The sequence below is a fragment of the Chenopodium album genome, chromosome 11 (assembly GCF_948465745.1).
Source record: "Chenopodium album chromosome 11, dcCheAlbu1.1, whole genome shotgun sequence".
NCBI lineage: Eukaryota > Viridiplantae > Streptophyta > Magnoliopsida > Caryophyllales > Amaranthaceae > Chenopodium > Chenopodium album.
Genome location: NC_137844.1, coordinates 13,668,571 through 13,740,659, shown reverse-complemented (window position 1 = coordinate 13,740,659; position 72,089 = coordinate 13,668,571). Strand labels below are relative to the sequence as shown.

The window sequence follows — 72,089 nt, the reverse complement described above, 5'->3', positions numbered from 1 at the left end:
ATTCGTCAAAATATATTTTTTCAATTTATTTAACCCAACTGATTTTTAATCAAAACTCCTCATCGATAATTAGTTCACATTTTAACCTCTTAAACAAAAATCCATTATCTCTTTATTTTTACACTTTAGAATTCACTTATCACTTTTTTAATATCCTATATGAAAAGTGAAAGGGCCTTTTGGGTGATAAATTTCACTATCCCCAAATTACCCTTCTCAAGTTGCAAAATTACCAAAAAAAAAAAAAAAAAAAAAACAAAAAATCCAATCATAACTACCCAATAATAACCGCTCCCTTTCTTCCACAAAAATTTACATATTCAACTGTTCTCACTCCCCATAAAATATAAAACCACTTTTTATTTTTTTCCATCTAATTTCTTATATTGTACACGCGTAGTGTGTATCTCTTAACTTGTACGTATAGAAACTACTACTTCGTATAAATTATCAAAAAGTTTATATTTATCTTTAGAGAGTTCGAATGATGTATTCCCTTAATTGAATCAATATGTTGATTTAAAAGTCTCTTCTTAAAATTAACTTTGTTCCCCATAGTTATTTAACATAATAAAATTTACTCAAGTTAATTAACTTGTCGATTTCTTAATTTGGCCAATTACTTAATCAATTTTGTAAGTTCAATTCATTAGTCCGAATTCCTTAAGTCCAGGCCATAGAATATATTGTCCATAACCACCTTGTAACTCCAATTTCATCTAACATGCCATTTAGATTCATTCAAACTCATTCAAAATTACATGAACAATTAGCAAATCATCTAGAAAATTCTAACAGTACAACTTATTCCAACAATTCACAAGTCAAAATTTGCAAACTTTTATATAAACATGTCATGAACACTTGGCCATATTTTGCGATTGATTCAAGTAGCTACCACACCAAAAGCATGTATCTCATTTCTTCCTCAATCAAAACGTTCCAACATATGCTCACTCAAACGCCTAAAATCCAATTTTGAGTATGTCTTATATGCATAAAGTGTTTATGGACAACTAGGTGAAGCTAATTTTGAATTTTGTGGGTTCTTTGGGGGGTTCACTTTTATCAATTTAGTTTGATTTCGTATGACTTACTTATGATAAAGTGATAATCGTCCAATTGCACCTTTTCATTTATCAATTTAGTTTGATTTCATATGATTTACTTAAGATAAATTAAAATGGATAATTATCCAATTGCACTTGTTCGATAATGTGTTAAAAACCTTTAAAAAAAATAGTTTGCACGTCTATTGGACATACACATACACAAACACAAGGACACTAGCAACAATGTCACCCATACTATTTAGTCCCAGCATGACAACATGATTGTTTATCCTTTTTTTTTTTTTTTTGTGTGTGTGTGTGAGTGTTTTGAGACTACGTGATTGTGTATAGCTAAGTAGCTAACTACCTTGATATGCACTTTTAGTTAGTATGGATTATGTGATCATGTTTATGATTTCTTACTACCCTCTTATATTCTTCAAAGAGCAATGTGTAATACCCCAAATTTTTGGGTATATACTAAAATAATTATTAGGTAATTACATCCCTAATAATTCAATTTTACAGAGTAACTTATTATTACTACTAATTTTTTTAATATTCTATCATTCCTTAATTTTTATTTTCTTAATCCATAAAAGTAATCATAAACATTGAATTGAGACTATACATGGAAATTATTTATATCTTTCTTATTTTCTTTATCCCCTTTTCTTACCAATATGAGAACATTGAATGTGGTATGATTTGCCAACAAGAATTTATGACGTATCTTCCTTATTATATTCCTCTACGAAGGTATGTCACTCCTAAGTCCTAAATGAAGGAAATGTGTCCTCGACTTTAGTGCAATTACTTAATATAATCATGGATCGTATTATGGAGATAGTAATTCGTTTATTTGGGTCGTCTATTCGTCTTGCTAGAGAATGTTATAGAACTTTGGGTTAGTAAGTAACAAACTCGAAGCCCGCCTAAACGGATCCTACAAGGTCACACATTAGGTTTGGATCAATAAAGAAACCCGGAGCCCAAAGTGGGCCTTAGGGTGACCGGCCAAGGAGGGAAAGGGGAGAGAAAACCCTAACCTAATTAATAATAATATGATTATATATTAATTAGTGATTTGGGAAAATAAAGAATACAGTATTCAGTTTTCTGAAAACAACGTAAGTTTTCTCTCAATATTTTCTCTCTAAAATCGGTTCTCTACTCCAAGAAAGGTGAAAGGTTTTTCCCGTCCAACTAGCATTGGTGAAGTGTTGATTCAACCCGGTGGACCAAATAGAGGAGTTGCATTTGAGGCTCTTTATCTCCGCTAGAGAAGAAGGTTGCTAAAAGGATTCACGCTTCAAAGGTTAATTCTAAACTATTATGTGATCCTTTATTTGTATATGCATGAGATCCTGTTTAGGTGCTTATGAATGAGATTCATGAAATTCCTCTTAGAGTACCTAACACCCTTCAGTGGTATCAGTTAGCCCCTTGCATATAATTTACTGGTCACAATAATATGATTATTTTGATGTGTAATTAGGCTAATTTTAATTCGATTAAGGGGAGGAACTGAATTATGGATTAAATAACCTTATTAAACACTACAACAAAAACAAGCAAAAGCGACAGTCAAATGCAACAGTTAAATCTAGTGCAATGGTTTGATGCAACGGTCATAGCTAGTGCAACGGTCTAATGCAACAGGTGAAGCTAATGCAACGGAATTTTTGCCTAATGTAATGGCTTTAAAATAACCGTTGCAGTAGCTCTTCAAATGCAACGAATTTCCAGCCTATTGCCACGGTTTTATAATGACTGTTGCACTAGTTACTCGGTATTATTATCACACATGTGCGCGGTGAACTACTGATGATATGTTAACTTTTCCAACTTTCTCGAAAATTCTAAATCTCGAAAATAGACAACCCTCGTCTCTTTTTTTTGGGGCTCTCCTCCATTGAAGCTCGCATCTTTCCTCATTGAAGCCCGCAACTCTCTCTCGGTCTCTCCTCTAGTGAAAATCTCACACTCTCTATCCTTCTATGAACCTTTCACTCGTTGCATTCTCTCTCCTCCATTGAAGTGTGAATTCTCCATGGTACTGTTCGTAGTCTAAATCCTCCATTGAAGTGACTTCTGAGCTTTTTCGTCCATTGAAGTAGCTTTACGAGCTTTCTTTTCATTTGAAGCAACATTTGAGGTAATATTTTCAAACAATGAATATCAATTTCGTCATCTAGGATTTATCGCTAATTACTTGCATCATTATATTCAATCTAGGGTTTAAAGTTTGATTTGAAGCACAATTAATTTACTGCTCTTGTTTAGCTTGTTTCAATTCTAAATTTGTTTCTTTGTTTTGATTTGTTCATTTTTGCTCAAGAAATTGAGAAAAATGGTGATAATTTTGGAAATTTGAAATATTGACCTTAATTAGTTTAATTCTAATTTTGTGGGGTTTATTGGATTTTTTCTGGGTTTACGATATTTGTTCAATTGTTGATTACAAAACATTTGATGGGTAGGGATTTGGTAATTGATACTCTCATCAATTGGGCCATTCATCGTCATCATTTCTACAAGATGTAATCTCATTTTTTCTCCTATCTCAAATCAATTTTGATCTGAATTCTTGTAAACTATGTAGGCACTGATTTTTTTGAAATAAAGTACTCATTTCATAAAGTACAGTAGGAAGGGGAAGCCTAAGTTTTGCCCATTAAGACTTTCCACGGTGCCTATTCTTCTTTTCCCCCCAGTTTTTCTCTATTTTGATTAGTGACTCATGTTTGGTTTTTAATATTTGGTTATATTTCTTGAATCATATTTATCTAAATTTTACTTATTGAAGTATAATTTTTACTAGAAATACTTATATCACTAATGGTATGACCACAACGTCATCTTACAGTGGGATTAATTTCTCAAATCATCAAGGTATGCATCTACCATACTATCTTCTAGTGTGGGAGATCGGATATTTATTATTTACAATCATGTTATAAATGCTTGTTGTCTGTTATGTACTCTGTCTTTCCACTTCAATTGATAATTATTACCAGATAGTCATTAGTTTATGCATAATATAATGTACAGACATTACATCTATAAAAAAAAAAAAGACAAATTTTAATTATCTTTGCATTGTTTACCTGATGAAGCAAACTTTTTGCAGACTTAAAGAAAACACCTCAATTGGTTGAGCCAATGAACATCAGTGAGGTGAGTATCTTCCACAAACATTAGACAGATTTACATCCTATTGAATTCCAATCCAATCTCAATGCTTTATTCATTAGTTTCTCAAACTTTTACGATGCTAAGTTTGTTTATTACCTTACACTCCTTACCACCTAAAAAAATTCATAAAAGAAATTTCTTTCTATTTGCTTAGCTAGATAGATGAATGGGCAGAGCTTGAACATAACACATCAATTCCTAGATGAGCAAAGATTTAATAGTGTTAAAAGAAAAACCCCAAGCAAAACAATACTCTGTTAAATATTGCATGCTTATGGAATTTTGTTTGTATTTTGCGTAGTATAAAGAGTTCTATTTATATTTGCGTATACTTTGTTATTCCTGATTTATATGCAAATTGTTTTCAGGTACGTACTCCCATATCCATTCTTGATTCCAAAGGATACTTTAATTTGATTTACTGATCAAGGTCCGTCAACTTTTATTGTAGACTTATTTCCACATTTTATATTTTAGTTGTTAGCTAGCCACTATATTTGGTTAAAATCAGATATATCCAGAAAGTAGTATGAGCTAGCATTTTGCAAAAATCAAACCTGGTGATGTTGTAGAAGTGAAAGGGTAAGCTCCTCCGCCATATTTTTTTAGTGACAGTTAGGATTTTAGTGCAGTTATTGATCAAGTTGCTTATTTGAATTCTTGTACAGACCCATTGAGAAGCTTAGTTTACTCCCATTATGAAGAAATACATCGGCATGGTAAGAAACAAGACCTCTTACCTTTTAATTAGTTTCTATTTTTATATGAATTATTCTTATGAGATGAAAAGAACAAGGCCTCTGTCATACCTTTTAATTTGCATACTGAACTTATTAATAGGGTGAGCAAGCCAGGCCAAATCTGAAAGGGTAGTGATTGAGATCTTTATACTTATATTCGGTGTCTTAAATGAATTGGCCATCGTAGGAAGAGATAGGGGGGGTTATATATTTATGCAAGATCATGTGTTTGTTCCTTGGAAAGTTCTATCTAATTACTTATACCGCTTGGCGGCTTGGGTGTTTAGGTGGGACTAGTGTCACTCCAATGCTTCAAGTAGCTAGTTAGTTGAGGCTATTCTGAATCCCTTAAGATTAGTTCTCTAATAGCCTAATATATATGTTCTTGGTGCATAGGAGGATTGAATAAATTGTGTTTAGGTGATAACGTATTTACAATCTATGTTTAAAGAGAAGCTTCATGCTATTTGTCTATCAGAGTTAGTTTGATTGTTGTGTTGGGATAAAGAATTTGTTTTAGCCATATAGTATGGTTATTATTTCCTCTCTATTTTAATTTAATGTTCCTATAAATATTATTTAGTATTTGTTTTATTTATTATGTAGTCTATGATGATAATATTCCTATTTTTTTTTTTAAGAAATGAAAATATTCCTAATGTCATATTTTTTTTTGTATAGGTACACGATGAACCACAATGAGTAGAACATGAAAATTGACATGATTGTTGTGACACTCTTGATCGAGGATTGTCAGACTCGTACTTCTTAGTTTTGAGTTACTTTTTTTTACGGTAGTTTTAAATTACTTAATGACCTTGTTTAGGTAGATATATTAGGAGAATATATGATGCATTGTAAAGAAATGTATTTTGGCTTAGGAATTATTTCAATGTAGCATTAATTGCATAATTATACAATATAATTAAATTAAATACTATACTTTTTTAATCAAAATGAAATGATTGTTATTCAATTTTGTTTACCTCATTTGTATATTGAAGTTAATAATAATAATAATAATAAAAATAATAATAATAATAAGAAGAAGAAGAAGAAGAAACTGTCCCAACAAAGTCAATGGGATTTATGATGATCGTTGCATTAGCTATATAAGACTGTTGCATTAGGCCCTAATGCAACGGTTCATGATAGATAGTATATGACCGTTGCATTAGGTCAAAATACTGTAGCATTAAACCTAGTGCAACGGCCGCAAATGCTACGGTCCACCAACCGTTGCAGTAGGCCTATAGCAAAGGTTTTTTGCCCTATTGCAACGGTTTTTAGGGGTTGCATTTGCTCGTTTATGTAGTAGTGAAAATATGATTTTAATTGATTGGAATTGATTAAATTGTGAATTTAATTTCTCAAATAGCCTCTAAACCTAATTTTTTTTATATAAGAACCTTAAAGCACCTAATTAAATTTCGAATTTTGATGGTTATGAACCCTAATTTTTCGTTTTTTAATTGTTGATTCATATAATTTAATCTATTTTTCGTATTTAAAATTGGTTTAGATATGATTAATTAATTCATGTAAAATTTGTTTTATATGAATTGGGAATTATTTTATATGAAAAGCCCTAAATTAATTAAAATGGAGATTTTGATTAATTTTTCTGAAATTATGCATAAAGGAGTTTGTGTTTAATTGTAATTAGATCACCAAATTAATTTTGCAAAAGTTTTAAAACTTAATTTAACTCAAAAAAAAAAATTGAAATTGATAGCTTGAAGGGGAGCAGCCACGGTTGGGTGGCAGAACCACCTAATGGTGGGCCACGGTGGCTGCTCTAGTGGTCGTCAAGGGCGGAGGTCAGCAGGCACGACGGTAAGGGGAAGGGCAGCTTTGTTCTGGCTGGTTGGTGTGCTGGGCTGCTGCCTGGTGCGCCAGCCAGCGCTGCTGTGGCTGGGCGACTGCCTGGCTGCGGCGGCCAGCTGCTGCTGTGGCTGGGCTCCGACCTGGTTGCTGCGGTGGCTGTGACGTGGCTGGGCAGCGTGCTTAGTCATGCAGCCCCTGTTTTTAGTTTTTAAAAAACAAAAAAAAAATAATAAAACATTTTTGGATAATATTGAAAAACTGATTTTAGGAGGATTTTGAGCAATTCCAATTAAGGTTGTTTTGACTTGATTATAAGATAATTACATAATTTGATTTTTAATCTAATTAAAATTAGTTGGTTAGCTTATTTTTAGGATAAAATATTTTTAGGTGGTTAGGATTTCAGTTTATTAAATATGATTTATATTCTAGGATTTCCTAATTAATTGATTTATCCTTTTGACATAATTAAGAATATTTGATATTTTGATTATTGGCAAGTATAATATGTGATATTATTATATGGAAATTTTTATATATATATATATATATATATATATATATATATATATATATATATATATATATATATATATATATATATATATATATATATATATATATATATATATATATATATATATATATATATATGATATATTATTGCTATAAATGACTAGTATGGCCCTGATTTAAATTATAAATACGATCTGTGTATCGTTATGTATTTTTATAATTTAAATACGATCTGCGTATCGTTAAGTATTTTTTTAATTTATTTAATTAGGAATTAGTTTAATTATTTAAATCCTTAATTAATCCAAAGAAGAGCCCAGATGAGAAGGCCCATGACGAAGGTGGATGGAGATCCATGAAGAGTCCAAGGAGGTGCCTATTCAAGCTTAGTTCTTAGGATTAGGGGCCATACTAGCTCATATTTAATTTTGCATTTTATTATTATTCTTAAAATGCTTATAAGTTTATTGTATGTATGTTATCAATGCGCTAGAGTTCACTAATTAATAACGACATAATAAACTTAGGTCCCGCTAATATTGAGGTTTGCTTTTCCAAATATAAAGTACTTATTAACCCTTAATTAATAGTAATAGGTCATGCCTCCGCAGGGTATTGTTATTAATTTTGGGAGGTGAGGTGAAATTGCGAATTTTGCACACTTAATTTGGTTAACCTCAACAAAATCATCAAAAGAGTTTTGGATTTTGAAGCAAAGGGACAGTTAAGCATGAGATGTTTTTCTGTCTAACCAAGAATTACAAATGTTGTAATTAGTAAAGAGTTTACTTACCTTGAAAATGTAATTTTAAATAAAAGGCCTCCGTCTGCTTAACGTTGCATGTTGATAGGATCTTGGAATCACTTATTCAAATTGGGACATTAAAATTGAATAGAGTGCTAAGTAACCTAGAAACCATTGCATTTTTTAAGGTACTTTTATAAACATAAAATTGAACTTTGCCTTTTTCTGTCTGTAGATATCATGTCTAACAACAACAACAACTCTTATATTCCAAGCAAGTTGGACATAAATTGAATTTGGGAAATTTTCTTGATTGGAAAAGGAACCTAAGAACTGTTCTAAGGTATCGCAATATGGAATATCCTTTGGATCGTCCTTACCCTAGTGAACATGACAAAGACATGACTGCTGAGCTGTTTTCGAAATATGTTTCGGACGCTAAGATCGTTCTTAAGCTCATGCTAAACTCGATTCCAAGTAGTTGGAGTGCGAGATTTGTAAGTTATGAACCCTACATGTTGCTTAAGCACCTTTGTGACATTTGTAGAGGAAAGGTTCGAACTTATAAGAATGGTAGCCAAGATGAAAATGTTGTTGATATCGTTAATTCGATTGCGAGGATCAAAAACCCATGGAGAATAGGCTTCAGAGTTGATTCTTATAATACTCGCGCTCAGCTACTTAATGCCAAACTCGCTCTAGGTGGATCACTGAAAGCCCATTTGCGAACGATGATGCGATTATTTGAACGCTTGGACTTGTTGGGAGCACCACTTGGTGAGGCTATCTCCCATGACGTCATGTTACACTCTCTCCACGATGGTTTCGATAAGGACAGACTTGTGCTGGACAGTAATGATTCCTTGACTAAGCTGTTTGAGTTACTTGAACAGACTGAACAGAATGGAGATTATATCAAAAAAGATATTATGGCTAACATAGAGAGCGGTAAGGAGTTACCAGGTATTTATGTTATAGAAGTTAATTTGACTTCTACTTCTTTATGGGTATTTGATACCGGCTGTGGTTCTCACATAGTTAATGATGTGCAGGGACTAAAAAGAAGTAGAAAACTAGCAAAAGGCGAGGTGGAGCTTTGCGTCAGAAATGGAGCAAGAGTTGCTGCACTTGCCGTCGGAAGTTATAGTCTACATTTACCATCTGGATTAATTTTAGAACTTAATAATTGTTATTTCGTTCCGTCAATTACTAAGAACATTATTTCCATTTCTGTTTTGGATAATGAAGGTTTTTGTTTTGAGATTAAGAACAAATGTTGTTCCATTTCTTATAATAACATGTTCTATGCTAGTGCAAAATTGATTAATGGTTTATATATGTACTTGATAGGACAGTTGTAACACCCCCAAATCTCCCTCTACGGAAATACTAGTATAATATGTATAGTTATACCGTAGAGATAGACTTAGGCGTATTACCGCCGCGTGATTACGCAAGGCTACTCAACTTACTAAAAATAACAATACTTTGCAGCGGAAACTTCAATACTCTTCTTTATTAATAATAACCATAATAGTAACCAATGTTATGAGTACTCTAAATAGATACAAGACCAAATTCCTAATTTAGTGAAAACCAATCTCGGGACTTCAATGCATCATTTATTGACTCCAACCTGAAAATAAGCCACTGCTTACCATTACGGTAAACAGGGCGAACCAAAACAAATAAGAAGTACGAGTTAGCAAAATATGATAAGTACGATAAGTGCAAGATAATTAAACTCAATTTATTCGCAAACATGCTTTAAAACCAATTTCCAATAAATAATCCAATAATTCCAAACTCATGGTTTAAAACCATTTCTCAATAATTCCAATATCAATAATCAATAAAACCAAATCCAATTATTTTAAAACCAATTCCTCATATTAAAATCAATTCCTCTCCCAAGTGTGCACACCCCCCAAGCTAGTCTTCTTATGTTACAAGGCTATTCTTGAGGAAAGACCCGGTCATACAAAGTCCAAGGTCTTATAAATAAACCAAATCCGCATAGTGGGATTACCAACATGCTTATAAAGCATAAATAATAATAAATCCATGATTCAATAAATCCTCTTTTAAATCCAATAATTCAACCTTTAATAATAATAATTCAAACTTCTTTTAATAAATTCAACATGCTTTTAAAATCAATCCTTTTTAAACATGAATAATAAATTAATTAATCAAAACATGTTATAAAAATCAATACTCCAATTTAATTATTAAAACCAATCTTTTAAACATACTTTTATTTCATAAACCATAATTCAATTCAATTTAATTCAATTCATCATAAAATCATTCAAACATGTTATTCAAATCGATCACTTTCAAGGTATCTAGCCACCTAACGTACCTTGATCTTCACTTAGCCAACATCACTTCAAAAGAAATCTCAAGTAGCTTGATCAAAAACACCCTACAAGTAAATATAACCTTAATCAATATAAGGTTAACAAATAATCACAAATAATTAAATTAAACCCTCCCAACTAAATGTACATGAACCTCTTAAATTAATTCAACATGAACATTATTAAAATCTGATTTTATATAATTAAAACTACTCATAATAATTTTATATTAATCTCCCATAATAATAATAATAATAATTGAATAAAAGAAAAGGAGAAGAAAAGAATTGGATTTGCGTAGGAAATAAAAGGCAGAACTTTCAGAGGCTATAACTCCTTCGATTTAGCTCCGAATTGGGTGATTCTTGAGCCTAACCTCAAGGATTTTTCGAGAGGAACAACTTTTTATGAAATTTTACTACCCCAAAAACTGACTAGAAGTGCCCGAAAATTGGCTTCAAAGATGAACGGGATGATTTGTGTAAAATTGAGGAGAAGAAAAGAAGAGAACTGGTGTGAAGAATGTGAGAGGTATGAAGGGGTATTTATAGGCTAGTATGAGCATGAATTATGGTAGAAAAATGTAGGAAGAATTATGGTAATTAGGGTTAAGAGATTACTTGGAGAAGTGAGCAAAGATTTAAGGAAAGTTTTGATATTTGAAGGGATTGTGTATAATTGAATATGGAAGATATGTATGTTATGAAAAATGTTAAGGAAATTGGAATTGCTTGGGGAATAATTAAGAAGAATGAATGGCAAGAAAATATAATAATTGGATATCAAAAAGATGGAGAATTAGAATTATGGAAAATAGGAGATTTAAGGGAGATAATTAAAAATACAAATTACCAAAATATTTTCCCAAAATCTTTATGGGATGGCCGAAATTATTGAGCTTTCCTAAGCTCATATTTTCGGCCTTCCTATTTAGTATTTAGGAATATATTTTGCTAGTTTAAAGGAATTAAAAATAATTGTGTAAATAATATTTATTGTAATAAATAATTAAATAATAAAATACCAAATATTCACCAAATAATTTAACTAATAAAAATCAGATTTTCACGTAGAAAAATCTGAAATTATTAGCTAATTAATTGGGATATTCGGATCTATTAAAATAATTAAAAAAATATAGCTTTTGCCTTAATTAAAATATCCGAAATATATAAATAATTCGGTTTTTAAAATAGGATAAATGGATAATAAATCTTATCCAAAATAATGATTAGTTTTCAAAATACTTTTGGCGCCAAAATTCAAATATCATTTTGGCTCCAAGATTTAAATAGTAAATTGAATTACTAAAATACCCTTTTTAGAAAATAATAATTAATTAGGAAAATACGTATGAAAATACGGGGTATTACAATAGTACAAGTCTATAACATAAATAGCAAGAAACAAAAGTCGAATGATTTAAACCCAACATATCTATGGCATTGCCGGATGGATCATATAAACCAAAAGCGCATCCAAAAGTTATAAAAGGATGGAATCCTTACATCATTCGATTATGAATCATTTGATGTATGTGAATCATGCTTATTGGGGAAAATGACAAAGTCACCTTTTACTGGAAAGGGTGAAAGAGCCAATGACCTCTTGGCACTCATACATACAGATGTTTGTGGGCCTATGAGTTCAAAGGCAAGAGGTGGGTTTAGTTACTTCATTACTTTTACTGATGATTTAAGTTGATATGGGTATATCTACTTAATGAAGCATAAGTCGGAATCATTTGAAAAGTTCAAAGAATTCCAAAATGAAGTACAAAATCAACTTGGTAAAACAATAAAAGCATTATGATCCGATCGTGGTGGCGAATATTTGACCCAAGAATTCGATAATCATCTAAAGGATTGTGGAATAGTTTCACAGTTGACTACGCCAGGGACGCCACAGTTAAACGGTGTGTCTGAAAGGAGGAATCGAACTTTACTGGATATGGTTCGATCAATGATGAGTCTTGCTGATCTTCCAATTTCTTTTTGGGGATATGCTCTAGAAACAACTGCACACACACTAAATAGAAGCCCGTCAAAGGCTGTAGAAAAGACTTCATATGAGATGTGGAATGGAAAAGTTCCAAACTTATCTTTTCTTAAAATCTGGGGTTGTGAGGTCTATGTAAAACTTCACTGTCAGACAAACTTGCACCCAAATCAGATAAATGTCTCTGTGTGGGATACCTAAAGGAGACAAGGGGTTACTACTTCTATAACCGTCAACAGAACAAAGTGTTTGTTGCTCGTGATGGTGTCTTTCTTGAAAAGGAGTTTATTTCCAGAAAGACAAGTGGGAGTAAAATAGTTCTCGAAGATATTCGAGATGAGCAACAAATGGATGTGGATCAAACCACGTCATAGGCGAGGGCGCATGACTCTGCTATGACAAGTCAAGTGTCGAAGCAAGCTAATTCATTAAGCGAAACTCCTATCGTCCCACTTGAATCTAATTCATGCAAAAATCTTCAAGATGTTGAAGAGAATATTTCTATTGATTCTCAAGCCCCATGTAGGTCGAGTAGAACAAGGATCCCAAACAAGCAGTTGGTTGATTTCCTGTTAACAGAAGACTCTGAAATATTGATTTTGGAAAATTCTGAACCTACTACCTACAAACAAGCTTTGACGAGCCCAGACTCTGAGAAATGGCTTGAGGCCATGAAATCCGAAATGGACTCCATGTCTGAGAACAAAGTTTGGACCCTAGTCGACTTGCCTGATGGGGTCAAACCTATTGGATGCAAGTGGGTGTTCAAAATAAAAACAGACAAAAATGGAAATGTCTATATCTATAAAGCAAGAATGGTTGCAAAATGATTCAAACAAATACATGGTATAGACTATGATGAAACCTTTTCTCCAGTGGCAAAGATTAAGTCAATTCGGATACTTTTTGCGATTGTTGCACATTATAATTATGAAATTTGGCAGATGGATGTCAAAACCGCCTTCTTGAATGGGTTCTTGATGGAGGATGTGTACATGACACAACCTGAGGGTTTTGAGGATCCAGAAAATCCCAAAAGAGTTTTCAAGCTTCAGAGATCCATTTATGGATTGAAGCAAGCGTCTCGGAGCTGGAATCTTCGATTTGATGAGGAAATCAAACAGTTTAGTTTTCTCAAGAGTGAAGAAGAATCTTGTGTCTACAAGAAATTTAGTGGGAGTAGCTTAGTCTTCTTGGTTTTGTATGTAGATGACATAGTACTCATAGGAAATGACATACCAATGCTTGAGTCAGTCAAGGAATGGTTGAGAAGTTGTTTTTCCATGAAAGAACTTGGAGAAGTTGAGTACATTTTGGGACTCAAAATCTATAGAGATAGGTCTCGAAGGATGCTTGGACTGAGCCAGGAGACTTATATTGATAAGGTTCTTGCAAGGTTCAACATGGAAAACTCTAAGAGAGGATTCACTCCCATGTCACATGGCATTTCGCTTAGCAAGAGTCAGTGCCCATCGGAGCCTGATGAGTTGAAGCGGATGAGTAGCATACCTTATGCCTCGGCTATAGGTTCCATCATGTATGCCATGATATGCACTCGACCAGATGTTGCATTTGCTCTGAGCTTATTTAGCAGATTCCAAGCAAATCAAGGTGAAGCACACTGGACTGCGACTAAGAACATCCTAAAGTACTTGAGAAGGACTAAAGGAATGTTTTTGGTCTATGGAGGAGTAAATGAGTTGGTTGTTAAAGGTTATACTAATGCAAGTTTCCAGACCGACAGAGATGATTACCGCTCGCAATCAAGGTACATCTTTTGTCTGAATGGAGGAGCAGTGAGCTGGAAGAGTTCAAAGCAAGGCACTGTAGCAGACTCTACGACAGAATCAGAATATTTAGCGGCGGTAGAAGCAGCTAAGGAAGCTGTTTGGATAAAGAAGTTCCTAACAGAGCTAGGCATCGTACCTAGTGTTCTAGAAGGAATTGAGTTGTTTTGTGATAATAATGGAGCTATTGCACAAGCAAAATAACCAAGATCAAACGACAAATCCAAGCATGTAATGAGGAAATATTACCTCACTCGCGAGATTGTAGACAGGAATGATGTCAAGATCTGCAAAGTTCACACGGATGAGAATGTTGCTGATCCACTCACTAAACCTCTCCCTCAACCCAAGCATGAACATCACGCTAGGGCTGTAGGGTTGAAGCAAGTGTTAGAATGGCTTTAGATTGTTTTTGTTTAGAGAAACTTGTTACAATTTAAAGACATGATTTTGATGTTTTATGTTTATATGGTATGAAATTTTTTTATCTTATTTAATTTTGGTTTAGTATTAGATAAAATGTCCAATATATTTATTGAATTATTTAATGGGCTTGTCAAATACGTGATTTGATGAATGAAACCCCATAAGTGAACTGGATTCATAAAATATTTAAGTTCCTAATCTGAGTTGTTAATTTGGACTTAAATGACTCAATAAAAGGATTAGCATATAAGATTGATTGATAGTGCCGTTTCATGGGCTATGGAAACATGGAGATGTTTAGTCAATCATATGGATATGTATTGTCGATACATGATCGAACAGACCTACTTAGAAGTTCCAAAAACTTCGCAAACTATATTAGTGGATTCCTTAGACATGAGTGGAACACTACTCGATTCAATGATTAATGTAACTTTGATGTTGTCAAACGTCATGCCGTAAAAGGGGACTATAAAGGCAACACTCGGGTTTTGCTAAAAGTTGAGTGGGAGTTTTGGTTGCCACAAGATTGAATAGGTCCTCCTATGTTAGATAGGATGGGTATCTTGGCCTCTTGAAGAGTAAGAATTGAAAATGCATGGTCGTGCTCAAATGGATCATAAGATGATCATTTTCTTAGCAATTCAAACTCGGATTTCAAGAAATAATTTGAACGCTAGTATGGATAGCATAGTGATGTGATCATACTATCAAATTAGACACTAAGAGACTTAAGGAATTTGAATATTGCATACTTGTCTCAGACAAGTGGGAGATTGAAGGAAATGTGTCCTCGACTTTAGTGCAATTACTTAATATAATCATGGATCGTATTATGGAGATAGTAATTCGTTTATTTGGGTCGTCTATTTGTCTTGCTAGAGAATGCTATAGAACTTTGGGTTAGTAAGTAACAAACCTGAAGCCCGCCTAAACGGATCCTACAAGGTCACACATTAGGTTTGGATTAATAAAGAAACCCGAAGCCCAAAGTGGGCCTTAGGGTGACCAGCCAAGGAGGGAAAGGGGAGAGAAAACCCTACCCTAATTAATAATAATATGATTATATATTAATTAGTGATTTGGAAAAATAAAGAATACAGTATTCAGTTTTCTGAAAACAACGTAAGTTTTCTCTCAATATTTTCTCTCTAAAACCGGTTCTCTACTCCAAGAAAGGTGAAAGGTTTTTCCCGTCCAACTAGCATTGGTGGAGTGTTGATTCAACCCAGTGGACCAAATAGAGGAGTTGCATTTGAGGCTCTTTATCTCCGCTAGAGAAGAAGGTTGCTAAGAGGATTTACGCTTCAAAGGTTAATTCTAAACTATTATGTGATCCTTTATTTGTATATGCATGAGATCCTGTTTAGGTGCTTATGAATGAGATTCATGAAATTCCGCTTAGAGTACCTAACACCCTACATTAACTTCAAACTATTATTTGCAAATCAATCGACCATCATTGTTGGAAATTTACTCCACATGATCATTGGTAGAAATTAAGCATATTCCTCTTTCTCCTCTTTACAAATTTTTTCTAACACCCAAACTAGAAATTTCCATGAATTTTGCAATTAGCTAACCACAATTCACTCCGTAGCTAAATCATCTCCATTGTACCACCTTAATAATATCCATAATTTGCAATCATCTTCACTAATACATCCATGAATCAATCATCATTTCCAAGGGAATGACTTTAATCAAACTCATGAGTTATACCTAGGGTTGATTACATTTTTTATCTCACATCTTATTATCCCATTCAAATGGAAAAATTAATTAGCAAAGGTGACTACATGATTAAACTGAAGATAAGCTTTTATGTTTATCGTCTTAACTACCCTGTTAAATTGTTTTGATGGTGTGTATGAACTTTGTATTGAGCATTTCAAAGTGTTTTAATTATAAATAAGATTTCTAATGTTTTATGCCGCCCAATGATTTATGAATTTGTGTGTTTTGTTGAGTGAATGTGTTGATGGATTTGATTCATTGTTTTACCACAAAGCTATACATTTTGGGTGGTGAACATTGAAAAATTATATCAAACATTATTAAACCAATAGTACATTAGGCTTATTCAACTTCTTTGGGTTGACATTACCCTTAAGGGGAGTGTGCACTTTGTAAATTGGTAAGTGCTTTCGGCCTCGGGCGGTGGCATTGCGGTATTCACAATGTTCACACATTTACCTCTAATCTTTATATGGTGATTTATGCTTAACTGTTATGGTTTATAACTTATTATGAATGTGAGTATGAATGTTCAACTGCTATACTCACCATGTTTACGCATGTGAGTATACCTTTAACAAAGGTTATGAAAAATAAAAATGATCTTTTAAAATGAATATAGTTTTACAATTACCTTTTCATAGGGTGAAGTAGAGCTTACAATTTCCACTAATTTTTGTGGTTTTCTTTTTGAATTTCTGTTTTGTTTTTCTGGTATTAGTGGATGATGTGTCAAAAGTGACACGTCGTCATTCACCTAGTATCTCAAGTTTTAACTAGATAATTTGAATTGTAATTTGGGGTTTTGTTTAGCCTTAACACTTGACTTGTTATCGTCCTTATCGAGTGTGACAGTAATACTTCCGATAAAGGTTTAACCTTCCGCAAATTGTATTTATTTTCCTTAGTTTCTCTTTTATTTATAGATAGTAATTTGAGGGTGTTGCACAATATTCTAACAATCTACTTCTATTTTCAATTTGGTTACACGTACATGAATAATAAGTAGTACGTATACCAACAAATAACATTACTAAACAAAAGACCGTAACTAGAAATGATAAGTAGTTAAAAGGGGAAAAAAGAGGTACTTGAGATGTGATCCTTTATTGAAGCTTGCAAGAGATTTTGTTATGTACAAGCGAATCAGTTTGCTGTAAGTAGAGGACTAAGGGTCCTAATGAGCTAATCTTACTCGAGTTCGACTCCAAGATACCCATTGCTTGACTACTTGTGATTTTTTTTTTGTTACATAGGCACGTAGCTCTGTTAATTTTTTTCCCTCTCTTAAAAGTTGTAATTTTCTTTTTAAAAAGATAAATGAGAAAGCTAACAGTTGTATCTTGTATATAAACGAGTAGCGGATTTTGAATAACGTGTCATACTATTCCCTGTATAATCGACTTGTTAGAAGTGAGTACTTGCAACATTTGAAAACTCATAGCATAAGAGTTTGATGATTTCTGATCCTTGAAACTTGGCTTAGTAGTTAGCACCAAGATCAGACATACCTCTCATAGTGCCACAACTATTACGCCAAGACTCAAGCCTTTACAAGCTGGCGGAAGAACAAGAAGCAATTTCCGTACAATTTGTTAAGGCATAGTACCTCCTTCTAAGTCATGCTTAGGCATATGAAACATATGTAGGGGCTTTTCTATTGAAATTCGTTTAGTCCAAAATCTTTCCCTTGATAGAATAATGATTCGCTTTGCATCGTCCACCTTGTCAACGTCAATGCTCCATTTTTTTCCTTCTCGCTTTCTATATACTTTTGTAATTTTAGTTCGTTTTTGATTTTTTTAATTCCATTTGACATGAAAAAAAATTTTGGGTTCAAAATAAGATAAACTGACATGACAAATTAGAAAGATCAAACCCTAAATAAAAAAGGAGAACTATCCAATAACCCAAGAGCGAAATGTCCAAGAATAATGCATTACATTATTACTTTACTCCTAATTAATAGACAAATCTTCTATTAACTAATACTAAAACAGAAATTTGCTGACATCATACACCCCCCTCCCTATCCTAAGTGTCGCTTTCAAATTAAAAATTTTCCCACCATTTTGATGTATGATGTCATCAATTTTTTTTTTAAAAAAAGTTTCAAAAAAAAAAGTTTCAAAAAAAAAAAAAAAAAAAAAAAACACTACAAGTATTGTATTAGATGATAATGCATACTACGGTTGTTGGTTGCCTATAAATACAGAACTATCAAATTGCATAACATAATCTATATATATATCCATTCAAAAAATAAGCTTTGTTCAAAAATTAAAAATAAAAAAAGGCTATCAATACGGAAATTACCAATGATGAAAAGTGATGGACTTTTGGCCACAATGCCAAAGTGAATTATAAGTGTAAATTAAAAAAAAAAAAACACTAATTATCCTAAATTCCCTCCTATTTAGGGCCTGTTCATATTTACTTATTTTCAGTTCAGTTCAGTTCAGTTCAGCTCCAATCAGTTCAGTTCAGTTCAGTTCAGCTCCAATCAGTTCAGTTCAGTTCAGTTCAGTTCAGCTCTTAATTTCCCTCTCTCATAAAATATTCATTTCAGCTTAGTTCAGTTCAGTACAGCTCCAATCAGTTCAGTTCAGCTCCAATCAGTTCAGTTCAGTTCAGCTCCAATCAGTTCAGTTCAGTTCAGTTCAGTTCAGTTCAACTCAGTTCAGTAAATATGAATAGACCCTTAATTGTGATGAGAAGTGTAAATAAAATAAAAAAAAGCAATAATTATTCAAAGTGATTGACATTTTTTTTATATATATATATATTTATATGTTGCATTTTTTTTTTCAACATTACCTTTGTTCAATGTGTGTCTTATTTATTTGAAGGTATGAAAATATTTTTCTTCCATATTTCAATTTGCAATTTAGTTTTACTCATTTTGATGTCAGTTATTATGATTATTCGGGAGTAACTAATCTAATCATGCATGATATATGAAAATGTCTGCTCAACAATATGAGTTCATTGAAGATATAACTCCAATAATGAAGGAATTAACGAAAATATTATAATTAAGATATAAATAATACACTTATGGAACCACCAAGCTTCGATAATCCAAATGACTATAATAGCATTGAGATGGTTTTTCTTGATGAAAAGGTATTAAAAATATACTGTATTCAAATTAAATTCTTAAGTCACATACAAAACTATATTAATTCTATTTTTTCTAAACGTCTGTTTTATGATTACTTCAACATACTCAAGGCCTGTTCTCATACGTTTATTTTCAGTTCAGTTCAGCTCCTAATTTCCTTCTCTTATAAAATATTCATTTCAGTTCAGTTCAGTTCAACTCAGTTCATCAGTTCAATTCAGTTGAGTTCAATCAATGAGAACATACCCTAATTTGATTATGAAATAAATACATTAAAAGAAGAAAACATCAAGTAAACTTTTATAATCCCACTAAATGAAAAACATATGATAATGATTAAATTAATCTCATATAATATAAATTAGATTAAATATTTATCATCACCGTGTAACGCACGGGTACTAATCTAGCAATATGTCTATAAGGTTTCAAAAAAAAAAAAAAAGAGTATGTCTATAAGAATTTGCGAAATAGTACCCTTTTTGATTTTTTGTCCCGTAATACCTTAGTTTAACAAATTAATTAAAATCAACACCTAAACTCAGATTTCCAGCAAAAAAGTCAATTTTTTCACAAAATCAATGGTTGAAAATTTGACTTTTTGGTTGAAAAATTGAGCTAAGGTGCTGATTTTAATTAATTTGTCATGTCGGGTATTAGTTGACAAAAAAAAGTACTAGTTTACAAATTCAAGTAAATATAAGGTAAGTTTTAACAATTTTACCTTCAATATGTATCTTGATAGATATTATAGGATTATGATAGTATTTATCGCAGAGCTAGGATATATTTGTATATATTTGTGATATAGTTTGTATTCTTATCATACTAGGTTTCCTAACAGGATTAGGACTAGTATTGTAAAACTACATATATTATTCAATGGTACACACTCCAACTCAAGGAGTTTTCCAGAAATCTAATGTGGTATCACAGCCTAAATCTTTTTAGAGTTCCACAAATTTTTTTCTAAAAAGATCCGATCCTTTCTCTTCCGCTACCTTCCTTCTCACGTGATAATTCCATTACCTCCATCACTGTTTCTTTGTCCACCTAGCCGCAAGATTCTTTCTCAGTGGCAAATTTATTTCTTCTTTAATTTACAATGGCCAAAGATGATGAAAATCCAACCCCACCACCTCCCCCATCTAATGACTATCACCCTGCTAATTCAATTAGCAACATCAAGAATGAGGTTCCCGAAATTCTTGACCGTGACAAAGGGAACTACGGTAGTTGGGTTGAACTTTTTAAGATTCATTGTCACTCCTGCAATGTTATCGACCATATTGATCCTAAATCCCCTCGTCCTACGGACCTCACAACGGCACAGTGGAACCGCCTTGACTCGATTATGAAAAAGTGGATTTACAATACGATTTCTGCAGATTTACAAAGCACGGTGTTGTACAAGCATGCTACGGCACAGGAAACCTGGGATAAACTTGCTAATATTTTTCAAGATAATGGTGAAATTCGCTCAATTTATCTTGAAAACCAATTTAACAATCTTTTTGTTGAAAATTTTCCAGATGTGTCTTCTTACTGTCAGAAATTGAAAGAACTCAAAGATCAACTAGCTAATGTTGGTCAGCCCGTGTCCGAGAGAACTCTTGTTTTACACCTTTGTGCAGGTTTAATTGACTCAGACTACGATGGAGTGGCTCAATCCATCACCCAAATTCGACCTCTCCCCGGATTTGATGAAGCAAGATCACGTATCTTGTTAGAGGAGTCTCGAAAATCCGCAAAGGAGAACTCCGGGCAGGCTTTTGTTACCCAAACAAGCAACACCACCACCACCTCCGCGGCAGCCGCCCAGCGCAGCAACCGCCGCAACAGCAAGCCAGGGGTGGTGGTGGCAGTGGACGTGGCAGTAGCAGTAGAAGGCGGGGTGGCGTACCCAAGGGAAAAGGCAGGGGTCGTGGCCAGAACTAGCAGCACCAATCGGCCCAAGCCCAGACCACCCCACCCAACACATCAGGCCCAACGCAGCAACAGTTATGGGCGAGCTTCCAGCAATGGGCTCAGCAGGCAACTTGGGCCAGGCCGCCAGCATCGTTTCCTGTCCAGCAGCACCATCAGTCCATTCTTGGACAGCCCAGACCCCAACAGGCCTATACGGCCCAATATGGGCAACCCATGACTCCCACAGACTTGGCTTCCTCATTCTCCATAATGACACTTCCAAATCCCGATAATCAGTGGTACGTGGATTCGGGTGCAACATCTCACATGACGAACAATGCTGGTAATCTCTTACCCCTGTTTAATTTAAGCACTAAAAGTCATATTTTAGTTGGTAAAGGTCATCGTATTCCAGTAACAGGTTATGGTCATGGCTCCCTTCCCCATCCTAAAACACCTCTTATCCTTCGTGATGTCCTCCTAGCACCCCAACTCATTAAGAACCTTATTTCAGTTCGTAAATTTACTACTGATAACTCTGTGTTTATTGAGTTTGACCCTTTTGGATTTTCTGTGAAGGACCTTCGTACGGGGAGACTAATAACGAGATGTGATAGTTCAGGAGATTTATATCCAGTCAGAACCACCAAGTCCACTCCCTCAACCTGTCTTGCTACTACCCTCACTGCTGTTTCCCCTTCTACTTGGCATAGTCGTCTAGGACATCCTAGAGCTCAAGTTTTTAGCTTTCTTAAATCTAAAAATCATATTCATTGTAATAAGGAGCATGACTCCCAATTTTGCAATTCATGTCAATTAGGAAAACATACTCGCCTTCCCTTTGATAATTCTAATAATGCTACAATTTGTGCCTTTGATATTATACATGCCGATTTTTGGACTTCTCCTATTCGTAGTGCTCAGGGTCACAAATACTATTCATACTCATTTTGTGTGGACCATTCCATTAAAATACAAATCTCAAGCTTTCCAATCCTTTATAAATTTCCGAAAATATGTTGAAACCCAATTTGAACGTCAAATTAAAAGTTTTCAATGTGATCATGGTAGGGAATTTGATAATGACCCCTTTAAGCAAAAATGTATTGACCATGGGATGCTTTTCCGATTTTCTTGTCCATATACTTCTTCACAAAATGGCAAAGCTGAACGTATGATTCGCACTCTTAATAATATTAAGCGTACTATTCTTTTTCATGTGTCTCTCCCCCCTCGTATTGGTTTTATGCTCTTGAAACGGCCACCTATCTTCTAAATATTTTGCCAACAAAAGCTCTTAAAAACAATACCCCTGCTTTTGCCTTGTTTGGAAAGACTCCTTCGTATGATCACATCCGTGTCTTTGGGTGTCTATGTTTTCCTAATTTATCCGCTACAGCTCCACATAAACTAGCTCCTAGATCAACTCCATGTGTGTTCTTGGGTTATCCTATTGACCATAGAGGGTATAGATGTCTTCATCTCACCACAAATAAAATTCTCATATCGCGTCATGTCACATTTGATGAAGTAACTTCCCTTTTCGAAATATAGCTCATTACCGTAGTCATGATTATGATTTTTTAGGTGAGGATTCACCATCACCCCACTTGTTGCATCCCTTTCTTCATAGCCCGCAACAAACCAACCCAAACCCACAAGGCCCAATTGCCGAGTCTGTCAGCCCACAAGTCTCACCTGCTCAGCAGCCCAGACCCGTGTCGCCAGCCCAGCAGCCCAGACCCGTGTCGCCAGCCCAGCACCCGTGTCGCCAACCCAGTCCTGTGTCGCCAGCCCAGCATCCCAGACTCACGTCTCATACCTTGCTGCCCACACCGACGCCCACTGTCCAGCAGGCTACTCCGTAGGCTGGCTGCGGCAGCCCTGTCCCAGCCGCGGGTAGCCCGCAGACCCCACTGCCAACACCACCCTCGGCCAGCAGCCCCATCACACCCACAGTTGCTTACTCCCTGCCACCTGTGCGTGGCATACCGCCCATACAACCCACTCGGCCACCACCTCCTTCGCCCCGAGTCACCCGTAGTCAACGGGGTATTTTTAAACCAAACCCGAAATATTGTAACCTCACAGTTCAACCTTTGGGTCCCCACCTTCATAAATCACCACTTCCAAAATCCTATAAACAAGCTTTAAATGACCATAATTGGAATGCGGCAATGATTGATGAATATAGTGCTTTGATTAATACGGGGACATGGGAATTGGTGCCAAGGCCTACGGGGGTGAATATTGTTAATTGTATGTGGTTATTTAAGCATAAATACAAGTCTAATGGTGATGTTGAAAGGCACAAAGCTTATCTTGTATGTGATGGCAGGTCGCAGGAAATTGGTGTAGATTGTGATGAGACTTTCAGTCCGGTAGTTAAACCGGCCACTATTCGCACTGTTCTCAGCTTAGCTATAGCTAAAAAGTGGTCGATACATCAATTAGATGTCAAAAATGCCTTTTTACATGGTGATTTGCAGGAAACTGTCTACATGCACCAACCTCTAGGATTCTTGATCGGAGAGCACCCACTCATGTTTGTCGACTCCGCAAGGCTCTCTATGGTTTGAAACAAGCTCCCAAGGCTTGGTACCAACGCTTTGCAAATTTTCTCATAAAATTGGGTTTTGTCATTTCTCGGAGTGACAACTCTCTATTTACTTTTCGACAGGGTGATGATATGGCATATTTGCTTCTATATGTTGATGATATTATAATAGTTACTTCTTCTGATAAGTTACGTGCAGGGATCATTTCTCAGTTACAAATTGAGTTCCCTATGACTGATTTAGGGCCATTGAGTTATTTTCTAGGGATTGCGGTGACTCGTACTCCCTCTTATTTGCTACTTTCACAGGAAAGTATGCACAGGAGATTTAAGAGCGTGCAGGTATGGGCTCATGTAAACCTGCAGCTACTCCTGTTGACACTAATTCAAAACTTAGTGCAGATGCAGGACCACCGGTTCGGGATCCAACTTTGTCGCAGTCTAGCAGGTGCTCTACAGTATCTCACTTTCACTAGGCCAGATATTGCCTACGCGGTACAACAGGTGTGTCTTTTTATGCATGATCCTTGGGAACCTCACTTTGAGGAATTGAAACGCATTCTACGTTATGTTCAGGGTACCATTGATCATGGCTTACATTTATATCCGACTGTTTCTCATCGACTTATTACTTACACTGACTCTGATTGGGGAGGTTGTCCCGATACCCGACGTTCCACATCGGGCTATTGTTGTTTCCTTGGGGACAACCTCGTGTCTTGGTCATCTAAGCGTCAGTATACTTTATCTAAGTCGAGTGCAGAAGCAGAATATCGAGGCGTCGCAAATGTTGTCTCAGAGGCATGTTGGCTCCGTAATCTCCTACTTGAGTTACATTGTCCTCTACGGCAGGCTACTATTGTTTATTGTGATAATGTCAGTGCAATCTACCTTTCAGGTAACCCGGTACAACATCAACGCACCAAACATGTGGAGATGGATATTCATTTTGTTCGAGAAAAGGTTGCTTTGGGACAGGTTCGGGTTCTGCATGTTCCTTCCAGATATCAGTTCGTAGACATTTTCACTAAAGGCCTACCACGAGAATTATATCTGGAATTCAGGTCCAGTCTTAGCGTTCGCCCTCCTCCCGCTACGACTGCGGGGTTGTGATAGATATTATAGGATTATGATAATATTTGTCGCAGAGCTAGGATATATTTGTATATATTTGTGATATAGTTTGTATTCTTATCATACTAGGTTTCCTAACAGGATTAGGACTAGTATTGTAACACTATATATATTATTCAATGGTACACACTCCAACCCAAGGAGTTTTCCCGAAATCTAACATATCTCTCTTATTAATTTACCTTAAGGGGATGTTTGTTTGATGGGAAATGAGGGTGGAATGGAAATTTATTTCCCACCTCATCACATTTTCCATATTTGTTTGATGGGAATGCGAAAAGGAGGTAGGTTCGTAATGGAGAATTTTCCCAACATTTTCCATGATTCATTGTTTAAAGGGGGACATGTAATTGTGAATGAAAATTGTAAATGAATTAAATGACTATATTGTCACTAAAGAAAAGGAAGAGTAAAGGAGTGGATATGGTTATTTTGATAAAGTAGGTTAAATCACGTGCCATGCACGGTAATTTTTAATACTTATCATTAGTTTAACACTGTTATTTTATAATAAAAAATTATACCTAATTGCAAAATAGGATGAAAGTTCTTTAATTACAAACAAAATTAAAAAAAAACATTATCACACTAAAGAAAACAGAGAGAATAGTATATGCATGACTAATAAAAATAACTATCTATGAATTACATTACAAAGTTATAGATAACACAATATTATTGCATAATATTGTATAAAAAAATAATATCTTTTTTTGATTGTGTACAAATGGAATATACTTATCAAATAAGAAATGTATAATATTATTGTATTTTGTATTAAAAACTTTTCTAAGAAGCTTTGACCAAAAAAATAAAAAGTTAAAAAAAAAAAAAAATTTTGGAGGGAAATTTTTTAATTATGAGATGACATGTGTTATTCCTGATTTCGCCTTTAGTATAAAGTTATAGATTATCTCTATTTCCAACATAATCCTATAAACATGTCAAACATTGGATTGAGAATTATTTTAGTATATTCCCAATGAAATTACCATAAACCAATTTCCAATACACAAATGTTCAAAAAAATCGGATGTACGATAATGCTATTGTAAATCAATAGCACGTGAGCCCTCTTCATTACTTTCTTTTTCAGTTTCTCTCTCTCCTCACTTATTTTTCACCCACTATGGAAGCCACCACCGCTGCCACCACTGCCGCAAGCTTGAGCCTCTCTCTCTCCTCACTTATTTTTCACCCACTACGGGAAGCCACAATCGCCGCCACCACTGCCGCGAGCTTGAGCCTCGTCAACAATCATCTGACGGTTGTTGAGTGTTTGACCGTTTATTCCCTCGATCGCGGCATCAAGCTCTTCTTTGCTTTCGAGGGTAACGATGGTAACGATGCCAAATCTTCTGTCGATGGTAACGATGCCAAATCCTATGTGTTGTGAGTAACAATAGTTGCAATAGTAATATATCAAAAGTAGTAGCAGAAATTTCCGAATCAAAGTAACATAATATGGTTTACTTTTGAAAAAAAAACAAAAAAAACTAGTGATATTTTGATACTCTGTTTTGCAATTTGCATATGTAGCTTAATTACTTTTGTGGGAAAAAAGGTCACTTTTGTTAAAAAAAAGGGATATTTTTGTGAAAAAATAGTCATTTTTGTGAAAAAGGGTCACTTTTGTGAAAAAAAAGGTTATTTTTGTGAAAAATGGTCATTTTTGTGAAAAAAGGGTCACTTTTGAGAATAAAGGGTCACTTTTGTAAGAAAAGGGTCACTTTTTCACAAAATATTCGATGTACAATAAAATTATTGTAAACCGGGGGCATGCAAAAGTTTTTGTTTCCAATATTATGTGCCTCAATTCTCATTCTCAAATACCAAACACTCCATAAGTTTTAAAAAAGAAAATATAAACTTGGTTAACAATAAATCCGTTGTAGTCTAGTTGGTCAGGATACTCGGCTCTCACCCAAGAGATCCGGGTTCAAGTCCCGGCAACGGAAGAAAATCTTTTTTCCTCCTTCTCTTGCTTCAAAGTTTTAGTAGACTCCCCGTTCTTCCCTTTTTAAAATTCTGGTGCGGGAGAAATCCTCCTTTCCTTCAACATTTTTACTCAATCACTTTCTCTCTCTTCAATGGCGGTTCATGAGAAAGGGAAGGGAACAATGGCGTCACTGTCATCAATGTTCCTAGCAGAAGAAGCTCGCAAAGCCGCCGAACTCGTAAACGACAAAATCCTCGAGAACCGCAAAGAACTCGACAACCTCCGACGCTTTGTCGTCGACAATACTAACCTCATTAACCTCGTAACGTCTCCCCGATCAACTCCACCACCACATCCAAGTGTTTCAATTTTCCTTTTCCTTTTTCTTTTATTTTTGGGCTAATTATTTGGTATTGTGAAATAATAAGTTTATTTTTTTAATCTACTTTTATTTTTTATTTTTCAGGTTAAATTTGGTAAGGCGGCGTTCTTTCCAGGTCGTTTGGTTCATACTAATGAATTCCTGGTAATTTGGCTTTGTTATTTTGTTTTACTAGATTAGGTCCCGTGCCACGCATGGTAGTTTTTAGAATAATTATCAATTCAGCAATTCTACACTATTTAGTTAGTGTAAAAAATTTAGTGTAAGAAAATTGTCTACTAATATTGTGAAATAAACCACCAAAATATTTATTGAAATAATCACGGAAGATCCAATTAGCCTTTATGCATTTGATCATATAATTATATTTATGTATTTCAGTGCGGTGCCGTTATTTTCTTGTTAATTAAAAAAAATTTAAAAACTATATATCTACCTCGCGAAATAATTCAACTCCCTTTTGTACTCACTATTAAAATCACGCTATTATTTTATCTCAAATGAAGCCATTTACAATATTAATCCATATCTTCTGAATAATGTATTACTTCTTTATTCAAAATTTCTCTTGTTAAGAACTCTAATTGACTAACAGTATGTTTTAAAAAATGTTTTGGCAATATCTTATATAAATATGAAAAAAATTATTAGTAATCAATCAGTATATCATTCATGTAGTTATTAGTTAATGTTTATTATAATATTATTATTATTATTATTATTATTATTATTATTATTATTATTATTATTATGCATGTATTATAATCTATGATATTTTTCCTAGTGTTGTGATTGATTTTTTTTATTCAAACTAAAAGTAAAGATTTAGAAAATAATTAATTTTTAACAATTAAGACAAAAAAAACCCTAAAGGACACATCAAGAGATGACACGTGTAATTGCTGGTGAGTCTTTTAGATATAGTTATTGATGATTTAATTCGGAATTTGATTATCTAAGTTACTATACTCACGTTGTATGATCTAATTTGCGACATTTTTTGCTTAAATATGCGATTTTGCAAAGATTCAGCTTATTTGTTGACAATTTTGATTGATTTGAATAAGGTTTGCAATTATTGTGTGCAAGTTCTCATTTGAGCAAAGTATTCTATATTTTTAGCAAACAAATTCAAATTAAGCTTTAATTTAGAGTTTTTTTGATATTGAGTATCCATGAATTGCTGATATATGCAATGAAAATTTGTTGGCCTAGTTTGCTATTACAATGAACCAAGATTGATTTGGAATCGACAAAGGGTCACCGGTGTATTGTCATTGTTTGTCACCATAAATCACTTAAATTTTAATTTCGTAAAGGGGTGACGGTGACTAACCTTGTTGGTACGATACACCCATTGGATACACGGCTTACTGTTCATTATTGTTGTTGAAGTTTTACTGACCTAATGTTCTTGTAGATGGAGTATATGTGTTTGATAGTGATTGGAAAACCTTTGTTTTTTGTTTTGTTTGTATGAGTTGATTTCCTACATAGAAGGATAAACTAAGAGAAGCTTGTTTGAGTGGGTATCAGGTTCTCCTAGGAAAGGGTTATTTTTCTGATAGAACAACCAAACAAACTGTTGACATTCTTAAAAGAAGAGGGCAGACGTTGGAGTCGCAAGTTGGTTCTGTTAAGGCTGTGATTGAAGATCTTAAAGCCGAGGCCTCATTTTTAGACAGATCTGCTGCAGAAGCTGTGGTAAGTTTTTGACTCAGTTGCTTGTGTATTACTTGTTCTTTATTGTTTGTTTTAGACTGATTTGTATCTTCTTAGTTCAGCTTTTCTGTGCTTATTGCAGGAGGGGCTTGTGGAGATCAGGGAAGAGTGTAGCGATGATGAAGATTCTGGAGGAAGTATGTCCAAATTATGCTAATTATTTTTCTTAAAGTGAATGATTATCTTTGATGGTAGCATCATCTTTTGACATGCTAACTTGCATGCTTCCATAGTTATCTGCTGATTCAACAATAGCTCACTGCTATTGCCAAAACCTTTCTTGTGCACTATGGACATTTTTTTTGTTCAAACTATAAACACTTCGTATCTTGTTATTGGAAAATTTATTTGTTTATGTTTGTGCTTGACGTATTTTTTTTCTTCTAATTATTGAGTAAGTCAACATCATAATTGTTTGAAAGCCTTGTCTGTGTGCTCTAACTAAAAGCTGGATGATGTTTCTTCATGTGACCAATTGACCTTTATAATCTGCTACCCTAAAATTAATTTCAACAAAGGATTTTCTTTTATTATCTCTGTCCCTGCCTTTGGTCTTCCGTGTGTCTATGTGTCACTGTGTGTGGAGTGGCCTAAAATATCCTTTATATGAGTTTTTAGTGACTTAGGGATGAAAGTAAATGATTTTAAACCAGACAGTGCAGAACACCGTCAAGTTTTTCGTTTCTGATTAGTTTTCTAAGATTGCATCAAGTACCAAAACATGTTTTCTAAATATCAAACTTGCAATTCTATTCAGATGTATAGTTAATTGAATTGATGCATTTATATTTGCAATATTTTATTTTTTTTGTTTTGGTGAATATATGGATGCTACATGCCGATTCTTGCTAACAGAGATTCACTGACTTCTATCATATGAGTTGTATAGTTTGATTCACTATTGTCTCTCCCATTGCTTGTTATGCTGATAGTTTTAGTAACATGGAGGATAAGATGTGCGTTCACATTTACAAAAAGTATTGTCAATAGAGGGATCTATCATTTTCAATTTGCATGGAATTTCAGGTCTAGAAAAGGCCGATGCACCTAGTGTGTCTGAAATTGGTAATAGTAGTGCTGGGGTAGTTGATGATGAATAATATGCCCGTATAATGTCCAGGTTGGATGAACTACTTGAGAAAGAAGAACTTGAAGAAGAAGATATTGAAGAGGATGAAGATGATGCTAACTTGGTAAATCATAAAATGGTAAAACCTACATTCAATATAAAAGAAATAGATGTGGGGAAGGATTTGTAAAATTCTTATATGAAAATACTGTTTAATATTTTTCTGACAGAATTATCCTCATTTTAATTGTTGACCAATCTGAACCAAGGAAATTTAGAGGATCATCATCATGCCAAAGAGCTCTCTGATAGTATATCTGAAACAAGTTATGCTGATAAATTAATTGTAAGACTTTGTAGCTACCTAGTTTATGCATTCCTGGAAGGCTATTTTTTGTTGTGTGTATTAACTCTTCCTGCTAGTTGCTTACATATTTCATTTGGCACCCCTTGCATGCAGCGTGGAAATTTAAGTTTGCAAGAATTGCAACCTGGGCATAAAGGTACCTTATTTTCTCAGTTAGAGTGATTATTTTTGTTTACATAAAGGCACCGTGCTCCTTGGCCTTCTAGTTTGCAGCAGACCAGGTGTGATGGTCTGACTTTGTTGTGAAAGGAAAATCCCTAACTGGTTGCATAATTTTTTAACCAGTCTGTGGTTTCGAGATTGGGCATTGGTGGGGGGAAGGGATGCCTAATTGAGAATAGGTTGCTATCCTATCTCTGTATGTTGTTACCGATGTTTTCTTACACGTTTAATATGATGGTCAGATGAATCCTCTCGTGGCAAAGATGTACTGCAAAAATATGTTGGAAGATCAATGGAGGAAGATTATGTCCCTTCTGTCACGAAGTCAAGTGTTCCATCTGAGGTACACCTGTGCCTTCTCTTTTTAGTTGATACATGCGGAGTATCTTTTTGCTATTTGGTTTATTTCCTGGATTTTTTAGGGATATTTCGTAAGATATTCCTTTAACTTTTGCAAAATTCATGTCATACCTTTCCAACCTAATTGTGTCCACAGTATACCCCTTACTTTTTATGTTACAAACGATGTATGTGTAACCATAATGTGTTGTTAGTTTGGAACCATAATATGTCGAATATGTGATGTGGTTGGAGAACTTTTTGTTGTTTGCCTATTTAACTTTTTATCATAAGTATTTTGTTAAGTTCTATTAATACAATGCATGTGGAAAAGTAACATATCAACATTATTTCACGCGCATTGATGGAGATGAATAACAAAACCTTTAAATTAAATTGTCACATAACTAACAAAGAACTCTTCTACCACTTCAACATTATTCGAAAGAAACTAGAAGACCATTGCATTTTTTGCATACATTATGCCTAATTTGAAAGTTCAAGGATATACTGTGCGCATAGTTAGATGTGAAATGAGGCATCACGTGAAGTTTGCAAAGTACTGAGTTCCCTTTAATTCTTCCTTTTTCTCCTGATTTACAGGTTAAATGCATATAATTAAATCCTTTTCTCTTCAAAGATATCTGATAAAAAAGTTAAAAAAAATTTATACTATAAAGAAGTAGTTCTTGAAATCTGAATACTCTCTAATTCTCTGATAAGGAATTTAGTTTTATCAGAAGATGAAGTTGAAGCAAGGGCTTCCAATGGGGACTGTCACCTGCATCCATATAGTTTAATAGCTAGGCTATCGCCTGACCAAAAAGACTATCATTGGAGAAAGGAAATTAAATCTCTATTTTTTTTTTTTTTTTTTTTTTTTTTTTTTTTTTTGCTGGGTGTTGGTTGAAGTTTATCTATTGCATTTACCCATGTTCAATTAATTGAAAATAAAATTCAAAACTTTCCTTTTTCCTTGTTTCCCTCCTCTAAGCACATCCTCTTGGCTCTTCTTAAGGTTTGGAAGTCCTTACATAATCACCTTTTGACACTAAATCTGTGTTGATCATGATGTCTGTAGTGATAAGGGCTTTAAAATAAAACCTCAGGGATTGAATCTAATAATATAATTGGAACAAGAAAATCTTCCAGTCTGTCTTTCTCCTGCCTCTTTTTTCCTGCTTTTGTTGATACTTGATAGCTGGTGCTTTCGTTTCAACCTGTTATTGGATTGGGCCTACCCATACTCAGTGGTCATGTTGAGTGGGTAAATAGCGACGATGCTGTGATGGGTTAGCTAGTCTTTGGAAAGTGAGGGAGAAAATTGGTGGGGGTTGTGGGCAGAGAAAGATGAAGTAATGGTGGTGCTGGTGGCATGGTGGACATGACATGATTATGTAAGGAGGTCAAAAAGGGAAGGAGGTGTCATAAATATCATAGAGCGGGATATAGGTTAGGTTTTTTTGGCCCAAATGCCTTGGGGGTTTTTCAGTCCTTATCATAGCAAACAACAACTGAAATGATCAAAGGTAGGGTATTTGCATATGGAATACTAGGTTTGACTGTATAGTGTATACCCTGCATTTTGTTTGCCTGTTATTCCCATCTCTTGTACCATTTACATTGTACTTAACTTGAACCAAACAACCCCTGAATGAAAGATTTAGTTCTCTCCTTTATGGGAGGACATGCCAGGTGATTAGATGAAAGCAGAAAAGATGCTACGTAGTGGAAGCTGACCATACTTATCTGTTCCTCCAGGGGAAAATTTATTGGCCCAAGTGAATGCTCTAGTACATAATTCCGTAAGTACTACTCGTATGTAATAGAATTAGTTGCTCATGTTGAGCTTGCTGATCCATGCAGATGTGAAAGACTTAAAGGTGATAATTTTTCCCATAATTGAATGGTTAGTGTTAGACATTTTGGACAAATTTGTCTTGTCCTGTGCCTGGCTGCATGATGATTGGCATGATTTTTCTTGCTCCATATTTTAAGTTAAAGTTTTATGGAGTAGATCTTAAGTGGATCTGATGATTAAGATGTAATTGATTGGAATTAGTCTGTGTCCGGACTATGCTTGCATTGAGACTATACCCGAGAAAAAAATAATGGAACGTGCTATTGTTTGTACCCTTATTTCTTGTACAGTATTTTTGTTTCACAGAATATGCATAGTGGTAAATTTTTATTTTGATAATTGAAGATCCTCTCCTTAAATTCTTTTTTTCCCTCTAGGTTAGTGTTCCTGCGCCTAAACCAGATGTTGGCAATCGATTGTCTAGACCTACTACAGATAGTCTCAAGGCATGTCTTCTAACTATTGCTCCCCCTCCCGCTATCAACATTCACACTTCCCTCCCCCCCCCTGTAAAAAGGGTGTTCCCATCGTACCCTTCTCCTTAGATTCACATGGCCTTTTAAAATCCTAGGACTTTACACTTGTTAGGGTGTATTAGGATTTGAATTATTGACTATTTGGGGGACCTTGAATTAGAATTGATTCTATTATCACGCTTTTTTGTAAGAAACAAGTAGGAATCACCAATGAGTTTTAGAAAAACTCATAAACCTCGTTAATGCCTTTCTCCCAAGTAGAGTTCAAGGAATAATTAGCACGAATCGTAAGTTTACCGATGCCCAAATTAATCAACGTGTACCAGAGATGAGTTCGGGAGCGAGGGTACTAAAATAACTTTCCTTTTAGGGAGGAATCGCTATTCTATCCCTAGTGTGGCCTCTACTAGCTCTTTTTTTTTCACAATTTCATCACCAAACAATATATGCAACGTGATACCTAAAAACTAAGTTAGTTGATTTTATTTATACGAGTTAATCACATAAAGATTACATTTCAACGAATGTCATTTTTCTTTTTAATCAAATTCGTGAAATAACAAAAGTAAACAATATTTGCCTTGACTTAGGTGATAAAACAATAAATTAATTATTCAGTCTAGTCTTTGATTAACGAAAGAACTATGTGAATTAATTAATTAAAAGTTTGTTTATAGTGATTAACCAACACTAATAAATCAATTAAAGTTATTTAAACAACAAAAGAAAAGTGATTTATCTAAGTGCTCAGGAAACTAACATTCTTCTTTTATGCAAAGATCTCCGTTTTAGATGTTTATGGACCTTCTTTCTTCTTTTACCTCCAAGGACTTCAATGGAGTCAATTAGGGTTGGAAAGTATTTGGAAAGAGAGAAGAAAATTACTATGATAGTAAGAGGATTTGAGAGATTAAGGATTTCAGAGTTTAGGGTTTTTAGAATTCTGATTTTTCCTGTCCTTTTTCAGGTTGAACGAATACCCCTATTTATAGGCGTAGGGATATAAGTTTAGGGTTTTAGATCCGCGCTGTCAGGTGATGTGCGCAACTCTCTAAGTCGCGTTGGGTTCCGCGCACATCTCAATGAGTCGCGCACAACTTACCGAGTTGCGCTGGGATGCGGTTTGACTTATATGAAAATGCGTTTTTAAAACTTTCATAACTTTTGATTGCAAACTTGGATTAAGGCTTGTGAGATATCATTGGAAATATCTGAATGTATACTTTCCAATGTCGTTAAAATTAGGTTAAAATTTATTATGGATCAATAGATATGGCCGTTGGAGTGCAAGGGTGTCGGTTTAAAGGCCCGATTTAGTGTTTTGATCATAACTTCTTCGTTTTAGCTGGAATTAGGCTTATAATATAACATTGGAAAGCTCTTTGAAAGGGCTATCCATATGTATAGGCCATTCACGGAAATTTGATGGTTGGTTTAATTATTTGGCTCGTTTTTTCAACAATGTATGATCCTTTGGATCCAATCATTGCATTTGACGCATTTAATTCCATTATTGTAGGCATCGTTTGAAGTGCGCCTACGTTAAAGCATGCTGTGAATATTCTTGGCACTCATAGGAAGTGGGAATTGACATATACGATTAGGGTCAAGGAAAGTAGGGAGCCGCCAACAAGTTTTTTAAGGAACTTGTAAACCGTTCACAAATCATTTAAGGCAACCACGATTAAGGGACAACAAAAGGCAACAACGATTGACCCGTGAAGGTTACACCCCATTTATAATCCATGAGATTACTAACTCCATATGGTTCGGAACCACGAATGGAGGATCGGGGATGATGGTATGAAGTGAGTCATGGAGTCACATTCGCCTGCATTGGTCTCTACTCGATTCTTATAGTGAAAAGTGATTCCTGCGATCTCAAGGCATGCAAACAAAGATTCAATTCGCTTCAAACTATTATTAATCTAAATTGGTTTAATATTAATGAAACATATAATTGTAAAATATCGTGATCACTTGATTAAACAACAAGATTAAAAAGGAACCTAAACCGGACATCCAAATTATCTTATTAGGCATGATTTTCAATTACATATTCCCCTTTAACATGCAATATAGTGATTATTAAAAAATATAATAGAATATACATTAATATTGGAAGCAATTAACAATAAATCTAACAATATAAAATCGTTAGAAAAATAATAGAAATAAAAGGAACATAATTCTTACTTTGATTTTGTTTGCTTGCAACTATAAAACAATAAACGAGTTAGTAACTTCAAGGAAAATTAATTAAACAATAATTAAATAAAATTAAATTAAATAGAGTTGATTTGGGGCCAAACCCTCAAACATTTCTACCTTTCACGCCTTAGTTTAAGGACAGAACCTCGAGTAAAGTACGGACTCCTTGGAGTTCTTAAGGAAGGAATTTTGAAAGAAGGGTAGGCTAGTGTTTAGGCTAGAGCATAGAAGAGAGAAAAAGAAAGTTAATTGATTCCCTGTACATCAGAAATGAGGGGGTATTTATAGGGAAAATGAGTAGAGGGAACACACGAAACCCTAAAATGGATAAAAAACCCTAAAAACACTGCCGCCACACGGCAAAAATTGCCATGACACGGTGAAAATTTGTGTGATGCGGGATATTTTTGGGTGAAACGGGAAATATCTGACCTACGGGAGGTAAAACGCGTGAAGGGATTACGGGGAAAAGACACGGGAGTATCCCGTGTCACAGCACTGGCATCGTGTCACGGGGAAAATCCTGCATCCATTTTTCCGTCTAAATACATTTTTGCCCTAATTTCGTACAGCCTTTTTAAGTGCCGATTGATAATTTCGGGCCATTTATGATTTATTTTTTATTAATTGGGCTAAAATATAAATAAAATAAATAAATAAAATGGTTTGGGCAAAAAATAAAAATAAACTATGCTTTGACTAAACATCAAGACTGATCCATGGACTATTAAAAACTAAATTTAATTAAATACGATTTTTTAAGCACTCTCGGGATTAAATACTGAACCCGACCAATAATGGCGGTGAAAAATTGTTCATCATCAGGTTTGGTTTCGGGGAGACATTTTTAGGTGTCTACAGAAGCCCCCACTTTGACTGAGTTTGTAGAAACGCCAGTTTCAAAAACGATAGTCAAAGTAGTCGATAGGGACGGAGAATGATTTAAGACGTTCGGCGATCCTAAATCACTCTTTATACGCCAATACCTACAGAAAAATGTTAGTCTCAGAGATAAAAGAGTAAAGGGATAGAATGCGTATCTGACACCAGTGTATCGGTGACAAATGAGTTTGGTAGCTTCCTATGCTTTAAGGAATCCACCGAATCACGTTTTGCTGAAACAGTTTCCATGCCTGAGGAAAGTCGACTGATGAATTTGGTAGCTTTCTAAGCCTAAAGAAACCTACCGGATGATACTTTCCATGCTTGAGGAAAGTCGACATATGGTTTTGGCGTTTTTCTATGCTTGAAGAAATCCATGGAATAATACTTTCCATGCTAGAGGAAAGCCAACAGAATAATTTGGCGGTTTTTTTATACTTGAAGAAATCCACCGATAATACTTTACATGCTTGAGGAAAGCCGACTTGGCGGTTTTCTATACTTGAAGAAAAATCCATCGATAATGCTTTCCATGCTTGAGGAAAGCCGACTTGGCGGTTTTCTATACTTGAAGAAAAATCCACCGATAACGTTTTCCATGCTTGAGGAAAACCGACAACTGCTATAATCGCTGACTTCTTTACTTTGAGAGGTGACATGACCGACAATTTTCCATGCTTGAGGAAAAAACTTGTTGAATGAAATTTGCATGTCTCTATGCATCGAGAATCTTGCGCCATGAAATAATGATGGTTCAATTGTCTCCGAACGTGGGTCGTAGATGATTTACGTTCAAGTCGACTATCTGACCATATTAGGTGTTTAAAATGTCGAAAATGTGACCCTGACGCTTGTTAGGGGTAAATTGGTAATTTTGGTACCCTTTAAATACCAATTAAAATTTTCCGCGTAATTCCGGTGAGAAAATAACTGTCCAAAAGTTGCGGAAAATCATCCCAACTTAGTCAAAGATGCCAAAATATTCGCCAGGAGCTTTAAAGAGCGCATGACACACAGTTGCGCACCGCGTCACGTGGTAAAATCCCGCGTCACGGTGGCATGTCCTATCAGACGGTGGAGAACCCTGTGACGCGGGACCTTTATTTTGCTGAAAAATTCAACACGCCTTGATAACATCACCATTCCACGTGCTGAAACGCCGTTACGCGGTAACGGGATAAGTGGCACGGGAACGGAGCCGCGTAACGGCTACTTTTTTGGCTTTAAATTCGAGCTGCTACTTTCCCATTTTGTTACTTCTTCTTCGCCATTTTCATTTCCCCAATTTCCTTTTGCTCTTTCTTCTCCATTTTTTTTTATTTTTAATTTCGCCGGTTACCGTGCCACGACCTATCAACATCGGCTCACGTAGAGCCCCACCGTGTCACGGTTTCTGTTCTCGTGTCACGACGTTTCTATTCCGCTGTTTTTGTTTCAATTTTGCCGCCGTTGTTCGTCGCTGCTGTCAGAGGGTTGTCGCGACATGGACGGAGATACAGTGTCACGGCTTGAACTACCGTGTCGCGGTGGTTCTGCTACTGTCTTCAGAGGTTTTTTGAACTTTTGGAGCTCAATTTTTGTTTGAGTGTAATAACATTCCTAGACGACGGGATCGCGATCTTTCTACTCGTGGCCGGCGTCAGGCTTTTCGAGAGGACACTCCCATAGTTCCCGAGGGCATGGAAGACGATGCCTTAGGGATTGAGCCTCGCCCTTCTACAGGTAGGGGTAGATGGATTCCACCTCCGTGGACTCCAGACGAGTTGGTTTTCTGGCGTGAGAACCACATTTCTCACCGTCCACTTGCCGGCGTAGTCGATGGCACGCTTCGCCATCATGGATCCGGAGCTGGATATTTGATTCCTCGGCTATACAGGATTATCTCGAGGGATCCTGTCACTAACGCCTTGTGGGAGTTTGCTGGTTTAGGAGATTTCTATTCAGCGGTTGTAGGATTTCGAGCCCCCGAGGTTGTGGTTCGACAGTTGTTCGTGCATTGTTGGAGTATTTTTGGGATACTACCAACACTTTTCACCCTGCTTGGGGGGAGATGATAGTGACCCCTATGGATTTTAGCATGATCAGCGGCTTACGCTTCATCGAGCGGGCCGTACGGCAGATTCCAGACCTCAATTGGGGGGCGACTGAGGTAGTAGATTTGTTAGGTCCGGTCGTTCAGCATATCAGGACTCAGTCGGTGCTTCGAGGTGGTCCTAAGAGCGGGCGATAAGAGTTGGCTTATGTTCTTGCCCATGGCTTTGACATGGCTGAGACGACACCTGAGCAGCGAGTGTGGATCTTTATCTTTATTATCATTTCTGGGACTCTTTCTTATGATAGGAGTTCACGTGCGCTCGTTTGCTACCTTCCTTCTCTGGTCAGGATCGGCGAGATAGGATCCTATAGTTGGGCTAGCATTGGATATGTTGATTTACTCTCGTCACTACGTCATGGCTGCAGACAGTTGAATGACTAAGCCCCTGTCGCTGTCTACGATTTATGGAGAGTCGTAGAGGTGATGATTTTTCATTGCAGCTGTGGTTCTATGAGTACTTTCTGAGATTAGCTCCTCGACGGCGTCACGGAGCGGCCCATGATTTCCCTGTTGGAGCCAGCTGGCATGAACGAGGCGAGTCACGAGTGGAATCCGTATCTGCGCTGCGCGGGCTGCTGCGCCGAGGCACTTTTTCTGTTGGTGTAAGAATTGATCTTTCAGCAGGTTCTTCTCTACCTTGATGCTATTTTTTGGCATTTATTGCAACTTTTTATGGTTTTCAGGTTGCTGTTGAGATCCAGTATCGGCCTTGGGCTGAGATGTCTGATCTTCCGAGGCCTTAGAGCTTTCGGCGTGCCGTATTGTTTTCATTGGTGCCGCACGCTTTTTTTGGTATCTTGGGGAGCACGTTGTTCGTCAGCACAGCGCTGACCGCTTTGTGGTGTCTTTGCCTCCACCGGAATTGATGCTGGACTCACGTTTGCTTGGGGCGTTGATGAACAGGAGGAGCGCTACACATTTCCTTGGCAAGAGATTGTGCGTATGGAGGGCGATTATTCACAAGACTTGCTTCCTTATTTGGCTCCTCCGCCCCGTCTTCCCGAGGTATGATTTCCTTTGAGAATTTTATCGCTAGTCTCTGTTTAAACTGTCGAATAACCTAATTATTCGATCATGTTTCCAGACGACTGCTCGTCGTAGGGGGAAGGTTGAGGTCCTGCCTCAATTTGTCTGTACCCGCGGTCGATCGGTATTTCTAAGGATCATATTGCTGACGCACTAAAGGGTTTTAGACAGGCACAAGAGTCTCTGCCTGATAAGTTTGAGCTGGTAAGCTTTTTAACACGTTATTCATCCTTTTTAATACCGCTTGTTACTGATTTTTCTTTGTTCTCAGCCTACACACTCGGACATGATGGGATTTATGAAGTAAGTTGATTCTTTGAAGTACTGCATCATCAAGCTTCGATGTGGTGCGAGTTGTCCGGGCGTTTCTGGCGATTTTCTCGAGGTATATTCACCTGTTTTCCCATATTTACCATTTGTTCTCACTACAAGAAAAAGGTCAATTACCGACGGAAAATTTCCCTTGCAAAAAGGCCAATTTTCGTCACAAACAGCATTTCCGAAGGAATTCCGTCGTAACGTTCCGTCGGAAAACCTTTTGTAGGAAAAAATGGAATTTTCGAGGAAAATTCCGTCGGAAAGACCTTTTACGACGGAATTACCGACGGAAAATCTTCTGTCAAAACAAAATCTGACTTTCAGGTATAATCCGTCGTAGTTTTACGACGGAAAATTCCGTCGCTAAAGAATCACTAACGACGGAAAATTCCCTCGTAAAAGTTGAGAATTTGCGATGGAATTTAATTTCGTCGCTGTTTTGCGACGGATAAATCCCTTGCAATAAGATTATTTGCGACGGAAAATTCCCTTGCAATATACGGACGGAATTAAATTCCCTCGCAAATTTTCAACTTTTGCGAGGGAATTTTCCGTCATTAGTGATTCTTCCAGCGACGGATTGTTCTTTCTTTTTCCGTCGCAAATCAATTTCGACAAACTTAATATTAATTATTTCCGTCGCAGAATATAATTCACAAAGCCAAAATTCTTGTTGTTCAGCATTAATAACCTATATTCCTGCACCTAATACCTGTGAAAATTAAAATCATAATCCAATTTTGGAAATATAAATATATAAATTTCCACAAAAGCTATGCTTAAGTTAATATATCCAAAAGCTATATAATATATAGTAATTCTACAAAAGCAAGAACATAATCAAACGCTACATAAATTCTAATTAACTACTTGTCCGTACTACATAAACCAAAGCTAAGATACACAAATTCCGGGGTACCCTAGCTTGCCCCTCCACTACCCAGGTCATCTCTGGGGTCTCGACGTTGAGGCTGAAAGGTGGAACATGTGTCTTTGTTTGCGAATCGACTCATGAAATCATTCCATCTCGCTTCGGCTCTCCTCTCCATTTCGCCACCTCAGCTTGAATTCGGGTTTGCATCTCAACTTCCATTTCACTCCGAAGTTCACTCCGAGTTTCACTCCGGAGTTCAATCCGAATTTCATTACGAAGAGCCTCCACCCTGTGGTCCATCTGGTCCTGCATCTGAGAAACAACGGACGATGTGTACTGTTGTGAAGTCCTAGAACCTCGACCCGTCCGGTTGCCATAGTACATCTCTGCACTTTGGCCAGGTCCCCTCACTCGATCTTTCTTGTTGCGACCACCCACACTCTCCCAATACAACTCGTTAGGACTCTTTTTAATCCCTTGAGTGGTGGCTTCTTCAACATTCTTCTGGTAGTTCTCCTACAAGAAAGACATTATACAATAATATATAGTTTAAACAATTAACCAACAACATATGTTACAAGTAAAGCAAATAAACATATGGATGACTTGAAATCACGTAAAAGAAGCAAATTTCTAAGTTTAAGGGTCCATATCCTCAAAATGAAGCCATTTCAAGCCAAAATGGGTTCTTACATGCCTATTTTCTTTACTTCTTAACTTTTGAACTCATTCTTTCTCAAACCATCCCATATTTACATAGTTATAAGAGTTATGACTTGAAATCACATAAAAGATGCAAATTTACTAAGATTAAGGGTCCATATTTGCCGACTCTACAGCTCCATTCATTTGAGGTCTGTATGGGGATGAGTGATGATGTTTTACTTTATAACGAGTTAAGAGGGTCTCGACTTTAGCTTTGAATTGAGATCCCTGATCACTAATTAGTTCATGTGGAACTCCATATCTACAAAATATGGTTCGTTTGAGAAACTTTGCGACATGTTTAGAAGTGATATTCACGTATGAAGCCGCCTCAATCCACTTAGTGAAGTAGTCGATGGCTACTAATACTCATTCCTCCTGCTCCTGTTGGAGAGATTTTTCCAATTATGTCAATTCCCAAGGTTGAAAAAGGCCAAGGGGAAGTGAGATTGTATAGTTCGGATGGTGGAAGGTGTTGTAAATTAGCGAACATTTGGCACTCTGGACATTTTTTAACATATTGTATGCAATCATGTTCCATAGTGGACCAATAGTACCCTTGTCGTGAAATTATTTTTGAAAGCATTTTACCATTCATGTGAGGTCCACAAACACCTTTGTGAGTATTTTCCATAAGGCGTGTGGCTTCAGGTTGGTCTATAAACAATAAACTTTGACCATTAGGTCCTTTTTTGCATAATTGACCATTTAATAGACTATATTGGGCCGCAAGTGTTCGTAAGGCTCGTTGGTCTTTTGATAAAGTATTTTCGGGATATGTGCCATGGGTAATATATTGGAGGATATGATCATACTAGGGACTGTCTCCTTCGATGTCATTTATTTCCTCTATTGCGTTACAATTTGCTGGTTCTTCTCTTCTATCAACGCATAATGGCATCATATTTAAGTGATCTAGAATGTTGATCATTGAGGATAATTTTGCTAGCGCATCGGTAAATTGATTGTCATCCCTTGGGAGATATTTAAAATCAATATGTTTAAAATGCTCGATGAGTTGTTCTAGGTGTGCTTGATATAATATCATTGTGGAGTTCTTTATTTTCCATTTTTTTAGTATATGATTTATAATTAAACTGGAATCTCCATATACCTCTAATTTTTGCACACCTATGCTAGCTGCTGCTTCTAATCCAATAATGCACGCTTCACATTATGCGGCATTATTGGTAACCTCAAAGTCTAGTTTAACAGAGATTGGAGTATGTGCTCCCTCTAGACTTATGAGTAACACTCCTACGCCACATCCTTTTTGATTGGACGCACCGTCGAAGTACATTACCCATTTGTCATCTTGTGTCATGAGAATCTCTTCATCCGGAAGATGAGTAGTTTCTGCACGACTTGTTTGAATAGGATGTTGTGCCAGAAAGTTGGAAATTACTTTTCCTTTCATTGATTTTTCAGGAATATATTTTAACTCAAATTCGGCCAACATCACCAACCACTTAGATATCCTTCCTTGTATAGGTGGTTGTTCAAACAAATACTTTATCGGGGTTTTTTTTTTTTGAAAAATCACATGAGTAGTGTGTGGTAGCATATAATGTCGTAATTTTTTAGTTGTCTACACAATGCTAGGCTTGTCTTTTCCAAGGTGCTATATTTTGTTTCATATTGAATGAATTTTTTTACTTATGTAATATATTGCACGCTCGACTTTTTCTACCTCTTGTGCTAACATGGCACCTGTGGCTGTGTCTGTAACTGTAATGTATAGCCTAAGAGGTAGTTTGGGTACTGGTGGTGCTAAAATTGGTGGACTTTTGAGATAATCTTTAATTTTCTCAAAGGCCTTTTGGCATTGATCGTCCCATTCATGTTTCTCCTCTTTTTTCAATTTTTTAAATATTGGCTCACAAGTCATAGTCAATTTGTTGATAAATTGACTAATGTATTGTAGTTTGCCAAGGAATCCCCTAATTTCTTTTTCTGTTTAAGGGGGAGGCATGTCAACAATTGCCTTTATTTTAGAGGGATCGATCTCGATGCCACGTGTGCTTACTACGTATCTGAGTAACTTGCCAGAAGTTACTCCGAAGGCGCATTTTTGTGGATTCAATCGCATTTTGTATTCTTTTATGCGAGTGAAAAATTTGCGTAAAGATTTTATATGTCCCATTCTATCTTTGGACTTCACGATCATATCATCCACATACACTTCTATTTCTTTATGCATCATATCATACAAGAGAGTCGTAGCCGTTCTTTGGTACGTAGCTCCTGCATTTTTTAAACCAAATGGCATGACTGTGTAGCAATACGTATCCCAAGGGGTAATAAAGCATGTCTTTTCTTCGTCTTCTTTTGCCATTAAAATTTGGTTGTAACCTGCGTATCCATCCATAAAGGATAACATCGCATGTTCAGCCATGTCATCTACCAATATATCAATATGTGGTAGATAAAAATCGTCTTTAGGGCTAGCTTTATTAAGGTCCCTAAAGTCGACACACATGCGAACTCGTCCATCCTTTTTAGGAACTGGGACGATGTTCGCTACCCATTCCGGGTAATTACATACGCGAATAAAACCTCGTCCAACTATTTTTGTACTTCTTCTTTTATTTTTAATGCGACATCAGGTTTCATTCGTCAACGTTTTTGTTTCACTGGTTTAGAGGTAGGGTTTAAGGGAATGGTATGTTCCACAATTTCCCTATCTATTCCAGGCATGTCCTTATATGACCAAGCAAACACGTCTTCGAATTCTTTGAGCGTCGATATGAGGGTCGATCGCTCTTTCGGATTTAGAGTTAAGCCAATTTTGACTTCTCTTTTATTTTTATTAGTTCCTATATTAACTATTTCAGTTTCTTCAACGATAGGGTTCTTTTGTTCTCGTTCATTCATTAGTTCAACCAATTTATTAATGTTATCATCTTCATTAGATTGATTGTTATAACATTTGAAAGATTCAAGAGAAGGAATATACTCGAAAATAGAGTTCATATTATTAAAATCAAAAGAGAATACATTAAGAGAAGAATCCTTTTTGGGATCTTCATTCTTAGAACTAGAAAATAAAGAATCAGTAATTGCCACAAGGCCTAGATTTTCAGCTTCCCTAGAGTCTATAATAGATTCATCGTCCGATTCTTCAAACATCATATCTTCCTTTCGCCTGTGACGATTTTCAGCTTATCGCCTTTGTGATTGGTCCATTTGAAAGATTTCCTCCATCCATGCTCAAAAGTTTCATTTGAAAGGGTGATCAACGAGGTTGGGTCAAAAGCTTCATCTTGAATGACGTTTTGATTGGTCATTGTAGCTACATGATTTTTCTCTAGTCCAAATAGCAAGTTAAATGCTTGCCCATCATAGCACCCTGGAGTTAGGTGTTTTGATTTAACGATACTAAGATCTTCATCCAAGAAGTAGAAATCATGAAATATTTCAAATCCAGGCTTCTTGATTCCTTCCAGAACTAAGGGTTCTAGAAAGTCGTAGCATGGGTAATCTTCTCTCTCCCTAATGAATTGTCCATTAAGGGTTTGTTGGTAGGATGGGAGTAAAGTGATTATCCCTTTCTTATTATTGTCTCTACGTGCTTTTTTTTTCATCGTGAGACTCCAATTCTTCTTTGGTTGGTTTATATCCCAATCCAAAGGAGAAGCTTTTCTTTGGGATAGGAAGTAAGAGAGATTTCTTCATTCCTATGCCCAAAGGCATCCCATGAAAGTAACTACTCTTGAGTAAGATATTGTTTACTATCCGAGTGGAATATGGATCAAGCTTGAATGGTTCTTCAAAGTCTTCTTCCATTTCAATTATGTAGATTGGCTCCGCGGCGAATCCCCACATGTCCTCTTCATCATTATCATGGTTTATTTCTAAGAGTGATTGATCATTTATTGATATTTTGAGTGGAGAAGCATGTATAGTCATAAGAAGCCCTTGATAGATCAACCTAATCATTTGATGAAGTGAGGATGGTATTGCATCAAGCTCATGTATCCAAGGACGTCCAAGTAAAAGGTTGAATGTAGGTTTTATGTCCATAACATGGAATTCAACCATCTTTTGAATTGGGCATGTGGTAATTCATAGCTTAACAGTTCCACACACTAATCTTCTCGAATTGTCATAGGCCCTGATGCTTTGTGTTGTTGATTGAAAATCTTTTTCTGGATTAAGGCCTAAGTATTTTGCAGTTCGCAATGGGTATACGTTTACAACTGACCCATTGTCTACCAAAGTTAGAGGGATATTATACCCCTTGCACCCCACGGTTAAGTATAATGCATTGTTGTGGGTAGTGTCTTTTGAAGGTAAATCATCATTAGTGAAAATGATTGATTTGTCGGATTTCTCACTAGTAAGAAAACTAACTAGATCCTGAGGGGTTGTGTCTGTGCTTACATACAAAGTCGTTAGAGCGTTCATGAGAGAATTCCTATGTTATTTAGAAGTAATTAGGAGTTCCCAAATGCTAAAATTCGCCTTGGATTGGCGAAGTTGTTTGACTAATGGATCTTCCACCTCAAGTGGAGGTGGTATTGGATTTTGTACTTGACCTTGACCTTGAGTTTGATTTTGTGTGGTTGAAGATCCATTTGGAGGTGGTGCTTGGTAGACTCGCCCGGAACGAGTTAAATGATATATCTCGTTTGGGTTAGTTGTAGGACTCACAAATTAACTTTCTTCTAGAGGCTTTGGATGTGCCTCCATTTCAAGATGTTCCATGAGTTGTGCTTGATGCCATTGTTCATCCAAGGAAAGATTCGATAAATCTTGCGAATTCCCCACGAAATGATCCCAATCAAGCGCTCCATTTGTTTCATTTTGTAAACAAGATGGAGGTGGGACGGCGGCATACTTAGAGACATATAAGTCTTGAAAGTCGTCGACCCATAGTCCACATACTTCATTAGTTGCCCCTATGAGTATTGTGGATAGAGGTTCTCCTATAGGTGCGATATAGTCCAAAGGATTGAACATATCACTTCCCATATGGTCCTCATCGATGTGAAACACCCCTAAGGGGGATGCATTATTGTTAGGTTTAGGCGTGGGAATTCTCCCATCGTCTACTAAATCTTGTATTTTGTGCTTTAAGACATAGCAATGTTCAGTATCATGTCCAACGCCTCTATGATAAGCACAATACGCATTACCATCCCATTGAGGAAATCTTCTTTCTGGTGGAGTGGGTGGTGTCGGCCCTGTTGGCGCAAGTAATATAAGCCTTTTTCATTTAATTTTTCTAACAATTCTTTATAGCTTACAGGAAATGGAGTAAATTTTCTTTCTTTTGTCCATCTTTTTCTAGGATCATCATATCGATTTGTGTTATTGTATAGCGTGGTAGTCGCAAATACGTCAATAAAGGATGATGCATTATCATTCCCCTTCTTGTAGTTATTCTTAGGTTGATGATGATGATGAGGTTTGTTTGCTTTTTCTTTAGCAAGATCATCTTCAATCCTAGTAGCCACAGAATAGACCTTTTGAAAAGTGTCTAAACCAAGGTAACGTAGATGCTTGTTGTACTTTTCATGACAATTGTCTATGAATTTTTTGTACTAACTCGAGTTCAGGTGGCCTTTGGGCAAGTTGAATGCCTTTTCTCGCCATCTACCATAGAAAGCAAGGAAACCTTCATCGTCGCCTTGCTTAAGCATTTCGAGTTCACATAGAGTTGATTTGAACTCTACTTTACTCTCATATTGGGTAATGAAAGCCGAAACTACATCTTCCCATGTTGCCTTGAATTTTGGATCTAGCCCAAAGTACCACTCTCTCGCGGTTGGGTCTAGAGATAAAGGGAAAGTCAAAGCATAAAGCTTAGGATCAACTTCCTTTAATGCCATGGTGCCAGTAAAACACATTAAATGATTTTGTGGATTATTAGTCACCTTAAATATTGGCAAGTCCGTAGCTACGAACTTTTTCGGTAAAGCAAGTCCTGCGGGAGGAGCAAACTTTTCTGCGTCAAAGTACTTGTTCCCCATTGTAGAACGAAGAACTAGCTTCTCCAACGACTTTTCTTTGATGGATAATTGTTTCATCTTTTCTTGCAAGGCTAAGGTTTCAGCATTTTTCTTTTCAGCCTTTTTCATTTTCTTAATTCTTCTCTCCTCTGCCTCTTGATCCTTTTCTTCTCTCAAACGAACAATCTCTTGTTGAAGTTCTTCGATGGTTGGCATTGTTGTTGGACTAGGATTAGTTGTCGAAGAAAAGTGGTTTGAAAGGGGTTGACATTCGGGTGGTAAACGTAGAATGCGAGTGCCTGGGAGTCTTCTTTCCCAAGCTTGGAAACCGGCCCTAAAGGAGTACGAAATTATAAGTAAATCGATACACTTATTTCAAAGGGGAGAAAAAAAATAAAAGTCGCAAAATATATTCAAACGGATAACATCACCCTTAACAATTTTTCAATGAAGATATTGTTCAGACGAGTCAATTTGTTTTTTGAGAAATAAAAATTGATTTGTTCAGTGGGCGCGCGCACCGGAATCTCTTGCGCTGGGAGGGGTCGCGCAACTCACTGAGTTGCGCGCGCCACCTGCTCATAGGATTTTTTTTTTTTTTTTAAATTCGAGCATTTTTTTGTCATCGTATTTTTTTTAATTTGATTTTTTTTCTTTGCTATCCTTTGAATATGACTCTAAATCACGAAGAGACAACTTCGTAATTGGGAACCTAGACCAAACTAAAAAGAAAAAAGAAGACTATCCTAACACGTTGCATATAGTCACGTAATCACATAAGCATGCAATGCCATTCTAAGGTTAAAAAAGGCTTGGATGTCCAAAGGTACCACATCTTAAGAAACAACGCACAAATCAATCACTCAACGTGTTGACTCATGGCATTGCCCTCCCAACATTTTGTTGGCGATATGGGTGGGATGATTGTTATTGATTTCGGGATAGAAGCCTAGTGTTGGCGACCCCTAGTCAATGAGCCAATCCCCAATGGTTTAAGTGTGCTATGCTTATGCATGATGCAATGTTGCTTGTTTGGTTTTTACTTTTGTGCAAAAGGAAGATATTATGCGTTCAAGTCTCGCTCTCTAACTACAGATTATCCAAGTTAATTCTTGTTACAGCCCATAGGCAACCTAGTGTTGGAAACCTTGGATCATAACTACGAACTAATCATGTAACCTCTAAGTCCCCGATGGAGTCGCCACTATAAGGAAGGGGTTCTCATCGTAAGGGGTCCTCTCCTTAAATGCCCATGGCCCTTTAAAAGCCTAGGACTTTACACTTGTTAGGGTGTAGTAGGATTTGAATTCCTGACTATTTGGGAGACCTTGAATTAGAATTGATTCTATCATTACGCTTTTTTATAAGAAACAAGTATGGAGTCGCCAATGAGTTTTAGGAAAACTCATAAACCTCGTTCATGCCTTTCTTTCATGTGGAGTTCATGGAATAATTAGCACGAATCATAATTTTACCCATGCCCAAATTGTTCTATAAACCAGAAATGAGTTCGGGAATGAGGGTACTAAAATAACGTTCCCTATAGAGAGGAATCGTCACCCTAGCCCTAGTTCGGCCTCTACTAGCTCTTCCTTTTTTACAATTTCACCACCAAACAATATATGCAACGCGATACCTAAAACTATGTCAGTTGATTTTATTTACACATACCAATTCACGTAGGAATTACATTGTAATGTCGTTATTCTTTATTTAATCAAATTTGTGAAAAGGACAAGAAAATAAACAATATTTGCCTTGGCTTAAGTGATCAACCAACAATTATTTAATTCAATTCTAATCTTTATTTAACGCAAGATACTATGTGGAATTGATTAATTAATTATTCTAAAGGTGATCAAACAACACTAATTAATTAATTAGGGTTCCTTTAAACAAGAAAATAAATGTGATTTAACTAAGTGCTCGGGAATTTACCACTTCTCTTTGCTAGATCTCCGTTTAGAATATTTATGGACTCCTTCTTCTTGGGGAACCTCCACCGTAGTAACAAAATATCAAAAGAGGTGAGTGTTTAGGACAAGAAGGGCTAGGTTGCACAAGTTCACAAGTATTTCGCCAGAGTGTTAAAGTTATTTTTTTGTATTTAAGCCTCGGTTTAAGCTCTTATTTATAGGGAATGATTAGGATTAGGGTTACGAGCATTCTGCCGCAGCAGGTGTCACGCGCAAAAGGATGAGTTGCGCCCGGCATCCAAGCGCAAGTGATTAGGTTGCGCTGCTATGGGCAGCGCAACTAATTGTCTTGCACGCGGCTTTATGGTAAGATTCGATTTTATATTTTTTCGTATAATTTTGAATCTTTCGCAACGCAACTCTGGAGGTTGCGCTGGGTGTCGCGCGCAACTGAATTAGTTGCGCGCGGCAGCCCAGTGCGACTGTTTGAGATGCGCGCGGCTTTTTCTGCGGCAGCATTAAAATTTAACCTAGGCGCTCCTAAATCCGTCATTATTGGGTTTTAAGCACGGGCTTAAACCTAATTATGATCGGGTTAGTTAATTGGACCTTTGTTTTGGCTTTTATCTTTAATTCGGGCTAGTCTTTTGTGTTTTGTGGCTTAACCAATTCTCCATAAGTATTCTTCACTTTGATCCAACACGAAGATGGTTTTATTTATCGTCATTGCACTTCCTGTCGAGACAGGAGGCCAAAAGTAAATGTCTACACTTTCTTCTGCTGGACAATGATTTATGCAACAAAGAAGACGAAGAAGACAACGGAAATCGGTGCTCCGGCCATTGGAGGTTAGAGAGAGAAAATTAGAAAGAGAAAATGAGAGGGAAGAGAGAGAAAATTTAAAAAATACTTTAAATAAAACAATTTAATTTAATTAAATACTTCTCAAAATACTTATTTTAATTAAAATACGTATAAATATACGAGGTATTACACATACCATGACTACTATTATGAAAATCCGGTGGGATAAGATCCCCTTTATCCTAGCCATCAGTCAGAGATTTCCTCTTCTTCATCTTCTTCACATGGTGGTCAAGCAGAGAATGGAGAGCAAAGGGAGGTAGGTAGTTTAGTCATGGAGATTTCTAACCCAAATCCACCTTCAACTCCAATTATTATTGATATTTCTTCTGATGATGAGGAAGAGGGAGAGTTTGTGCAGGTAGAGCCTAAACCAGAGTCACCCGAACCAATGGAGGAGGTAGATGATCCTGAGTTCGACCCTGGTAGCTACAAGCAGTCGGCAGACAAGAGAGACAACATCCGAAAGAATTAGATTTTATAGTTTTTCTCGTTATGGATAATCAATTTTAATTACAGTTTATTATTATTATTATTTCAGTTTTAAATTAATAAGTGGCATTACCACATTGAGTTAGTGAGCTTATGTAGTACATAAGTTTCTAGAACTCAATATTATTTTGGTAATTCTAGTTTATTTTTAATTAATTAAAATCCTATTTATTTCTTTGTTAAATTATTTATATTATTGATATAAAATTCATTTCATCCTCCAAAATCTTCCATTTCACATCACCATCCAAATAGCCAAAATTCCAAGCAAATTAATTCCAATAAATTATTTCTAAGATACGGGGATCTATGGGAATTACTTTTTATTATTTATGTGATGCTTTATTAAATGCATGGTTGATTAGAAATCAATAATTGATTGACAAAGCAACAAATTCAGGGAATTCTTAGCTTTTGCTATCCCAATTTGTTAGCTTCAAATTTTATTATGAATGTTTCAAGGGTGTTAAGTAATAGATGAGTGTATGTCTTGAGAGCTAACCAAAGCCATTTCTAATATAAACCCTTGATCTTAATCCAGGAGAAGCAAAATGGCAGGAGGAAGTAATTCTGGTAATGATGGAAATGATTTGAATGAAGTAGTGAGATAATTGGTAGTTGTAGCCCAACAGTTGGCTAGGAATTCAACTAACAATAGGGATGCTCAAGGTAAGCTTTTCAAGAAGGTGGCCCAAAGCAAACCACCAACCTATTAAGGAGAGTCTAACCCTACCTTACTAGAAAATTGGTTAAGGGAATTTGAGAAACTGTTTGGGGCAGTTAAATGCCCAGAAAACTCTAAGGTGGGTTGTGCTACTTATTACTTGAGGTGTGAAGCTTATTTTTGGTGGCGGCAAAATGAGAGAATTATTAGAGCGCTGCTGTAGGGAATATTTCAAGCATTTCCCCAAACTTGAACCCCACTGTGACCATACACTTAAGCATGGTGGCGTCCAAAGGGAAGGAAGCTTTAGTAAAAGAGTTGCCAACAACTTTTAGGAACTTGTAAACCGTTCACAGGGTGAAGGTTACACCCCTTAACGATCTAGGAGATCGTTAACTCCAATAGGTCTGGAACCGTGACTGAAAGTTCGGGGATGAAAGTACAAATCCAACCTAAAAGAGATTGAACCTGCCCTAATAATAGGCCTCTACTTTATTCTGCTCGTATTCATGTGACTTTCTGACTAACATACAATCAATAGGTTTACCCCTAAACCTGTTTAATCTATGTTAGTTAAATATTAATGCACAAATAAAACTATTATTGACGATCACTTGAATTATAATCAAATTAACCCTAAACAAACATATTTATTATCTTATTAAGCGTGATTACAAGTACCAATTCCCTTTAAACATGCATAAAAGGTGTGATCAAGCAATAACAATAAATAAATATCAAGCAACATGATATTAACAAATTATATATAAGTTATCCGTCAATTAACAAATAACATAAAATAATTCGTAAATTAACAAATTACATGAAACAATTCGTAAATTAACAAATTATGTGAAACAATTCCCTAATTTACAAATTACATTAAATTATATAATTCAACACAACGATAATCATCATCATAATAATAATTATAAAAATTATAAAAATAATCATATTAAAGCATAATAATAGCAAGATCCTAGGCATGATACTAACAAGATTAATAACAAACCCTAGCATGTCACTAAACATTAAAGATCAAAACTTTAGCCCTAACATGATACTAACATGCTATTAGGAAAGAAAATAGGAAACATCACAATAATCATAATTGATATAAGGAACTTATTGTTGTCACCTTAAACATGATATTAGGAAGTAATAAAATATCCTAACATGATACTAGGAAAAAATAACAACCTAAACATGATTTCTATAATATCAATTAAGCAATTAAAGCACTTACTTGGATGTTTCGTATCTTTTTCTAATAACAAAATACACGCATTAATAACTTCAAGTAAAATAATGTTAGATATTGTTGTTGTGAGTGACTATAGAGGGTAGCTGTTGTTTCACGCTGTTGCCGCTGTTATTCTGGTGCTGCCCTGTTACTGCTGTTCTGTTCGTCCAAAAATCATCGACCTGAAGTTGTTTTTAGCTCATAGTCCCTTCATCAATGTTTTAGATCTCGAAAAGTTATTCAATCTAGGCTCAAGAATTTCTCGATTTGGAGTTGTGTGCTAGGAATTATGTCTTCTGGAATTCACTACGGTCTGCTACCCTGGTTCTATCGCAGCGGGCTGTTATTGCTCATTTGATGCCTATGTGGTGTTTTGTGTTGAGTTGGTTGGGGTGCTAAAATGAATGCTTGGGCTTCTCTTATTTATTTTGTCTTCCCTTCTTCCTTTATTTACACATTAGTTATAAAGTTAAAATGTGGGCAATTTTGATTAATGACTAATTGATAATTTGCCAAAGTGATGAGGGATTAATGTGTATGTTAAATTTTCAAATGTGTGAGTGACTAAAGTTAATTAGTTTAAATGTATTGAAGGGTTTAAATTTTTATAAAATAGATTTGATGAACGAACACTAATCTCCCCAAGTTTATTCATCACTCTTAATTAACTTCTTATTTCGTATTACATGAGCCTTTTGTTGTTTTTATTAAATGAGGTGAGAAAATATATATGTAAAGGTTTGTACATGTGGTATCTCTAGATAAGGGTTGTGTTCTACTTATATGAATGTAATAACTTATCAAGTGAGTTTGGGAAGTATTAAGGAGTCAACAAAGAAGTCATGTTTGATATGATAGTCTCCTTATAATTTATTATTATATACGTGAGAGTAATTTACACCATACAACTAATAACTTGAGAATCCTTTATCTTTTCTACTGTAATATTTGCAGCAATTGCAGGTTGGTGCAAAATAATGCAGTGCTTGAAGTTAGTCTTGTGCTTCTATAACAAAAAAGAAAATTCAACTGCGTGGCCCTCCTTGATTCCATATCAACTTAACTACCGAGAAAGCAGCCTGGACATCCTTGTTAGAGTAAAGAGGTTAGTCTTTCAAATATATTCACTCTTATCTCCTATTTTTGTATGGCAACTATGTGTGTCGTTTCCTGCTTAAATTTAATGATGGTGAGCAGGATCGTGATCCTTTGTATCTGAAGTAATAATTAGTTTTTATTCAAAAGATGTGCAAAAGTTAGATCATTGTTAGACCTTGCATTTCTATGAACCTCCATGAGTTTGTGAGGCGATGGATTCTAAAAGTATATCAAGCTATTCTGTTTGAGATTATTACAATATACTACTCTTCTAGACTTCTTGTTCTTGAGCACTTCAGTTATTTTACATCTCTGCTTGCTTACTTTATTTTCTTGATTGTATTTATTAAAAGCCTGCTAATGGCCCAATACTCATTAAAGCTTAGAGAGTAGTCATTACTTTAGGAAAATACAACTCATCACGATCACTAAACAACGTAGTCATGACCCGAAATTGAATATTGTTTATGTCATTTGTCATTTATGACTTTATCGATCCTATAACACATAATGTGTGCTACAAAACTGACAGAAGTTTCTGAAGTGCACATAAGGAAATAGATGACTTAATGTTCCGAAGATTCCTCTTACTTGTAATCTTGTGAAGAAGACGGGTTCCATGTTCTTAAAGTATTTGAAAAGGAGGCAGACTTTTCTGCCTAAAGTTTGTCATAAGATAAGAGAAACATTATGACCTTTCCCATAACAAAGTTAATCTAGGAGGCATAGATAAAAAAAACAAAAGGACACCCTACTATGATTGCATGATTGCGTTCGCAGGTGGGCATTACCTAAATTCCAAATCTGGTTGGAGGTCTTGATGAGTTTAAGCGTACGTCTCTTCCTGTTTCTTTGATTATTTAGATTGCTCACTTACACTTCAGTTGCAACTATCTACATCAATGTTTCTGCTATTCATACTTGTTTTGTGTGTTTTTATACAGGTCTTGTATAAAATCTTGATGATCTGTGAGCAATAATGTACCCCTCGAATCTGTCAGCTAGCCCTGATACAACAACTGAGTTGTAGTAACTCTAAAGTTGCTGTAGTTCTCACTCGCTCGCTCTGCTTTGTTGAGTTCCAGGGGGAAAAGAAGAGAAGATCGAGAGGAAGACAATCTCAGAGAAGTTCTCAATCACTCTGCTCAAATGCTTTTGGAGCTCCGAACCTCAAAATAAGTATCTGTGAGTGACTTCTTGCTTTTATGGATTTTTGCAGGGTTTTTTTTTTCTTTGTTGTGCTTGTATGAATTTAACTGTATTTTATAACTATCCTTATTAATCTTTAAAGAAAGATTTTGTTGACTTACAAATTTCTGAACATTTAGGCTTTGTTATTATAAATAGAGAAAAAAAAAATCAATTCTTTATTTTGTATAATGTAGCCATCAAGCTTACACTCTCTTTTTCTGGCAGCTCTTACTAAATTGTTGCTTCTTCGTGTTTCTTCTGCACATCCTGTATGCCTTGTTCTTGAGTAGGCTTGGGATGAAGGCATCATTGGCATTCCAGAATAATGGTGCTGAATGAATAGTGGGTTCTATGAATTGTTTTTGGGTTTATTTCTTTAGATATACTGCTTTGGTAAAACCTCTCATCTTCTTATGATGCTTTGCCTTATACAGTACATTTATATTTAGATTAGAGAAATTGGCAACACATTATTCTTTTCGTCAAACATGATAGACAATGAACTTGGTTATTGCTTGTATATATTAAGCATTTTTGGTTAATGGCTGCTCGTACAGGCTCTCATGGGAAGACCCATAATTTTCTATGGAATGCTTATTGTGAGATTTCTTATATTTGATTTCTGATCGGACGTGTATGCAGCTTAGTGTTTTTTTTTTTCGCATTATATATTTATATTGTGCCTTGTGGATATAAGTCTAGACCATGCTTTTCCCCATATATCTATCGCAGATTAAGTGTATAAGCTGTTAAAGGCAGCTAGAATAATAGAATTAAGTATCTTGAATTTAAAGTATTAGCTTTTGCATATGCCTTCATCATCATTTAGATATTTTAAATATTTGTCTGCAAGTTAATACATTTGTTCTTTTTTGTTTGCTTATCTATGTAACTAATATATCTGCAGGTTAATTATTTGGTGATTACAAATATCTCTTAATATGGGTGACATTCAGAATGCTCCTCTTTCAGAAGAGGAAACTACTTGTAGGTTTCTTTTGTATGAACTTCAGGTATATATATGAACTTCACGTAAAATACAAGCTAATTGTTTATCGTGTTATCATATGTGATTAGCTCTATTTTTTTATTCTACTGTTTTATGCAGATAATTTTGGGATGAAGTGAGCAAGCCTGAAATATTAGGGCCAAGATGTTACTTGTAGGAGTGGAGCACGTGCTTAAAGGCGCCAAGAAGACAAGGATACAACCAGATGAAGCATGTGTGAGATGGTGATAGTGTTATAGATTGAGGTTATGGGATTTAATTTCATTTGTAGTACGAGTAGTATTTAATTTATATTTTTAAACGGTAGAAATGGGTAGAATTAGATACGTAAATGATGAAGTAATGCAAGAGCATATAAGTGAGCATAATGTGTACTTATTTTCAACATCAATATGTGTATTGTGATTTTAGTAGAGAAATTATATCTTTGTTCTTGAGGCTAGGTATCAAGTTGGTGCTTTTTTTTTATTTTATTTTTTTATTTATTTATTTGTTTTGAGAAAAAGAGGTTAATATCAAGTTGATTAATAATACATTTAATACAAAAGAAAAAAATAAAAAATAAATAAACACAAATTTATAAGGTATAATGAGATAGTTTGCGTAGAAATTCAAGTTGATTGTAGTAGTTAGTAGAAATTATATCTTTGTATACCTATTTGATTTAAAATCAACTAAGTTTTAAGATTTGTAAGGTATTGAGATACTTTATGTAGAAATTCAAATTGATTAGTTAATTCTACATTTTAAACAAAAAATCAACATCTTTCTCTTTATTATGTGAGGAATAAATGTTCAAAAGATGCATTGTATTAAAGGACGTAGGGAGTAATATATTTTTTTAAGAATCTTTAAATTATAGCAAATTCTAGATAACTAAACTTATAACAATTGTTTTTCATACATATTTCCCTATAGACACTTATAAATCCATGTATCCTTGCTATTACAAAACCCGAACACAACCACGAATATCACAACAACCGAACACAATCACGAATTTTACTTATCTTGCCGTCGGGGGGGCACGCGCAACGCGCGTGCTCCAACGACTAGTCTTTGTAAAATACGGTATGCATTATTTCATTCAACTTAGCTTAGACTTTTGTCAAGAGTTCTCACTTGTTAAGTTGTTATGCTTTTTAGGGTGCAACTGCGATGGTCAACGACATTATGCTTCTTGATATGCGCCTTTTTTCCGGGGAGGACAATCATGCTTGACTTTTTTATTCCAGTCCTTGCCATGCTATTGGTAAGACCTCCCAACTATTGTATTAAACTGATTGCTGAAAGATTTAGATGCACATTTCTAGTTCCTAATAATTGATCTCTTCTGGATTTTGGTCTGGTGGGAATTTTGCTAGCATTGTCCGCTTTATTCAGGGTTATGATTTCTTTTAATCATGCTCCCTCAGAAATTTTAACTTGAAGCTGACATTAGTTGCAGCATTGCAGTCTTGCAGAACAGTTTTAGATAGGTCTTGAGTAGTTGGTGAAAAACAAAATGGATTGACACACCAACTGGCCCACCTGGCTACTATTTTAGTTTTGTGTGAAGTGTGCTGGTTCTATCATGAATCTCTAATTTAGACTGGACCTGCCCAGGGGCCATGTATATCTACTTACGTGCATCCATGTCTGATTTGATCGAATATGTTCATATGTGGGATTTTTACAAAGATCATTTATAATGATTTATACAAATGATAATGCACAAACATGATAGTAAAACTAAAAATTAAAAGCTCTTTCCTGAAGGCATCAAATGTTAATGGGTGGGATTTGTACAAAGACGATACCTAATTAATGCTGATGAGAAAATAGAATTTCAAATGTTTTCTCTACTGAGTATTTGAAGATTGGACAGGCCTCTTTGCCTTCCTGATTTCATATTTGCAAATGGGCAATTCTATATCTAATTTGTTTACGTCTTCTAGCTCAACGTGTCAAATGTTATTCCTCTTCGTTTGTAGATTTTCTGTTCATTTTTGCATTTTTCTTGCTTGTTCGTATCAGTTGTAACTAGGGCAAAATTTTAAGATTGCATGGATCCTGACCCTGTCTCTTTCTTGCTTCTACTGTCTGTGTGTTCTGGAGCTCGTGGTCCTATATTGTCAACCGGTCTTTGCCAATGCAGTTGTGTTTGTACGGTTCCATCTTTAATCTAAAAAGTTCATGTATAAAAACTTTATTATCAGTACTTACAGTATATTATATACTAGATTGAGTGCATTAGATGTTTTGAATTCCAATGCTATTTCCATTATTACAGTCTTGTTTAGCAATTTCCGCTGTCTGCTTGTAATTGCTGCTTTTTTAGATGTGTCTACTTGTAAGTTGTAACTATGTTGAAATGTCTTGTTGAGTGAATTATAATTGCAATGTTTTTTACTGTTCTTCTACTGCTTCTGCACCCCTGAATCTTACGCCTTGCATGCAGATTTCAGTGGAAACCTTTAAAAGCGGACTTATACATATGCTGCTAACTAAGCTCTGCGCTCAGCCACATTGGCTTCGACCATATTTTATACAACATGATTGGTCTCTTCTTCTTTAGCAGTCGGGTGACAGTGATGGCTCTGTATTCTTGTTAACATCATTGCCTCTTTTAGAAAGTTCTGAAGTGATCACGCTTAATTTAATGCATATGCTCTTACTACAGGCAGCTCGTCTTGGTCAGCACCTCAGCATTCATCCACATATAACTGTCTTCCTTTTGTTCTATATTGAAACATGGTTGCTTCTCACATGTTGCACTGAAATGGTATTTTCAGGGAAATCGTCTCAGACTCAGGCTTTTTAGTAAACTATGTTATCGCAATTTCTATTATTTTCGTGGCCAAAGAAGAATAGGCAGTATGACCGTTCCTAAAATCTTATGGTCTCAATGTTATTTTAATCGTGTTGATGGTTTTATAAGCTACTCTGCTTTAGATTAAGCATACATACTACAAAGTATAATACAGAGTAAATCAACATCTCAACTAAGAGTTCTTTCAAAGAATGTTTGCCTACTGTCGAATCCATATTTTATTTCGGTTCACCACGTATTGTATTCCTGTGAAATCAAGTGTGTATTATTAAGCTTATTCAAAGAATATTTGCCTACTGTCACTTCGGAAAGGGTGGGGAGACTGGAGAACTAGACCGTAGGGATAGAATTGAAGTTCATGTAAGAACTTCAATTCTTGTCAAACTTCAGAACTCACTTTAAAAATAGAGAGAAAAGTATACGCCAACATACACCAAGCAATTAGAGAACTATGCTTATCAACCCTTATGGAGGTCACATGTTTTCCCTTCACATATCCACTATTTAAGTATTTTTAAAGTTAACTTCACACCTTGGGGCACTATACTTTTAAGTTTTGCAGCTTGATCCTGCACACTAATGTGTTCTGAGAGTAGACCAAACAAAGGCTTAAGCTCAACAATCACATCTTTGAGCATGACGGAGTTCTCAATCACATAAGTAGCAAACTCAAGATCAATTGGAAGTCCGAGATCGTTATAAAGCTCTAGTGTCTTCAAGCTTTTGAGGGGGCGCCTATTTCGTTTTATTATCTTCCTACGATGCTTTCCATGATAAGCGGAAAACTGCATATAAGAAAAACTCCATCAAAGCCAGCTCCAGCAAAAATCTTAAGCATGAACAACAAATGGCTAAATTCATTAATTGCAAGTATTTGACTCTCACTATTCATACACTAAGTTTGACCACATAATATTATTAACATTAAATAATTAAATGTTACTCCGTATCACGTAAAATTTTGGTGGATTAGTATCAATGTATATTTTCAAATATATCAATGTATTATAATCTTTACTATTCTCTCTATCACACATTAGTCGCAACAAGTTAGCTAGCATAAGGATTTAGGCAGTTTAACTGACTTAGAAATTTTTTTTTTTTTGTAGTTGGTAGATTTTGGGTCATTTGCTTTATAAGTATGTAAATTGGGGTTTCTTCTTTTTTAATGTTTTTTTGAAAGTAATGTATGTGAGAAAAATAACAAATAACATGTAGGACCATTCCATTTAAGAAATTGTATAAATAATGTGAGACGGACAAATAAAGAATATGTTGCAAGAAATGTAGAACGGAGGGAGTAATACATAATCATCAAAGTTATGCGTTGTCAAATATGAAATTCAGAATTAGGCTTCCTTAGAGTCTTTTTTCAAAACAGATAGAATTCATAAGTTGCAAAGAAGTTGTCATATGCTGGAAGGCTCCAATTGGTTAAGGTAATTTTGTTTAGTCATCAAACCTACCGGAGCCAAATTTTCCTTTAACCTAAAAAGGTAGTTCGAGTGATATAAAGATTTGCAGAAACTTACCGTGATACTTTGAACTCTAGGCTTAGGATGCAATGTGCAAGCCAAAGGTGGCAGGTGGATGGAATATATAAGATGTGCATAAGTGTTATAAAGCAGCTGACAAAACTTTTATGGACCCTTTCCCATAAAAAAGACAGTTAATGGGACAGGTGGGTTGATGCCTATTATACAAAAGGTAGGGATACCTTTCACATCTCTGTTCTTATTCTGTGGAAGGCTCTGCAAGACAGAATGGCTAGCTACCAAAGATAGGCTCATGAAGTGGGGGATAATCTCAAATCCAACTTGCTCTTTGTGTGGAATGGATTTAGAAAGCGTTCAACATCTCTTTTTCTCTTGCACTTTCTCTGTTGATGTTCGGAAGATGCACTTAAAACTTTTTTAAATGACCAGATCTGTTGGCTCTTTTGAGACTGAAACTCAAAACCCAGTGAAAATGGCAAAGAAAACTCAAAGTCTACCTTAATCTTTTTGCTGAAACTGTCTATGGGTTATGGATTGAGGGAATGATAAAACTTTTGGAACAAGGGTGAAGGGTGCTAATCAACTCTACAAAGTATTCAGTTTCAGGCTACCTACACATGCAAAGCTGCTGACAGGGACCTCCTTCTTATGTAGTTGGTGCTTTTATAGTCATTTAATTCTTGTGTAGTTTCTATTGGTGGTGTTTGGTGTATTGTCAGGCTTATGCACATGAAGAGTGGGTGGTTTCAACCGTTCCTAGAAGTTGGGAAACTATTCATACTGATGCCATTTTGTAAAGACTGACTTCTTGTTTCCTTTTATTTGGCGGTTGTTTTTCTAGCATTGCCAGCTAAAACTTATTTGCCAAAAATTAAAAAAATGTGAAAGTCAAAATGTAGCAATTTCAAACAAACAGAGGAAGTATTTCATTTGAGAAAGAACAGAATGGTGCTTACCTTTAGAGTCAATCTTTCTAGTAGTGGAGATGCCTCAATCAAGTCTGCCCATCCAAGGAGGCTTTGTTCACAGAACGCAGTGACATGGAGTTCTAGATGCTTGAGATTTGTCATGGCAGGTGGGTTCTTAATCCCTAAATTAAACTACAATAGAAAACATCAGCAAACCAAACACATACATTAGAAAAAGGCATCAATCAAATATCACGGAATACCTTGACACAGAAAGTAAGCGATATACTACTCCCGATGCACAATCCGATCGTCCAACTCAAATACTCCAACTGCGAAAAGTACTTTGAAAGGGAGTCAAAAGCACATGCCACAATGTCTCTTGTACAATGTATATTACCAAGTGACAACTTCGAAAGCAAAGAAGCATTTCTAATATGAAGCTCAACAGGGTTGCCATGATGTGTAAATGACAAAAGTTTTGGGGCCAAAATATCAATGGTTCTCAAACGGGGACAGTAAGATACCTCTAAGTGTTTTAGCTGCAGAGGTAAACCAAAAGATCTTATATATTTTAAAGGCCGTGAATTATTTATGCACAAATTCTCAAGGACCATGCAGGAACTAAGAAGGCAATCAATATCATTTGTAGTTACGTAGACGTAAGTGAGAGACAAAGAACGTAGGGAAGACTTAAAGACGGATAAATTATGAGGCTGATCAAGAGACATACGCCATCTAGGAAGCGAAGATTTGTAACATCCAGTGGGTGTTGTGAAGTTCAGTTCAAGCCTTTTCACATGTTTTGCTACAGCAAAAACCAGCCACTTATTTATATCAGATTGACAACGTTTGTTCAAATCAAAAGTCACCCTCAACTCATCTACATATTTACCAAGATGAGCTTCCACAACTCGATTCACCCACCTCAAAAAGCTTGATCTTTCTTGGGAAACAAAATCATCATCTTCGAACATCCTCTCCATTGCGGAGAAATCTTCAAAGATCAAGACAGGCAAACATCGCCACAAATAATTCCATCTATGTGAAAGAACACTAGTTCTTGCGGCTTCCTTCAATGTTAAGAAGGACATGATAAAAAACAGAAGATCATCTGGCAATTGACTCAGTAGATCGTTTGCTTCAGAACACTGAGTTAACATATGAAACGCAAATCATGTTATCATATTTTGTAGCAAATTTTAGTGAATTTACATCAATGGCAGGGGCAGATTCATTAATTAAGCCCCGTAGACGAGCAGCACATCCCCATTTTTAATAAGATTGATCAGATAATTTTTAAAGGGAAACTGAATCTACTTTCGCCCTCCAAAAATTGTAAAAAATGTCAAAAAAAAAAAAAAGGATAGAACTTCAAAATAGTAAAATGGCCAACATGATGTAAAAATTGCATCCCTGTTTTAAAAAAATCTGTCTCTGCCATTGATGAGTGGATCACAAGGAAATAAAATATACGACATACCTGATGCTTGCAAGATTGAAGGGCAGGCCAAGTCCTCTCCACCATAATGCTTCCCGGCCAATACAAACTAGAGAACACCAAATCTCTTCAAGGTTGTTTGGTATCCCTACCAAAGTGGATTTCAATCTATTCTTCAAAAAGACCCACATTACAAGTGAGTTATGTAAATTTCCACAAATCACAATAATAGCCAAAGCGATAAGCATATTGCTGAAAAGAGACAAGTAAAAATGGGGGTGGATATTACAAGTTAAGCAAAAATAAAAAATAGAAAGAAAACTTTAGGTGTGAATCCACCAAACTGATCAATTTTAGCCAAAAAGCTCACTTAAGGACTGAATTAAAAGTGTCCATAGCCCACAGAACAGCGGAAATTTCTGCACAATCTTATCTTGAAAGGCCAAATCGGCCAAATTTAACTCAAATAACACCACTAACAGACCCCCTTATTACCCAAGTTAAAGCTAAATGGCTTATTAGAGCAAGAGCAAAGAAGAAAGATTGGAACTTTAGCAGAAAACTCAACAATTTTAGATCAAATATAACCCTAAATACCAAATGCAAGCTATTTGACTAAGTAAATCAAGAGGGAAGCAGAAAGATAAAAACTTTATCAGAAAACTTAAAAATTTTAGATCAAATATAAACCCCAAATACCCAAATACAAGCTAATTGACTAAGTAGAGCAAGAGAGAAGCAGAAAGATCAAAACTTTATCAGAAAACTCAATAATTTAGATCAGATATAAACCCTAATTACAAGCTGATTGACTAAGAGTAGAGCAAAAGGGAAGCAGAAAGATTAAAACTTTATCAGAAAACTATACAATGTAAGAAAATATAAACCGTAATTACCCAAATACAAGCCAATTGACTAAGTAGAGAAAGAGGGAAGCAAAAAAGATTAAAACTTTATCAGAAAAACTCAACAATTTTAAATCAAATATAAACCCTAATTACCCAAGTAAAAGCTTGGCTGAATAGAGCAAGAGGAAGCAGAAAGATCAAAACTTTATCAGAAAATTTAACAATTCTAGATCAAATATAAACCCTAATTACCCAAATACAAGATAATTCGAAAAAAAAAAAAAAAAAAAAAAAAACAACCGAAGTCGTCATGAAATAGTATGAATTGGTTCTGAGATAGAGAAAGAAGTCTTACCTGACAGAAGACAGAGAAGCACAGAAGACAACAACAAGGTGCTGTTTGGTGGAGGAGGGAGATTGTTTGTCCAAGTAAATAAATAACCCCTCACAGCGAAGACTGAAGTTTTGAACTGTCGAAGAGAGAGAACTCAGAGAAGGCTGAAGGCTGAAGGCAAGCAGGCGAATACTTGTCCGTCGGCGGAGTGCGGCCAACGTCGATCTGAAAGCGGCGCCGGTCCTTGAATGAGAGTGAGAGTCACCACTAGAACGCGGGATGTATAACTAAATATATGCGCGGAGTTTAATATGACCCTATTATTTTTAGGAAAATTTAACATAAATAAACAAACTATTGGACGATTCTCTAATATTGGACTAACCTTTAAATCTGCCTATATTAGACACGAGTTTAACATTTTTCTCCCAAAATGGACCAAGCAAGTTACCTTACCTGTTATACCAGGTAAAATTCCACTTGTCATTAAATCGTTAGTCAAGTTTTTTTTTTTTTTTTTTTTTTTAATTTTGATATACTTTTTTTAAAAAAAACAGAAATTAAAAAAAAAAATCACCCTTCCACCACATCCAGCTTCTCCCCTATCAACAGCCACCTACACCTTAACCTTCGCCACCACCACCACTTCCATCCACTGCAACATCACCTATGTAACCACCATGTCAACAACCAAAACCACCGAAATCACCATACGACCATATCTACCAACCAAACCACCATACCAACCCACCAAAAATATCAAAACCACCATATCCAACCCACCGAAAACACCCATACCAACCCACCGAATACAGTCAAAACTCTATCCCAACCACCAACCAACCCACCAAAACCATCCAAAAACGCATATCCTCTCACCAAAACCACCAAGATCCGAATTCCACCCCACCCAACTCGCGTCCACACCGTGAAGCTATCCCACACTCACCCATAACCACCACCGCACCTCTCCTCCGAAATCATCCCATTTTCCCTTAATTTCTCAATATTCCAATTCTTCTATCTTTCTACATCAATTTCTCACTTTTTTCCAGTTTAGGGGTTTCATGGGGAGTGGGATGTGGTCGGAAAATGTAGTGGGAGGAGTTGTTCAAAAATGGGAGGTGAAGAGGGAGGGGAGTGGTGGCTGAAAAGGGAGGAGAGGTGGAGGAGGGGGTGGTTGGCAGTGGGGTGAAGGAAAACTGTTTTTTTTTTTTTTAAATATATTTTTTTTAATTTGAAAAAGATAATTAAAGGTTTTTAATTAAAAAAAATAAGATAATTTATAAAAATGACCGGTTGTACAAGTTAGTGGTCATTTGAGTTCATTTTGGGAGAAAAATGTTAAACTTGTGTCTAATATGAGCAGATTTAAAGGTTAGTCCATTTTGGGAGAATGGGGCAAAAGTTGGTTTATTGTTGTTAAATTTTCCTTATTTTTACTCCATATTTTTTATTTTACAAAAAAACTTATTCGTTTTTTTTTATCTCAATATGGGTTCAGCTGAACCTACTAAACCCATACTGGAATCGCCACTGTCAAATTTCAAACTTTCCCAATTTCCATTCTTTCACCCGCGAAAATTGAAGATTGAACACTGAAAGGAATGGTGTCCTTCGAACAAGTGTACTATTCCGTTAGTGGGTTCAGAATTATTAGAAAGCTAATATAAGGTCAAGTGATCGGAATGCCTAGGTGGAGGCCGCTTCCGATCAGTAATATTAATGCATAATTAATATTACAGCTTAATCTTGATTGAACCCTTCGGGCCACACCCTTAGCAGTAAACGAACCGACTTAATTGACGAATTAATTCAGAAGAAATTAATTCGTCGCTTGAGTATTAAATATTTAGACGTCGGTAATTCAAGCTTGGAGTGTCGAAATCGAGCGTCGGAGAATCTCAAATGTCAAGCCAAAATTTAGGATTTGGCGAGACGAGAAAATGCTTCAAGTAACAAGTAAAATCCTAGTCACTTGAAAGGCTAGGAAAGCGCGCCCAATAGGAGCTTGCCACGTGGCAGCACACATGGCAAAACTCCATGTGGCAGCACACATGGCAAAACGCCATGTGGCAGCACACATGGCAAAACGCCATGTGGCAGCACACGTGGCAGCCGCCACGTAGGCAGCCGCCTAGTGGCAGCCACCAAGTGGCAGCGCGCCATGGTGGCAGTGTGCCACTGTGGCGACACATGTGGCAAGGGTTGTGGACCCGGGGCGATGGGTCATGGACACGGGCCAAAATAAAACACTACAAGAAAATAACCTTTTCGTAGCGATTATTTTAACCTTTAGTATCGATTGTAATTGCAACAAAAAGCTTTCCCAACGAATGATCATTCGATACAATATCCCCCGTTGCCTTAGCCTTTAGTAGTGGTTTTCAATATCGTTGGGGTTGGCCTCAATAATCGATACGAAAAACTACATCCAATCGTGGTGATTATTGTAGCAATTACAATCGCTATAATGTTTAACTCATTTTCTTCAAAAAAAAAAAAAATGCGTATGATCTTTACAAGATTCGAACATGCAACCTCAAACTCTTATATTAAATGTTTCACCAATAAGCTATGACATATTTTATGTATTCTTTGTCAAACAATATTTATATACTAGTGTTGAAAAGGCTTTTCGTATCGATTTTTAGGATTTAGTGGCGATTGTAAATGATACGATTTCTCAAAATTATATAAATGTGTAAAAATAGTGTTGATATGTATTATTATGTTTTCCGTATCGATTTTATATGGGAAAACCATGGCGATTGTAAAAAAGATACGACATCCTTAATTATTTCACAAACATACTTGCATATTGTAGCGAATGTACAATCGCTACGAAATAATCGCTACGAAAAGAGATTTTTCTTGTAGTGAAATGGCCTAACCGAACCCAACTTGGGGCTCAAAGTTGGGTAACACATGGTTAGTTCACATTGCATGTGAAATACCTTGGGGACCAAGTGGGAAAGTGGTCCTCACCTAACCATGTGACACTTGTTACTTGTTCCTTGGTTTATTTAACTAAGGATAATTGAATTCATCAATCTTCCCATGTGGGATCTTTTTGTGAAAAGTCCCACATTGAAAGATGAGTGTAATTCACAAGTTATTCTTCCTTATAAATAGCCAAAGCATGGCACGAGAATTCCTTTCTTGAGTTGGAGTTCAATAGAGCATTGCATTAGCAAAAACTCTTAAACTCATATGATACTCGGGTTTTGGTCGACCTCGCTAACCTCGAGGTAACGGACCTAAAAGTCGCTAGTAATTTTTGCGGGTGGATTTCCGTAGGAGGCTCGCGTATTTTCGGAGCTTAAAGCTTTCAAGTAAGAGCCCGACTTTGATGGCGAAGCACGCTTCAAAGGTAAATTCCGATTTTATCCTTTTATGTTTATTTGTTATGCTTTATGGTTTTATTAATTACGAGTGGTTCTTTGGGTCGGGGTTGTTTCCGCGGTGAGTCGGACTCACCAAATCCCAACAGCGGTATCGGAGTCTCGCTCGTTTATTTTTAAAATCATAATTTTTTTTCAAGGTGTTTTTATGGCTTAATTTTTATGGTTTTGAGTTGCTAATTAGATTAGTATCTCGTTTTATTTATTTTAACCTCGTATTAAAGCTATCATCATCCCCGAATCCAGATTTTGACCCAAAAATAGTGAATTTTGGGTGGAAAAGGCGTTCTGGAAAAGGTTTTATTCTTTTAGGGATCGTTTTTTAGCAAAAAAAAAATGACCAGAAATGCACTTTTCGAGGGATTTTTCGTTTTGACGAAAAAATTTAAGTCTTTCTAACCTTGAAAATTAATTGCATATTTATGGTAATAATGTAATTGGTTCAATACATATTTTATATGCAATTTTAAACCTCTTTAGGCATGATTACTTGGTGGTAATTTGTGCTTGAAAGCTTGGTTTTATTTTTCACATAATTGCAAACTAATTGCATTAAGTGTGAAATTGTTGTTCTTTGAGGCTTTCAAGTACTAAAGATGCAATCTTTAATTATGTTAAGTGATTGAAACTTTAAGTTACTAAATTTCATGAATTTTTGTTAAACTTTGTTGATTTAATCATTTTTAGTTGATTGGAATCATAAAGTTTGAAACTTTGTGATAGAAAATTGTTTATCTTCACATTGAAAGATATAATTTTTCAAGGATTCACAAGTATTAAAGTTGGAATCTTTATTGAACTTATGTTCATTTTTCCAACTCCCTCTTATTTTGTCAAAAACTCAAGATTAATTTAAATTAACTAAATTAATAGTGAGTAATTGCCCTCTTATTTTTGTTACACCAAGTTAAACCAATTTAATTAAAGAATGGTTCTTGGGAATTATTTTGGTTAGATGCACTATGAAAATTTTATTTTAAGTTAGACTTGTTTAAATTTTTCATTTTGCTCAATAAATTAGTTCTAAAATTAATTTAGAATTAATTAAAATGTCACGAAAAATTTTGGGATCAAAGTCTCGTGGCTATGGTATGCAAATCAAGGCATAAGCACCCTTGGCTAGCCGGGCTGCGTAGCAGCCCGCATGTGGCTGCCAAGGAGCTGCCTTGAGGATGCGTGCAGCCAAGCCGTGGCTAGGTGCGCAAGGCCTCATAGCAGCAACAGCACGCTGCCTTCATGGTGCATGCGTGCGTGTTGTGGTGCGTGGTGTATGGGGCTGCTATGGTGTGTGGTGCGTGGTGCATGGTGCACGAGCATGGTGTGCTTGGGCTTGGTGCATACGTCGTGTAAAAGGGAATATGCGTAGACGTTGCTTGCGAAGCAATGTAGTGCAATGAGTTCGTACAACATGGCCATCAAGGGCCACTTTATTGATGTGTGAAAGTTCGCCGATGTGGGCGGTGTAACGCTTAGCGACATCGGGCCCACTCCCACGTTCATTGAGCATCAAACGGTTGTGCGGAATGTGAGCGCTCCATGTCTTAGTGCTAGGCACTTAGACATTTTGGACCACGTATTTTTTGCTTAAATTGTCATTTTAATTATTCTATTAATCTAATTTGGTTTTAATTATTTTAGTAAATTTTGGAGTCTAGGCCTCGAGTTTTGAGCGGCATTAGCAAAATTTATTTTGACAAATTTTGGGATTTACCGGCTTAATTAATTGGATTAATTGAGTTGGATGCGGAATTTAGCGGGAGCTTCAAATATTAATTGCGCTTATTTACATAACCGGTTAAAACAACTTTGACTAGTTTTAATTAGGAGTGTTAATTGGATTAACCACCTAGATTAGTTACTAGTTCACGCGTGTTTATGCATTGTTACTTGTTTATCGTTTTAAGATGCATGGGCCATTCACAGATAGTGAATGGATGAATAGAATGTATATTCTCTCACAGGTTTTATGAAATGGCAACTATTGGGGCCCGATTAGGATAGAAAATACGGAATGCGATCCGTGATGTATTTTTGTAAATCTAAATACGGTCTACGAACCGTTGAGTATTTTTGTACCTTAATATTTAGATTAGTCCTAATCGTAGATACTAGTAATTGTATTTAATTTTGGTTAAGACTTGGAAGACGAAACCATGAAGTTGCAAATGAAGACCTTTTGAAGATTTCAAGATCTCAAGTGGTCATGCTAGTTGCCAAATGCATCTCTATTTATGTTTTTCAATATATATATATGTGTTTATGTATATGAATTATATGTTAGATTCATGTTTAGGATATCGAATCTGTGATGATTAATTAAGTTCACTTAAATCAACCAACATAGAAACCCTAGGTCCCTAAATATTGAGTAAAACTTGCCATTCCAAAACAACACTTACCAACCGAACGAGGGTAGTGGTGGGCTATGCCAAAGTGAGGCATCACTACCTCTCCAAGGAACGTAAGGCATACCGGGTATGCAAGTTGGTTTTGGTTGTACTCAACGATATGAGTTATGGAGTCCTAACATGTCGTGGCAAAGTGAATAAATTGTTGAGAGAGCATAAGATGCGACGATTTATTCAACCAAGAGTGGCTTGGAGCCATTAGCAAAGCGTTGCTTACCTTAGGAGATTGAGTGTTAAGACAAGCCAAAGCATGCTTAACCACTCTTTGTTTCTTTGGATCTTGGAATCGATTTATTCTCGCCAAATAGGGACAATTTTAATGCTTGGATAAGACGTTTAATAAGATTGAAGATTTGCATGAATACCTTTTAATTTTCAAACTTATTATGTTATTTACTTGATAAATGGTTATACTTTGCAATTATATTTGTAGAATTCCAAATCAAACTGTATTGCTTTCCATGATTGGTAAAGGAAATCTTTGAGAATGTTTCTCAAAGAAAAGTAAAGCATTTCTAAAATACAATTCTCATAAATGACTTTTATAACAAAGTCTGAAAGGACAGTTGGACATCATGTATTCAAAATACTAGGTAGTTTTGATAAAACATGAATTATTGAGTTGCAAACTCAAATTGTCAATATTGACAACCAACATATCTTTTCGCTTAATACATAGATGAGTAGAACTCATTGATGTAGTAATTCAAGCGTGAATTAAAGGAAAAAGATGGAACTTTGTTTTACGGCGCATTAGATGCTTAATTATGCCTGACAAAGTATAAAAGTCAAAGACTCTTAAAGAAATGGTTCTTAAAAGATTATGAGATAAAGTATGATAAGAAATATAGGAAACGAGGAACGAAGAAAAGGAATAAGATTCCATTTCAACCCATGAGTTCATATTATTGTAGTTAACTTAGCAATTCGTTATCCTCACAAGTATCGGATACTGCTTGAGTGTTCCACTTTGAAAGTGACCTCAAACTATTGAAGATAAGCTAAGTTATCGACTTACAAGCTAAGAATGAAGCAAGTGGTGCTACATCAGTTGTAAGGACATATGCTTTGTTTAAAGTCCTTTAAGCTAAGGCTGGAACAAATAAATGGTTATTGTGTTCCATAATCAGCAATTAATCCGTTTACACACGGAAAGACTCACATTCAAAGCAATGAGCAATAGTTGCAAATTTATTTGAATGGCATGGTTATCTAAACCATGAGTCAAGAATGCTTGATTATGAACAACCATTATCTTAACATGATAAACTAGCAAAAGCTCAAATTCATGGGCATGAATTGCGTTCCGAACATCTTTAGCAATGTCACATCAACAAGAACGTACTCAAGGCTCTATTAGATAGGCTCTTGATAGTTGATCGATCGGAATCGTTCTAAGACAAGCAAGTCTTACTTGTTGAAACCGACAAAGTAAAGAGCTATTGTTCTTGGTATAGACAATTGACTCCGAAAGCTAAAGAGGATTCATTTTTTTCAACGTCTCACAAAGAATTTGAAAGAATATGGCTATATTCATAAAATGTGAACAAACTTGACCTTGAATAGTTCAAGAGTTCGGTGAAGTATAGAATCGACTTGGCAAGATATCAAAACGTCTAGATTAGATCGAGCGATGTTTGTTTGAGCCAAGTGTGACCATCACAAAGTTATGAAATTGAAATTTTCATAAATAACTCCACAAAGAACATAGTGTGTCTTCACGGAGACCTCGATGCCATTTTTATAATGACTCGAACAATGATGGATCACATCCCTTCCTATAAAGTTCTTGAGATTTGCACGAAGGACTAATGTTACACTAAACAAAATGTCGAAGCTAAGAAAGGACGTCATATTCAGTTATGGATAGAATTATCTTCTAAATGTCTTTTCAAGTATATGTCTAAAACTCTTAGCCACAGTGGGAGTTCATTGGCTCAGTGGGAGCTAAGTGACTCAGTGAGAGCTCACCAGCTTAGCAAGAGCTAGGTGGTTGATTGGAAGCTGAATGGCTCGAATGTCACGGGTCATCTCCCACACCAAGGATGGGCGTCAAGAGGGTCACTAGGCAGCAAGGCAACAATCAGGGCTAGGGGGCTTGCCTTGGTGCTCAGGTAAGCACTTCCCCCTAAAGAGCTTTATATTGCACCTTGCTTGTATTTCTAGTGAACACCGACTTGACAGTAACGCAATAATGGGCCATTTGGACGGGCTGATGGGCTCCAAATAGGCTCAAATTTGGGGGTCCACCATATTTTGGGCCAAGGAAGACCATGGAGGTGACGGTTTTCCAAACGGATCATTAAAGGCTAAGATAGCTTAAGTGGGAGCTAACTGTTTGTTTCATCACAACGAACTTTTACCCAAAGACAATATACATGTCTCTTTGTAAGCATTCAAGTGAGACCATGGGCATTACCTCCACAATCTAATTGAGAACATAGTGTTTGTTGCTCTAAGTGGTGTC

At 35.8% G+C, this 72,089-nt stretch overlaps 1 protein-coding gene, 3 long non-coding RNA genes, 1 other non-coding gene and 1 pseudogene across 10 annotated transcripts; 5 read left to right on the top strand and 1 right to left on the bottom strand.

The window, feature by feature from the left end:
- The first annotated feature begins 2,906 nt into the window (after positions 1-2,906).
- On the top strand, positions 2,907-5,966 carry LOC145567421 (uncharacterized). 3 transcript variants are annotated; one of them, XR_014095619.1, is made up of 5 exons: positions 2,907-3,210; positions 4,186-4,232; positions 4,728-4,832; positions 4,919-4,969; positions 5,672-5,966. It is a non-coding gene; the product is annotated as an uncharacterized LOC145567421 (long non-coding RNA). The 3 variants fall into 3 exon arrangements; XR_014095621.1 differs by having other exon boundaries at positions 4,702-4,832; XR_014095620.1 differs by having other exon boundaries at positions 4,619-4,832.
- Positions 5,967-13,722: 7,756 nt separating this feature from the next.
- On the top strand, positions 13,723-14,430 carry LOC145566330 (secreted RxLR effector protein 161 pseudogene; annotated as a pseudogene).
- A 12,567-nt stretch (positions 14,431-26,997) lies between these two features.
- TRNAE-CUC (transfer RNA glutamic acid (anticodon CUC)) lies at positions 26,998-27,070 on the top strand. The gene has a single exon. It is a non-coding gene; the product is annotated as a tRNA-Glu (tRNA).
- An 82-nt stretch (positions 27,071-27,152) lies between these two features.
- Positions 27,153-31,097, top strand: LOC145567423 (uncharacterized). The gene is made up of 6 exons (XR_014095625.1): positions 27,153-27,410; positions 27,518-27,577; positions 28,970-29,137; positions 29,238-29,292; positions 30,685-30,727; positions 30,996-31,097. It is a non-coding gene; the product is annotated as an uncharacterized LOC145567423 (long non-coding RNA).
- A 21,655-nt stretch (positions 31,098-52,752) lies between these two features.
- Positions 52,753-56,408, top strand: LOC145567417 (uncharacterized). Of its 3 annotated transcripts, none has more exons than XR_014095613.1 (5): positions 52,753-53,778; positions 54,716-54,956; positions 55,188-55,355; positions 55,870-55,975; positions 56,071-56,408. It is a non-coding gene; the product is annotated as an uncharacterized LOC145567417 (long non-coding RNA). The 3 variants fall into 3 exon arrangements; XR_014095615.1 differs by having other exon boundaries at positions 54,552-54,956; XR_014095614.1 differs by lacking the exon at positions 55,188-55,355.
- A 2,650-nt stretch (positions 56,409-59,058) lies between these two features.
- LOC145567412 (F-box/FBD/LRR-repeat protein At1g13570-like) lies at positions 59,059-64,078 on the bottom strand. 2 transcript variants are annotated; one of them, XM_081626684.1, is made up of 5 exons: positions 63,832-64,078; positions 62,671-62,801; positions 61,451-62,338; positions 61,236-61,379; positions 59,059-59,568 (listed from the first exon to the last, which is right to left on the bottom strand). In XM_081626684.1, the coding sequence occupies exons 2-5, from the start codon at positions 62,713-62,715 to the stop codon at positions 59,284-59,286; spliced, it is 1,362 nt and encodes a 453-aa protein (XP_081482810.1). In that variant the 5' UTR covers positions 62,716-62,801; positions 63,832-64,078; the 3' UTR covers positions 59,059-59,283. The 2 variants fall into 2 exon arrangements, with proteins under 2 accessions (XP_081482810.1, XP_081482809.1); XM_081626683.1 differs by having other exon boundaries at positions 62,671-62,796.
- Between the last annotated feature and the right edge of the window lie 8,011 nt (positions 64,079-72,089).

Excerpts from the sequence above, each read along its gene's own strand:
- LOC145567412 (XM_081626684.1), bottom strand. The coding sequence starts at position 62,715 with ATGGTGGAGAGGACTTGGCCTGCCCTTCAATCTTGCAAGCATCAG. Across the intron at positions 61,380-61,450 it reads CGCTTACTTTCTGTGTCAAG|TTTAATTTAGGGATTAAGAA; the intron begins GTATTCCGTGAT and ends TTTCTATTGTAG. Across the intron at positions 59,569-61,235 it reads TAGAAAGATTGACTCTAAAG|TTTTCCGCTTATCATGGAAA; the intron begins GTAAGCACCATT and ends TCTTATATGCAG.